The sequence below is a fragment of the Triticum dicoccoides genome, chromosome 3A (assembly GCF_002162155.2).
Source record: "Triticum dicoccoides isolate Atlit2015 ecotype Zavitan chromosome 3A, WEW_v2.0, whole genome shotgun sequence".
NCBI lineage: Eukaryota > Viridiplantae > Streptophyta > Magnoliopsida > Poales > Poaceae > Triticum > Triticum dicoccoides.
In genome coordinates, this window is record NC_041384.1 from 362,364,258 (window position 1) to 362,436,346 (window position 72,089).

The following is a 72,089-nucleotide window of genomic DNA, read 5'->3' on the forward strand; positions in this document are numbered from 1 at the left end:
GAACACGTGTCAGTTCCTTAGTGACCCAGGGTCATTTTGGACAAATCAGGTCGGGTTGCCAAGTGGCTATAAATAGCCCACCCCCTACAACCATAAACGGTTGACTGCTCAGATTCAGAGTACGGCTTTTGTCGTTTGAGAGCAACCCACCTCGAAGCCTTTGAGAGAGAATTCCTTGCGAGGATAAAGCCCTAACCACCCAGAGCCAAAGAGAATTAGGCATCACTTAAGTCTTCTTGTCTGTGTGATCTGAAGACTTATTACACTTGAGGACTGTGCATCCTCCAGCCGGTTAGGCGTCGCGTTCTGAGCATCCAAAAGACATTGTGGATTGTCGGTGAACAAAGTCTGTGAAGGTTTGGGAGTCTACCTTGAAGACTTACCAGAGTGATTGGGCGAGGTCTGTGTGACCTTAGCTCAAGGGGAATACGGTGAGGACTGGGTGTCCTGAGCTGCGTGTTCAGGACTGGGTGTCCGGGACTGTGTGTCCTAAGGTTTAAATACCTAGCCGCCCTAACCAGACGTACAGTTGTCACAGCAACTGGAACTGGTCCAACAAATCATTGTCTTCAGCGAGTCACTGGTTTCATCTCCCCTTCCCTTTACTTACTGTTACTCCTTGTGAAGTCATTGTATGTTCTCACTATCGTTTGTCTTCACTGAGTGACTGCGTGTTCTGTGTGGGTTCACAATATCTTCCTACCTGATCCTTACTACATTGCTGCTATTAGTCATTGTGCTTTCACTCTATTGAATACTTGACTATGGCTTGCCTAGTGTAGTCTACCTTCCACTGCAGGGTAATAGGTTTATTTCTATCATTTGTCTTCATAACTTCCACGTTTTGAAGACTTTCATAAAAATCGCCTATTCACCCCCCCTCTAGTCGATATAACGCACTTTCAATTGGTATCAGAGCAAGGTGCTCCCTTGTTCTGTGTGATTCAGTTTAACCACCTGGAGTTTTAGCTATGTCGACTGCAGGGATAATTAAAGTCTCCGCTGCGTGCCCCGTCTTCGATGGAACTGAATATCCCTACTGGAAGAATAAGATGCGCATGCATCTTGAAGCCATTTACGTCGACCTATTGTATGTCGTCAAGAACGGCGTTCCCAAGGCTGGAGAAGGTGTCACTACTGCTGATGTCAAGAAGTTCGTTCAACTGGACTCTACTGCCAAGAATATCATCTGTGGTCATCTGACCAAAGGACAGTATGGCCGTGTGAGTGCTTTGGAAACATCTAAGCTGGTCTGGGACTGGCTCTCCAAGGTCAATGAAGGCGTCTCAACCCAGAGAGATCAGAGAATTAGTGTCCTTCGCAACCTCTTCAACCGCTTCAAGCGAAATGACAATGAGAATGTCCAGCTCACATTTGACCGACTCACTAACATCACAAATGAGCTTCAAGCCCTCGGCGCTACTGAGATCACCAAACATGAAGTCGTCAAGACACTACTGAGATCACTTGATAGTTCGTTTGACACCCTAGCCCTGATGATTCAAGAACGTCCTGATTTCAAGACACTCGATCCGTCTGACATACTTGAGAGGCTCAACACACATGAGTTTCAGCTTTCTGAGAAAAGAGATATCTACGGTCCAAACTATGGGCGAACTCGTGCCTTGAAGGCCAAAGCTGTCTCCTCATCTGAAGAAGAATCTGACAGCAGTTCGGATGATCCTAAAGACATTGGAAGGGAACTTGCTATGCTTGTGAAGAAGTTCCAGAAATTCACCAAGAAGAAAAGTTTCAGAAAGTCTTCCTGATCAAGCTCAAGGAATGATGAATCTTCTGCTCACGACTACAAGAAGAAAACATGTCACAAGTGCAAGAAACCTGGCCACTTCATCTCTGAGTGTCCATAGTGGGACAATGAGAACAAAAAGAAGAAGAAGAGCAAGGAATATGAATCTGACGACAAGAAGAAGAAGAAATACTCAAAGTCTTCTTCCAAGTCTTCCTCAAAGTCTTCATCACACAAGAAGAGCTCATCTGGCAAGGCACGTGCATTTGTTGGCAAGGAAATGGATTCAGAGGAGGAATCCGCTTCTGAGGAGGCGGAGGTGGAGTCTGAGGAGGAGTCCGATTCAGGCATCACAAGTCTGGCTACAGCATACGTTGCCAAGTCCATCTTCAACACTGAAGACAATGACTTCATCACCGACACCGATGCAAATGACAAGGACTACTCCGCTTCTACCTACTGCTTCATGGCACGCGGTGCCAAGGTAAACACATGCACTAATCACTATCAAACATCTAGTGACGATGACTCTGATTGTGGTTCAAAACCCAGCTACAAAACACTTGCTAAAATTGCAACTCAACAATAGAAAGCTATGGAACATATTCAAAAACTGTTAGATAGAAGCGATGATCTGTTAGGTGCTGAAATGACTCGATCTGAATCCTTAATTGAAGACATAAAAAATCTTCACGTTAAATATGAGGAACTTGAAAGTCGTCATGAAACTCTCTCAACAACTCATGAAAAGCTTTCCTATGATTATCTTCAAAGGAAGCAAGATCTGGAGAAATTGAGAGCGGCTCATGAATATCTTCAAAAGGAAAACGAGTCACTTCGTGCCGAACAGATCAGCTCCCCTCAGGAAGGATTTGAACCACCATGTCTTAAATGCAATGAGCGTGATAATGCTACTGCTGTTGTTGAATGTTCTACTGCTACAACTGTTGCAATATCTTCAACTATTGATGTGGGAACTAACCCCTCTACGGAGGATTCCACTGCTATTGCTGATGAGAATGCTAGGTTGAAGACATTGCTTGAAACAGGGATCTACAAAAGTCTTAAAGGGCATCAGACACTATGTGATGTCCTCAAAAAGCAGATTTTGAACCGAAACCCAAGGAAAGAGGGTGTTGGGTTCGTAAGGAAAATGAATGCTGATGGCTCTTACTGGAAACCTGAGCAGTACCCCAAAACCACATGGGTTGCTGCAAAGGAATTTTCAGCAGATCCATCCACTCTATCTGGGTTCACTTGTGCTAACCCCATTGTCATTGATGAATCCTTTGATGCAAACTATAAACTATTTAAGAATCATAATGGTGAAGTGTTTGCCAGGTACATTGGTACTAACTACAGGATGGACTGCCTATGAAGAAGATCTGGGTTCTGAAAAGGTGTCTGGAGAATCTTCCTGTGAATGTCATCATGACACCTCACATGAAGAAGACAAACCTCAGACCAAAGGCTTCATACGGTCCAAAGGCTTCATACAGACAGAGGACTCACCTGAGTCGCACTAACGCAAATGTTTTGCAGGGAAACCATACTCAGGCCTATGAATATGAGAGAGGTTCATCAAACCGCCATGTTCATAAGACCAAGAACTATTCTGCTTATTCGTATGAGTACTATTGTCCGCCTGCAAGACTGTTTGCTAGGGCTCCAAAGCCAAAGTTCTCAGATGCTGCACTTAGACTTACTGCTTCTAAGCCACCCTTGATGATGTGGGTGGCTAAGAAAGATTAACTCTCTTTTGCAGGGAAAGGTCTCCAGCAGAAAACCAAAATCGTCTGACGCTATTGCTGGGGACCTTAAACATCTTGTAGGGCGCAAGATCAAATGCCCGAATGGTCTTAGTATGTACTTTGTTCCTGAATTGCTTGCTACTCTCCCTATTAGTCCTAATCTGGATCTAAGCTTTCATAACCCACTGGTTCGTCAAATGTTTTTGCTTCACAATTCTCTTCATGAAGCCTATCCCCCTAACTGCACTGTAGGGTACGACACCAGCGTCTTCAGAATGGATTATTGATAGTGGGTGTACGAATCACATGACTGGCAAAAGAAGCCTTCTTATGGACTCAACCTTACGTCCATCCGACAAGAGCCACATCACATTTGCTGACACTGGTAAAAGTAAGGTATTGGGTCTAGGTAGAGTTGCAATCTCAAGGGATCAACAAATGGATAAAGTCATGCTTGTTGAATCCCTTGGCTTCAACTTAATGTCTGTCTCAGTGCTTTACGATTTAAACATGATCGTAATATTTGGAAAATATCGTTGCCTTGTTCTAATGGAATCTGACAAGTCTCTAGTATTTGAAGGGTATCGAAAAGATGATTTGTACGTGGTAGATTTCTCAGTAGGACCACAGCTTGCCGTATGTCTTCTAGCAAAAGCTTCAGAATGCTGGCTCTGGCATCGGAGGCTTGGGCATGCTGGCATGAGGAACCTCCACACCCTGGCAAAGAAGAACCATGTCATAGGCATCGAGGGCGTCAAGTTCAAGAAAGATCACTTATGCGGTGCCTGTGAGGCAGGAGAGATGACGAGGGCCAAACATCCCTCGAAGACAATCATGACTACTACTCGACCCTTCGAACTGCTTCACATGGATCTTTTCGGTCCCACTCATTACTCAACTCTTACTACTACTTCTTGTCTCTATGGCTTTGTCATTGTTGATGATTATTCTAGATATACTTCGGTGCACATAATCCTTTACAAGACTAAAGTGCAGGATGTCTTTAGACGCTTCGCCAATCGAGCAATGAACAACTATGGCGCCAAGATAAAGCATATCAGAAGTGACAATGGCACTGAATTCAAGAACACTGGCCTTGATACATATCTTGATACCTTGGGCATCACACATGAATTCTCAGCCCCGTACACGCCACAGCAGAATGGCGTCGTCGAACGCAAGAACAGAACACTCATTGAGATGGCCAGAACGATGCTAGATGAATAAAAGACTCCAAGAAAATTCTGGCCTGAAGCCATTGATACTGCATGCCATACAATCAATCGTGTTTATCTTCACAAGCTTCTGAACAAGACATCTTATGAGCTACTTACTGGCAAGAAGCCAAATGTCAGTTACTTCAGAGTATTTGGCACCAGGTGCTGGATCAAGGACCCACATCACACCTCAAAGTTTGCACCAAAAGCACATGAGGGTTTTATGCTTGGATATGGAAAGGATTCACACTCCTACAGAGTCTTCAATCTCTTTCATTACAAAGTGGTTGAAACAGTGGATGTGCGGTTTGATGAGACCAACGACTCACAAAGAGAGCACCTGCCAAATGTGCTAGATGAAGTTCCATCTAGTGAATCAATCAAGCTAATGGGAACTGGAGAAATTATACCTTCTGAAGCTCATCTTGAAGAAGAACTTATCATCTCAGCACCTAATCAACCTGAAGACAATGCTCAGCCTGAAGACATTCCCTCTAACAACGACAATGATCAGCAAGAGCAAAATCTTCGCCCTGTACATCCTCGTGTTGTCAATGAAGTGCAGATTGAAAGAATAATTGATAGCATCAATGCACCCGGTCCACTCACTCGTTCAAGGGCAACTCAGCTAGCAAATTTCTGTGGGCACTTCGCATTCGTCTCAATAACAGAACCCAAGAAAGTTGAAGAAGCCTTCATGGAACCTGAATGGATTCAAGCTATGCAAGAAGAGCTTCAACAGTTTGAGCTGAATAATGTATGGGAACTGGTCAAGCGTCCCGATCCTCGGAAGCACAACATAATAGGCACAAAATGGATATACCGCAACAAACAAGATGAGCACGGTCAAGTTGTCAGAAACAAAGCTCGTCTCGTTGCTCGAGGATATACTCAAGTGGAAGGCATTGACATCGATGAAACATTTGCTCCTGTGGCTAGACTTGAAGCCATACGCATACTGCTGGCCTATGCAAATCATCACAACATACTTCTTTATCAAATGGATGTGAAGAGCGCCTTTCTCAATGGCAAGATTGAAGAAGAAGTGTATGTTGCACAACCGCCTGGCTTTGAAGATCCAAAACATCCTGACATGGTATACAAGCTCAACAAGGCACTGTATGGCCTCAAACAAGCCCCGCGGGCCTGGTATGACACACTCAAATACTTCTTGAAGAGCAAAGGCTTCATACCTGGTTCCCTCGATCCCACTCTCTTCATGAAGACATATGATGGCGAACTGTTTGTGTGCCAAATATATGTGGATGACATTATCTTCGGCTGCACCAATCAGAAGTACAGTGAAGAGTTTGGATATATGATGCAAGAGCAATATCAAATGTCTATGATGGGAAAGCTGAAGTTCTTTCTCGGTCTTCAAATATGAAAGCAACGCAACAGCATCTTCATATCTCAAAAGAAGTATCTCAAAGATTGCCTGAAGAAGTTCGGTATGCAAGACTGCAAAGGCTTCACGATGCCAATGCCAGCCAAGCATCATCTGGGTCCTAACGACAATGGTAAAGAGTTCGATCAAAAGGTATACCGCTCCATGATTGGTTCTTTACTTTATCTATGTGCATCTAGGCCAGATATTATGCTTAGTGTTTGCATGTGTGCTCGATTCCAAGCAGCACCAAAGGAGTCGCATCACTTAGCTGTGAAGCGAATTCTTTGATATTTGGCTCACACCCCAACTCTAGGATTATGGTATCCTAAGGGCTCAGAGTTTGATCTGGTTGGATTCTCGGATGCTGATTATGCTGGTGACAAGGTGGATCGCAAGTCTACATCAGGCACATGTCATTTCCTGGGACGATCACTTGTCTGTTGGTCTTCAAAGAAGCAGAACTGTGTATCTTTCTCCACTGCTGAATCTGAATACATTGCTGCTGGATCTTGCTGCGCTCAGCTTTTGTGGATGAAGCAAACACTCAAGGACTATGGCATTCATCTGAAGCAAGTGCCACTCTATTGCGACAACGAAAGCACCATCAAGATTGCCAACAACCCAGTTCAGCACTCGAAGACAAAGCACATTGAAATTCGTCATCACTTTCTCAGAGATCATGTTATGAAGGAAGATATTGATATCATACACGTCAACACTGAAGAGCAATTGGCAGATATCTTCATCAAGCCCTTGGATGAGAAGAGATTTTGCAAGTTATGGTGTGAGCTAAATATCCTGGAATCCTCAAATGTCCTGTGATCAGGCACACATCCTAACCCTTATGCATATTGATGACTTAGATGTGCAACACATGAAGTAAAGTATATCTTCAATCAATGAAGACATACATTCTAAGTGTGAATACATTAATGTGGAATTTGACTTCGGAGCGGCACGATAATTGTGCGCCGTGTCTGGGTCTAATACTTCCTATACGGTGGGTAACGCCACCACCAAATGTTCTATTTTGAAGTGTTTCACTCATGGCATTACCTTGCTATGTCTTCACATTTGGTTTGGCTTCAATCTCAACATGTCTTCATGATTATCTTCACTATGTTGATTATATATATATATATATATATACTAGTGTTCTGTCCTCTACAGCATTCACTTATAGCTATGTCTTCTTGTTGAATCTTTTGAACTAAGTGAATGTGATTGGACCCTAACCACTCTGTGCTTTCTATCTCAAACTCTATCTCTCCATATCATATGCATTCTATTGAAACTGTCGAATGTCTTCTCTGCGTCCTTGTCAGTAGAAGATACAGAGACAAACCTTAAGTCCGCTTTCAATGCTCATTCCTCCACATGAAACCCGGAGAAGTAGGAACGACCACCTGACAATCCAGGCGTGCGTGGGACGTGGAACAAACCCCAAAATTCTGCATGATGGCCACGTGTTCCTCAGATGCGAATCGCCAGGGGCACCAGTGTAATAACACAGTGCCGCCCCTGTACCTATAAATACACACTTCACGGCGGTCATTACCTCTTCTTCCACTCTCGCACGAACCCTAGCGCCACCGCTAGCCCTCGACGACGCCGGCGACGAAGCGCTTCGCTGCCGCAACCTCTCCGACACCGTCTTCACGCTGACCACGGACATCGTCCTCTCCGCCGTCGCCGTAGGTGTCCTCCGTCGCCAAGTTAGGGCACGGAAGATCGAACTGCTCGGCCTCCTCTTCCACTCTGTCTAGCAGTTCTTAGTGTGGTAAATAAAACTTCCTTTTTACGGCACCGTTGATCCTATGGCTTTGTCACTTTCTACCACAAGCAGTTTCTATTCACGCAAGTTAGATCTCTCTCATACCGCATCTCATAACATGCCTAGTATATTCACTGATTCTTCACAAAGTAGTTAGATTCCTCACTTGTACTGATCTCTGGATTCGTACAAATCTGGAACCAACTCCTTATCTATGAGTGAATGTCTTCGGACGATGAGGTCAATGTCTTCTAAACTGATTTATATTCAAAATCTTCTGAGAATGCATATGACCTCTTCCCCTTCCCTCGCACCTTAATGCTGTCACAGGTACATGTCCATGGGAGAATCCCTTGGTTCTCATAGTCTGCATTCATTTGCAGAATTCTTACAACATCATATCAATTCTCCCGGAGCCAGTTCCTATCTGTCCAGCAAGCGAAAGCCCTTGAAGCCTTTCAGTTTAAAGTTCATGGCTTCAGAAAAATCAGCAAGGAAGGGTGGCAGAAAGCGCCGTGGAGAAACATCAAGAGATCTGCCAGATGACCTCTTAGAACTGTACAAGACAGATCCTGAAGAGGATTACAATCAGCGCAAAACACGAATCCAATGGATTCGACGCTATTGGGCAGAACAGTGGTTCAAGTACAGATTTGTGACAAAGGAATATGCTGAAAAGAATGCCATCAAGCGACCATGGGGAGACATCCTCTACAAAAATCTTCAACCCAGGACCAGAGATGAAGCCATTGAACAAGGCTTCTATCCCTGCATGGTCCGTGGACCACAACCTGCGGATGCTGACCCATCGTCCCTGCTATGGTGTCATGACGACATTCTGTTCAAGCGCAACTTTCAGTTTGCCCAGAACTCAGCGAAGCAAAACAAGAAGACATTGGGACTAGACTTCAACCCTGGTCCTTCTCCTCCAAGGGCTGACGGCACACGAGATGCAGAACCCAATGTCATCGGTCCTTTCTACAACCTTGAAGGTCTCATCACCCATATCTTGGTTCAAGGGACTGCAGTGAATGAGCCTGCAGCTGACGCTGAATCAGATGAAGCGCCTGCAGCGCCGAAGCCAATGAAGTTGAAGAAGCCTAAAGCTTCAAAGCCTGCCCCTTCACCAAAAATCTCAAGGGCGAAGCCACTGGCAACTGCACCTCCTGAAGACAGTGTGCAGTCCGAAGATTTATCACGCATCTCCAAGCCCCAGAAGGTCAAGATGCCTCTGCCACACACCGGCCAAGAGCTAATAGCTGCTGCCATTCTGCGCAATGATGTCATTGATCTGTCAAGTGATGAAGATCTTGCAGATGACGCTCTTGAGCAACTCATCAAGAGCAAATAAGAAGCGGAAATCTTCAATGATCTGCCTCTCTTTGATGTAACAGTCATTGACAACTTCATTGATGAATGGTTTGACACGCCAAACATCAACTTCGACGATCTCCAACTACCCATTGGCCTCAGTGTCGCCTTCCATGGCACCATTGCTTCAGAGTTAGCTATCGCCCAGCGCATTGTTGAACTGAAGCAGAAGATTGACTTTGAGAAATCTCAGTTCAAGAAGCATATGGCCAAGCTCATCATGCAAGACGTGAAGAATTTCAAGATTATGCTGCACGAGCTCAAGGAAGCCTTTCTAAAGAAACGTGTAGAATCTCAGGGTTCTCGTGAGCGCATGAAGGTCCTGGCTGATAGGTGTGTGCAAGCCTACAATGAGGCTGAGAAGTGCAAGGCCCTTGGGCGTCCTGGCATCGACCCCAGGATGGCTGCCAAGAAGCAGAAGAAGCCCGCTATGGCTGAACCTGAAGCACCAAGGCAGGAGGCAGATCCCCTTGTCTTCCCAACTAGCATGACTGGCCCGAAGCCAAAGGCCAGGTCAACTGCTTCAGAACTGAAGAAGACCAGGACTGCTGAGGCTGAAGCAAGGAAGAGAAAACATCCTGAAGCCTCTGCTACTGCCCCCGCCAAGAAGAAAAGAAAGACCAAGAAGGAACGGGCTGCTCCCACAGAGCCCTTGATTGTTGAACCCATTTCCATGGTTCACCCCGACGCTGATCCACAAGAACGTCAACTGACTGTCCATGAGCCTGCTTTCACAGAGGCTCATGAAGCTAAAGACTTTCCAGCAGCTGATCCCATCGCTGCTGAAGACATTGGTCACCATGACCATGTTGAAGATGATGCAGCCCTTCCTCAGCTAGAACACCAACAGGTATCATCGCCTGTGCTAACGCACAGCGAACTCATTAGCATTGGTCGTCCACTGACGCCAATTGCACATGATGCTTCATGGGCAGATTGCCCACAAGAGAATGAAGACTTTGAGGCCCAGCCAACAGCAACTCCATAGGCTTCACCCGCATTGTGCAGGCTTCGAAAAGGTCCAAGGCCTCAAGTCTCTGCTGAAGACAATCCGGCTGCATCAGCCGTGGAAGAAGAAGTCCCACAAGTTGCCACTCCCCTGTCCAACCAAGAAGCGGTTCTCGAGGAGAACATGATCGTGACCGACCCTCCTGCTCGTCAAGTGGAGGTTGAACATTTTGAGGCTGCCACCACCAACACCACTGAAGCCACTGACGCTGTCATGGCTGAAGCTAATGTGGAGCCCTCACCAACAAAAGCACTAGAAGTCAGTGAAGCCACTGATCCCGCTGCTTCTGTTCCTGAGTCTGCTGCCGGTCCCCAGTTCGACTATCATGTTGAGCACAGGCCTCAGGTACAGAAGCCAATCCCAATATTGCCAAGGTTCCCAGGTCCTGCATCAGCACCTGGCTCCTTCAATATCAATGGCTTCAGAGCAGACAACACATTCTTTAACAGCTCCAGGAACCCCTACTCCAGGGAAAGAATATCATCTGATCGGTTTTGGAGTTATCCGCAGCGAAGCTATTACTCATGCGTTCTTTACAACCAAGGTCACATCTTCCCACACGAGCGCCTTGACATTGAAGCAATAGCTGGTCTGCCCTGTCTGGAAGAAGCTCTGGATTGCTTCAAAGAGGTTGGACTGCTGCCGTTCTTCACTGGCCAAGAGCATTGGAATGAAGAGTTGCTGCTCCAATTCTATGCCACACTTCACATCCGTGGGTATAGCAGAGATCCGAAGACTTGGGTCCTGGAGTGGATGACAGGAAACGTTCATCACGAAGCCAAAGCCTTTGACATCATTGAGCTCATTGGTTTGCCCACTCCTGGTGATCTCTACGAGCATGGCTGTTAGCTTCATAGTGAAGCTATTGAGAGCATCTTTCAGAAGACTGAACCTAATATGAGTCAGATGCTCAGTATGATGAAGCCATTTCCCCAAGATGCTGCTTATCCCACGGAGTTCTTCATTGAAGACCTTGAGTATCTGCCAAGAACCATTTATCACATCATAAGGCGAACTCTCTGGCCATTCAAAGGACATTCTCCCCATGCCAAGCTGGAAGGTGCAATGAAGACTTTGGTCTTCTACATTCTTCATGGAAAATGCTTCAATACACATGATTTCTTCATTCGCCAACTTGCTGCATCTGGCTCTGATCTGTTTGGTTTGAAGTTCTACGCCCCTTGGGTGATGCGGCTGATCAAACTTCACTCCGCTATCTCATATCATCCCTCGGCCCGCAATCATTGGATCTTTTTGCCTGATGTGGATATGTCTATTGAAGCCATCTATCCTGAGCCTGCCAAGGAACCTCTCAGTCTTCAGAATGCAGAGCATCAAAGTTTTCTCAGAACGTTGAAGGCGTTGAAGCCGTAACTCGTGTGTATCCTTTGGCTGGCACTACACGTGCACCGCATCCTGCTCTCGCTGAAGCCACTAACAGTACAACTGCTCCACGACCCAAGAAACGCACTCATGTTCTCAACGACCGAGAGCTTCTTGTGGCTCTTCATCAGAAACAGGATAGGCATCATGACTGGCTGAAGCATCAGATGCAAAGCCTCTTGGTGGATGTTAATCGCATTCGCAATCTTGCCACCAAGAATGCTTTTGTTTCCCATGAAACCTCTCGCCGCACATGGAAAGGGCTGACGCTGATGTGTTCTGAAGATGATCTTCAAGAGGATGGCTTCACTGAGCGATTCAAGTTTGACTCCACACCTCCTCGAAGGGCAGTGCTGCGACGAACTCCATCCCTTGAAGACTCTGAATTCTCTTCCTCTGCTGCAACTATGAATGCCAGAGTGATCGAGGATGAAGACGATGCTACTTCACCGCCACCTCCTTCAGCATGCTTCGAGTCTGCTCCAAGCTCTTCTGCACCGCCAACCACCACCAACGACCCTGCTGCTTCACCTACTCCTCATGGGAATGAGTAGATGCTCTACGTCTTCAAACCTTTTTGGTCCTTACTGACAAAAGGGGGAGAAGCATATGAGTTTGATAGTCTTCAAGCGGGTCCATATGGGCGGGTGCTTTATATTTTGCTTCGTGCTTACAACTCTCGTTTTGCTACATTTGGTTCTTTGAGTTGTAACACTTAAACTCGATGGTCGTCTGCTACTTATTTGCCACCTTGTGTTGCGATGATAAATTCCGCATGTGCGACGATAAATTCCGCACTTAGATCATTCTGCAGACGTCCATTTTCCATTATGCATGTCATTATCTTCATATACTTTCACATGCATAGTGGATTGTCATCATAAGTTGAAGTGGATCTCCACAAGTACAACCTGCCATGTGCATTTGCATTCCAAAAGAAAATTACTTATATGCACATCTTCAGGGGGAGCCCTTGCAACTTATGAAGACAATTCCTTATCCTTTAAAATTTCACAGATTATATTCCCCATTGAAAACTTCAACTAGTTTGTCATCAATCACCAAAAAGGGGGAGATTGTAAGTGCATCTAGTGCCACCCCTAGTTGGTTTTGGAGTATTGACGACAAACCTAGTTGAGGGACTAATGTGTTTGTGAGAATTGCAGGATAACACAGGTAGAAGTCCCTCATTGGTTCGGTTTTCCTACCAGAGATGAACCCTAAAAATGTATGAAGACATTGAAGCCAAAGGTGGTATAAGAAGATATTCACATTGAAGACTATGACAAGAGAAGACACCGCATGAAGCCTATGGAGCTCGAAGACTTAGACCTTTCGTAGTTCTTTTTCTTCTGTGTTGAGTCATAGGAACCACCGTACTGTTAAGTGGGGTCCAAGAGAACCAGTCAGAATGACTGAAGTGATGCTTAAACAAAACCTATGTCTTCGAGTGAAGACTTTGAGAGCGAATCTTGTCCAGAGTCGGACAAGTCAGCTTTTCTTGTAGCTCAAGTAAAGTTGCCGTGTGAGTTTGAAATCTGACCGTTGGAACACATGTCAGTTCCTTAGTGACCCAGAGTCATTTCGGACAAATCAGGTCGGGTTGCCAAGTGGCTATAAATAGCCCACCCCCTACAACCATAAACGGTTGGCTGCTCAGATTCAGAGTACGGCTTTTGTCGTTTGAGAGCAACCCACCTCGAAGCCTTTGAGAGAGAATTCCTTGCGAGGATAAATCCCTAACCACCCAGAGCCAAAGAGAATTAGGCATCACTTAAGTCTTCTTGTTTGTGTGATCTGAAGACTTATTACACTTGAGGACTGTGCATCCTCCAGCCAGTTAGGCGTCACGTTCTGAGCATCCAAGAGACATTGTGGATTGCCGGTGAACAAAGTCTGTGAAGGTTTGGGAGTCTACCTTGAAGACTTACCAGAGTGATTGGGCGAGGTCTGTGTGACCTTACCTCAAGGGGAATACGGTGAGGACTGGGTGTCCTGAGCTGCGTGTTCAGGACTGGGTGTCCGGGACAGTGTGTCCTAAGGTTTAAATACCTAGCCGCCCTAACTAGACGTACAGTTGTCACAACAACTGGAACTGGTCCAACAAATCATTCTCTTCAGCGAGTCACTGGTTTCATCTCCCCTTCCCTTTACTTATTGTTACTCCTTGTGAAGTCATTGTATGTTCGCACTATCGTTTGTCTTCACTGAGTGACTGCGTGTTCTGTGTGGCTTCACAATATCTTCTTACTTGATCCTTACTACATTGCTGCTATTAGTCATTGTGCTTTCACTCTATTGAATACTTGACTATGGCTTGCCTAGTGTAGTCTACCTTCCGCTGCAGGGTACTAGGTTTATTTCTATCGTTTGTCTTCATAACTTCCACGTTTTGAAGACTTTCATAAAAATCGCCTATTCACCCCCCCCTCTAGTCGATATAACGCACTTTCAATTACGGAACGAGTAAAGGGACTTGCCGGTAACGAGATTGAACTAGGTATTGAGATACCAACGATCGAATCTCGGGCAAGTTACATACCGATGATAAAGGGAACAACGTATGTTGTTATGCGGTCTGACCAATAAAGATCTTTGTAGAATATGTAGGAGCCAATATGGGCATCCAGGTCCCGCTATTGGTTATTGACCAGAGAGGTGTCTCTGTCATGTCTACATAGTTCTCGAACCCGTAGGGTCCGCACGCTTAAACGTCCGTTGACGATATGGTACTATATGAGTTATATATGTTGATGACCGAATGTTGTTCAGAGTCCGGGATGAGATCACGGACATGACGAGGAACTCCGGAATGGTCCGGAGATAAAGTTTGATATATGGGATAATACTGTTTGGTCACCGGAAGGGTTCCGGAAATCACCGGAAGGGGTTCTAGATATTTCCCAAAATGTTTGGGTACGAGAACACTTTGTTTGGGCCAAAGGGGAAAGCCTACAAGGTTTTTGGAAAGCACAAAAGGAAGTTTTGTGGAGTCCCGGGGCCAGACGCCAGGGTCCCAGGCATCTGGGTCTAGACGCCGGGAACCCTGGCGTCTGGCCCTGGAGTCCGAGAAGGACTCTTGCCTTTCGGGTGAAATCGACTTTGTGGAGGCTTTTACTCCAAGTTTCGATCCCAGGGCTCAACATATAAATAGAGGGGCAGGGCTAGCACCAAAGACAGATCAAGAAACACCAAGCCGTGTGCTGGCAACCCCGTCCCCTCTAGTTTATCCTCCGTCATAGTTTTCGTAGTGCTTAGGCGAAGCCCTGCGGAGATTGTTCTTCACCAACATTGTCACAACGCCGTCGTGCTGTCGGAACTCATCTACTACTTCGCCCCTCTTGCTGGATCGAGAAGGCGAGGACGTCACTGAGCCGAACGTGTGCAGAACTCGGAGGTGACGTGCTTTCGGTACTTGGATCGGTCGGACGTGAAGACGTACGACTACATCAACCGCGTTGATATAACGCTTCCGTGAATGGTCTACGAGGGTACGTAGACAACACTCTCCCCACTCGTTGCTATGCATCACCATGATCTTGCGTGTGCGTAGGAATTTTTTTGAAATTACTACGTTCCCCAACATTGGCATCCGAGCCTAGGTTTTATGCATTGATGTTGTGCACGAGTAGAACACAAGTGAGTTGTGGGCGATATAAGTCATACTGCTTACCAGCATGTCATACTTTGGTTCGGCGGTATTGTTGGATGAAGCGGCCCGGACCGACATTACGCGTACGCTTACGCGAGACTGGTTTTACCGCCGTGCTATGCACACAGGTGACTAGCGGGTGTCAGTTTCTCCAACTTTAGTTGAACCGAGTGTGGCTATGCCCGGTCCTTGAGAAGGTTAAAACAGCACCAACTTGACAAACTATCATTGTGGTTTTGATGCGTAGGTAATAACAGTTCTTGCTAAGCCCGTAGCAGCCACGTAAAACTTGCAACAACAAAGTAGAGGACATCTAACTTGTTTTTGCAGGGCATGTTGTGATGTGATATGGTCAAGACGTGATGAGATATAAGTTGTTGTATAAGATGATCATGTTTTGTTGAAGTTATCGGCAACTGGCAGAAGCCTTATGGTTGTTTCTTTATTGCATAAGATGCAAGATCCAAATAATTGCTTTACTTTATCGCTATGCCATAGCAATAGTTGCAAGAGCAATAGTTGGCGAGACGACCATGTGACGACACATCGATATAGATCAAGATGATGGAGATCATGGTGTCATGCCGGTGACGATGGAAATCATGACGATGCTTTGGAGATGGAGATCAAAGGCACAAGATGATGATGGCCATATCATGTCACACATTTTGATTGCATGTGATGTTTATCTTTTATGCATCTTATCTTGCTTTGATTGACGGTGGCATTATAAGATGACCTCTCACTAAATTTCAAGATAAAAGTGTTCTCCCTGAGTATGCACCATTGCCAAAGTTTGTCGTGCCCAGACACCACGTGATGATCGAGTGTGATAAGCTCTACGTCCATCTACAATGGGTGCAAGCCAGTTTTGCACACGCAGAATACTCAGGTTAAACTTGACGAGCCTAGCATATACAGATATGGCCTCGGAACATTGGAGACCAAAAGGTCGAGCGTGAATCATATAGTAGATATGATCAACATAATGATGTTCACCATTGAAAACTACTCCATTTCACGTGATGATCGGTTATGGTTTAGTTGATATGGATCACGTGATCACTTAGATGATTAGAGGGATGTCTATCTAAGTGGGAGTTCTTAAGTAATATGATTAATTGAACTTTAATTTATCATGAACTTAGTCCTGGTAGTATTAGCATATCTATGTTATAGATCAATAGCTCGCAATGTTGCTCCCAGTTTATTGTGTTCCTAGAGAAAAATTATGTTGAAAAATGTTAGTAGCAATGATGCAGATTGGATCCATGATCTGAGGATTATCCTCATTGCTGCAAAGAAGAATTATGTCTTTGATGCACTGCTAGGTGACAGACCTATTGCAGGAGTAATGCAGACGTTATGAACGTTTGGCTAGCTCAATATGATGACTACTTGATAGTTTAGTGCACCATGCTTAACGGCTTAGAATCGGGACTTCAAAGACGTTTTGAATGTCATGGACCATATGAGATGTTCCAGGAGTTGAAGTTAATATTTCAAGCAAATACCCGAGTTGAGAGATATGAAGTCTCCAACAAGTTCTATAGCTAAAAAGATGGAGGAGAATAGCTCAAGCAGTGAGCATGTGCTCAGATTGTGTGGGTACTACAATCGCTTGAATCAAGTGGGAGTTAATCTTCCAGATAAGATAGTGATTCACAGAATTCTCTAGTCACCATCACCAAGTTAGTAGAACTTCATGATGAACTATGATATGCAAGGGATAACGGAAACGATTCCCAAGCTCTTCGTAATGCTGAAATTGACGAAGGTAGAAATCAAGAAAAATATCAAGTGTTGGCGGTAGACAAGACCACTAGTTTCAAGAAAAGGGCAAAGGGAAGAAGGAGAACTTCAAGAAGAACGGCAAGCAAGTTGCTGCTCAAGTGAAGAAGCCCAAATATGGTCCTAAGCCTAAGACTAAGTGCTTCTACTGCAAAGGGACTGGTCACTGGAAGCGGAACTGCCCTAAGAATTTGACGGATAAGAAGGATGGAAAAGTGAACAAAGGTATATTTGATATACAGATTATTGATGTGTATTTTACTAGTGTTCGTAGCAACCCCTCGGTATTTGATACTGGTTCAGTTGCTAAGAGTAGTAACTCGAAATGGGAGTTACAGAATGAACATAGACTAGTTAAGGGTGAAGTGACGATGTGTGTTGGAAGTGGTTCCAAGATTGATATGATCATCATCGCACACTCCCTATAATTTTGGGATTAGTGTTGAACCTAAATAAGTGTTATTTGGTGTTTGTGTTGAGCATGAATATGATTTGATCATGTTTATTGCAATACGGTTATTCATTTAAGTAAGAGAATAAATTGTTGTTCTATTTACATGAATAAAACCTTATATGGTTACACACCCAATGAAAATGGTTCATTGGATCTCGATCATAGTGATACACATATTCATAATATTGAAACCAAAAGATGCAAAGTTAATAATGATAGTGCAACTTATTTGTGGCACTGCCGTTTAGGTCATATTGGTGTAAAGTGCATGAAGAAAATCCATGATGATGGGCTTTTGAAATTACTTGATTATGAATCAGTTGATGCTTGCGAACCATGCCTCATGGGCAAGATGACTAAGACTCCGTTCTCCGGAACAATGGAGCGAGCAACAGATTTGTTGGAAATCATACATATTGATGTATGTGGTCCGATGAATATTGAGGCTCGCGGCAGGTATTATTATTTTCTGATCTTCACAGATGATTTGAGTAGATATGAGTATATCTACTTGATGAAACACAAGTCTGAAACATTTGAAAAGTTCAAAGAATTTCAGAGTGAAGTGGAGAATCATCGTAACAAAAATAAAAGTTTCTACGATATGATCGCAGAAGTAAAATATTTGAGTTACGAGTTTGGCCTTCAGTTAAAAACAATGTGAAATAGTTTCACTACTCACGCCACCTGGAACACCACAGTGTAATGGTGTGTCCGAACTTCATAACCATACTTTATCAGATATGGTGATATCTATGATGTCTCTTACCGATCTACCACTATTGTTTTGGGGTTATGCATTAGAGACAACTACATTCATGTTAAATAGGGCACCATCTAAATACGTTGAGACGACACCGTATGAACTATGGTTTGGCAAGAAACCTAAGCTGTCGTTTCTTAAAGCTTGAGGTTGCAATGCTTATGTGAAAAAGTTTCAACCTGATAAGCTCAAATCCAAATTGGAGAAGTGCGTCTTCATAGGATGCCCAAAAAGAAAATGTTGGGTACACCTTCTATCACATATCCGAAGGCAAGATATTCGTTGCTTTGAATGGATCCTTTCTAGAGATGGAGTTTCTCTCGAAAGAAGTGAGTGGGAGAAAAGTACAACTTGATGAGGTAACTGTACCTGCTCCCTTATTGGAATGTAGTTCATCACAGAAATATGTTCCTGTGACTACTACACCAATTAGTGAGGAAGCTAATGATGATGATCATGTAACTTCATATCAAGTTACTACCGAACCTCGTAGGTAAACCAGAGTGAGATCCGCACCAGAGTGGTACAGTAATCCTGTTTTGGTGGTCATGTTACTTGACCATGACGAGCCTACGAACTATGAGGAAGCGATGATGAGCCCAGATTCCACGAAATGGCTTGAGGCCATGAAATCTGAGATGAGATCCATGTATGAGAACAAAGTATGGACTTTGATTGACTTGCACATTGATCGGCGAGCCATTGAGATTAAATGGATCTTCAAGAGGAAGACGGACGCTAAGAGTAGTGTTACTATCTACAAAGCTAGAATTGTCGCAAAAAGGTTTTCGACAAGTTCAAGGTGTTGACTACAATGAGAGTTTCTCACTCGTATCTATGCTTAAGTCTGTCCGAATCATGTTAGCAATTGCCGCATTTTATGAAATCTGGCAAATGGATAAACAAAACTGCATTCTTTAATGGATTTATTAAAGCAGAGTTGTATATGATGCAACCAGAAGGTTTTGTCTATCCTAAAGGTACTAACAAAATATGCAAGCTCCAGCGATCCATCTATGGACTGGTGCAAGCATCTCGGAGTTGGAATATACGCTTTGATAAGTTGATCAAAGCATATAGTTTTATACGGACTTGCGGTGAAGCCTATATTTACAAGAAAGTGAGTGGGAGCACTACAACATTTCTGATAAGTATATGTGAATGACATATTGTTGATCGGAGATAATGTAGAATTATTCTGCAAAGCATAAAGGAATGTTTGAAAGGAGTTTTTTCAAATAAAGACCTCGGTGAAGCTGCTTACAAATTGAGCATCAAGATCTATAAAGATAGATCAAGACGCTTGATAAGTTTTTTCAATAAGTACATACCTTGACAAGATTTTGAAGTAGTTCAAAATAGAACAGTCAAAGAAGAAGTTCTTGCCTGTGTTACAAGGTGTGAAGTTGAGTAAGACTCAAAACCCAACCACGGCAGAAGATAGAGAGAGAATGAAAGTCATTCCCTATGCCTTAGCCATAGGTTCTATAAAGTATGTCATGCTGTGTACCAAACCTATTGTATACCCTGCCTTAGTTTGGCAAAGGAGTACAATAGTGATCTAGGAGTAGATCACTGGACATTGGTAAAAATTATCCTTAGTGGAATAAGGATATGTTTCTCGATTATGGAAGTGACAAAAAGGTTCGTCGTAAAGGGTTACGTCGATGCAAGTTTTGACACTGATCCAGATGACTCTAAGTCTCAATCTGGATACATATTGAAAGTGGGAGTAATTAGCTAGAGTAGCTCTGTGTAGAGCATTGTTGACATAGAAATTTGCAAAATACATACGGATCTGAATGTTGCAGACCCGTTGACTTAACTTCTCTCACAAGAAAAACATGATCACACCTTAGTACTCTTTGGGTGTTAATCACATAGTGATGTGAACTACATTATTGACTCTAGTAAACCCTTTGGGTGTTGGTCACATGACGATGTGAACTATGGGTGTTAATCACATGGTGATGTGAACTATTGATGTTAAATCACATGGCGATGTGATCTAGATTATTGACTCTAGTGCAAGTGGGAGACTGAAGGAAATATGCCCTAGAGGCAATAATAAAGTTATTATTTATTTCCTTATTTCATGATAAATGTTTATTATTCATGCTATAATTGTATTAACCGGAAACATAATACATGTGTGAATACATAGACAAACAGAGTGTCACTAGTATGCCTCTACTTGACTAGCTCGTTGATCAAAGATGGTTAAGTTTCCTAACCATAGACATGAGTTGTCATTTGATTAACAGGATCACATCATTAGGAGAATGATGTGATTGACTTGACCCATTCTGTTAGCTTAGCACTTGATTGTTTAGTTTGTTGTTATTGCTTTCTTCATGACTTATACCTGTTCCTATGACTATGAGATTATGCAACTCCTGTTTACCGGAGGAACACTTTGTGTGCCACCAAATGTCACAACGTAACTGGGTGATTATAAAGGTGCTCTACAGGTGTCTCCAAAGGTACTTGTTGGGTTGGCGTATTTCGAGATTAGGATTTGTCACTCTGATTGTCGAAGAGGTATCTCTGGGCCCACTCGGTAATGCACATCACTATAAGCCTTGCAAGCATTGCAACTAAAGAGTTAGTTGCGGGATGATGTATTACAGAACGAGTAAAGAGACTTGCCGGTAACGAGATTGAACTAGGTATTGAGATACCGACGATCGAATCTCGGGCAAGTAACATACCGATGACAAAGGGAACAACATATGTTGTTATGCGGTCTGACCGATAAAGATCTTCGTAGAATATGTAGGAGCCAATATGGGCATCCAGGTCCCGCTATTGGTTATTGACCAGAGAGGTTTCTCGGTCATGTCTACATAGTTCTCGAACCCGTAGGGTCCGCATGCTTAAACGTTCGTTGACGATATAGTACTATATGAGTTATGTATGTTGATGACCGAATGTTGTTTGGAGTCCGGGATGAGATCACAGACATGACGAGGAACTCCGGAATGGTTCGGAGATAAAGTTTGATATATGGGATAATAGTGTTTGGTCACCGAAAGGGTTCCGGAAATCACCGGAAGGGGTTCCGGATGTTTCCCGAAAAGTTTGGGTACAAGAACACTTTATTTGGGCCAAAGGGGAAAGCCCACATGGTTTTTGGAAAGTGCAAAAGGAAGTTTTGCAGAGTCTAGGGGCCAGCCGCCAGGGTCCCTGGCGTCTGGGGCCAGACGCCGGGAACCCTGGCATCTAGCCCTGGAGTCTGAGAAGGACTCTTGCCTTTCGGGTGAAACCGACTTTGTGGAGGCTTTTACTCCAAGTTTCGACCCCAGGGCTCAACATATATATAGAGGGGCAGGGCTAGCAACAAAGACAGATCAAGAAACACCAAGGCGTGTGCCGGCAACCCCGTCCCCTCTAGTTTATCCTCCATCATAGTTTTTGTAGTGCTTAGGCGAAGCCCTGCGGAGATTGTTCTTCACCAACACCGTCACCACGCCGTCGTGCTGTCGGAACTCATCTACTACTTTGCCCCTCTTGCTGGATCGAGAAGGCGAGGACGTCACCGAGCCGAACGTGTGTAGAACTCGGAGGTGCCGTGCTTTCGGTACTTGGATCGGTCGGACGTGAAGACGTACGACTACATCAACCGCGTTGATATAACGCTTCCGCGAACGGTCTACGAGGGTACGTAGACAACACTCTCCCCTCTCGTTGCTATGCATCACCATGATCTTGCGTGTGCGTAGGAATATTTTTGAAATTACCACGTTCCCCAACAGCTATATGCAGGGAGATCGGTAGGTATACATGCATGCATGTGTTAGAAGCAAATAAAGGTCCAGAGAGACGGATAGGTGGGGAGGGGTGCGGCTAGGAGGTGGTGCGTGAGGCCTACTATATCGAGGAGGAGGAGTGTGTGAGTACGAGATCAATGAAAAGAGGGGCGGGAGTGTGCACCTGCGTGGAACCGTATTGGACATAGGGGGGCATGGTCGGCAAGAAGAGAAGAGGGGAAGTGTGTGTTTGTGGTAGGCATACTTGGCTAGAGAGGTATATCGATTGGTGTGTGCTGGAAAGAAGGAGACGTGGGGCCCACACACCCCGTGGGTGAATGACCTAGAGAGAAACAACGAATGTGCGTGATGGAGGGATGTTGAGGCAGAGTGAAAGGTGGCGGGCGTGTGCATGCACGAGAGAAAGTTACCGGTAGCTACAAAGAGAAGATGATTGTGTGGGTGTAAAAGATGAACAGGAATCATTATTCATTATAAAAAAGTGGATTCAGATATTTGAAGAAGATATCATAGTGTTTTAAACCGACACATGCATGAATATATATAATGGTGATACGCATGGTGTGGTTATGAACATGTTACACTACACATAATATATAGAAAATTTATTTGAATTTGTGATACTGTGTGGCTTTTGCAACTCACGGCTAAATACTTGTCATAATGTAGGGGGCAGGGCACTATACTTTGTGTGATAAACATAGTGTATGTATGAAACATGGTTTAGATTATGAAGATCTATTTAGTACATCAAATGTACTATTATTTGGAATCAACATCAAGTGGATTCAAAATTTTGAATTCGAGTTCATATAGTACACATAGTTCATATCTATCACTATAGTAATCATGTGGTGTGTTGTTAAGATAATATACGAATGATGGTTTAACTTGGCAACAATCATAATTGTAGATTCTTATTCAAATAGAGAAACGAATTCAAATTTAGTTCGAATTGCAACGGTAGTATAGACATTTGGAATGCACTAAAATGTTGGTATGAGTAGGTTACATGCATTATACAGCCAGCAAAAAAATTTAATTGGACATAACATGGATTCATAGCATTGAATAGCATTTGTATAGTAAAACGGGACAAGACTCTCTCTTTGCGTGGTGCAAATAGTTTTATTATTTTCATTTTTTTGTTGAGGGAAATGCGAATTGATTTGGTAGATACAATATTGCACGTTAGGATTGTCCCTAAAATCCAACCCGCGCCTTGTTATCCCGAAAATTCAGGTATCGTGCTCCCAAAACTCGTGTCGTCACAACCCGCACCTTGCTATCCCGAAATTACAACGCGTGCGAAAACTCCCTCCACTGCCAAATCCCGACACGCGAAATCCCCCTTCTAACCCTGAGCCGAAAGGGCCGCTAGTTTAAATCAGTGGGGGTACTTTTGTAACACGCCCTACATTTTTGACAAGCGGGTCCCTAAGTCATGGTTTCCCACCTCCCGTCACCTCCTTTTCGCCATCCAAACTCCCAGGCCACCATAACCTCTCAGCTCCAGCCACGAAACCCCACCCTCCTCCATCCGCCACCCCACCGCTGCCCAGCCTGAGCCTCTTCCCCGACGACATCGTCCACCGCAACAGCTCGACGTCCCTCATCCACCTCCTCGGATGAGGATCTATTGTCGATCTCATCGTCTCGCCGGTGCAGCTTCCCCGTCCAACACCTCCAAGGAGATGCTCCGACGATTGCCTCGTCTATCGCGGCTGATCCATCCCCACAGCACCACCTTAACCTACTCCACCGGAACCACAACATCCTCACTGACTCCTCGGATGAAGCCGAGGCCTACTCGGTGCCACCAAAGAGGTTGCACACTCATCTCATCGCACCTTCTCGCTTGATCTCACACCCCCATGGCACGGCTACCTCAAAGCCGGCACCGCGAGCGACATCTCCATAGCGGCTCTCCCCCAGTGCGAGGCCCCTTCGGCGACAGCGTCCATACCAGCCAAATCTACTAATGTTGCTCCGGCTCTCACTTGCTCGCTCGCTCACGCTGCTGCTGTTGCTCCGTCTCTTGCTCGCTCGTGCTGATGTTGTGCGCCGGCTCTCGCTTGCTTGCACTGCTGCTGCTGCTCCAGCTCTCACTCGCTCACGCTGGTGCTGCTCTGCTCTACCCCTCGCTCGTGCTGCTGCTCTGCTATTGCTCTCGCTCGCGCTGCTGATGCTGATACACGGGCTGCCGCAGCTACACGAGTTGCTCCTCTAGCTCTAGTTCGCGCTGCTCCTCCAGGCGCTACTCCTCTGGCTGCTATCTGCTACTGTGTTCCCCATAGATCGCCTGCTAATTTAGGCCACCATTTCTCTACTACTAGTGCTCGAGCAGCCTAAACTACATGAAGTGCCTCTCTGCTACCAGTGCGTTCAGTTTCGATAGTAACATTCAGATTCCATAGTAAATTTTAGTTTCGACAGTTAAGTTTAGAGTCAATAGTTTTTTCCTCATCTGTTGTAGTCAGGTGTTTTTTGGTGATGTAAAGTTTACATCTATCACTTTTTGTTAATGTATTTTACATCATCTATTGGAGATGCTATTAGAATCCCACTTGAGATTAACGATGTCTGTCTTGTACTACTTCAGCCTCGACATCTTACGGCTCGCCGAAGCTGCTCCAACGACGGAACCATCCATCACAACAGAGCAGTGCCCTGGACTCTGTGTACAGATTCCTCAGATCTTCCTCCACACCTCTAATAGCCACCTCTGTCGCAACTTCTTCAGCGACCAACCCAATGATGCTGAGGTCGAAACGGCTACCGCAAAGAGGTTGTACACTTGTCGCATCACTTATTACTCTACATTCATGTCAATCCATTAGGGCTATTTTGGTTCAAAGGAAAGAGTGAAGGAAAAACATAGCAATAGGAAACTTTCCAATGGCACTCTAGTATTCAATTATTCATGCATTTCCTTGAAAGGAATGGAGCAAAACATCCACCTGGACCTACTTTTCAAAATCCTATGCATGAAAACAAGACCAAGTGCATTAGTGGAGAAATAACATTCTAACTATAGACGCTTTCATATGGTTTCACTTTAATTTGGACATGTTTCTTTGCATTCCTCTGCTCTTCCAATTCTTGTGAACCAAACACCCAAGTTGACAGAAATCCTGTGTTTACAAATGCTCTATCTCCCACATGCATTCCTATCCTATTCCGGTGTTTTTCCTATCCCTGCATTTGTAGAATCCTGCAAGCCAAAGGAGCCCTTACGGAATTACTTCAGTTACAGGTAGGAGTCGAAGAAAACTTTGTGTGGGTTGTCCTGCTCATGTCGCAACGTCGTCCACCTCACCTGAGCTGCTCCATCAACAGAAGCATTCCACCAAACCAGACATCACGATTCCTGACTATCTTTCGCCGCCTCAGATCTCCTCCCCTACTGCTAGCACCCACCGCAACTGCATCACCATCATCGACTCAGCAGAGTAACCTGAGGAATACACGGGTCCACAAGAGAGGTCGCGCTCTTTTGTTTCTGCTTATGTTATGCATTGCTTAATATTACCTGCTAATTTATCATCCTATTCACCTCTTAGACTCCAAGTCAGGTCCAAATTAATGTTCAATCTTGAGTTTTAAAAATTACTTGTGGGGCACATATCTAGGCAGCAATGAATAGTATCTCTATCTATTATCTGGTTCACCTAGGGTATGCCTATGTTGTTCATCTTGGGTAGGAAACAAATAGTAAAGCAATCATCATCTGTCGTTTTTATTAAATTAAAGCTATCATCGGCTTGCTATCATTATTTTGGATCCATCCACTGGTTTTTACCATCACTCTAGATTTCTGCATGCTCTCGTTACATAATCTCACTATATTTTTCATATGCATGTTAGATATTGTACACAATCATGCTGAACATGTAGAGAAAAAGAGAAGAGTTTTGTGAGGAAATATAATGGCATGTAGACATCACCCCATGGTGGGTTCAATGGAAAACCCTCGCCCTCTCTCTAGATTGTAATCAAGAGGAAGATATATATTTTGAGGCATATTCAGACACAACTGACCACTCCTATTTACCCCCAAGGTGTTTGCTCTAACTTGGCATGATGATGTTGGTCATATCATGCATATGTTGCCTTGCAGTGCCTACTTTCGACATCATACATGTCATTTGCTTAGTTTAGACATGTTCTGTAATGCCACATGCTTAGTTTCTATATCATATATGAGAATTATGTAGTCTCAGCTCTTTTAGCCACCCGTAATATATGTGAAATATGCAATGTCATACTGTTTAACCAGGCATCATATATTTGAATGATATCTTGCCAAACCTTTTCTTCATTACATTTCCATTTGTCAATAACGTTTGTACATTAAATTACTCTTCCTATGAATCAGCCATTTGAGTGGGTGATGGAAAAATCTGGAGTGAAAACAAGGTCTTCAGAGCAGACAGTGCTACATGTCGAAGCATATCTCTTGCTAGGTCCCGATAGCTCCTCAGAAATGGATTCAGAGACAAATGACCAGTCCTATTCCCCCACCGAGGTGTATGTTCTAACTTGGCATGGTTATACTGCTCATTTGATGCATATGGTGTCTTGCATTGCATTATTTAGACATCATATACACAATATTCAACACCATCACTAGTACGTGTCGATGCTATACAAACGGTTTTTAACCCCTTTCCGCGACGGCATTTGGAACCGTTGATGGTAGCTGGGACAACGTCGGTATTTCCCTACAGAGGGAGGGATGATGTAGCACAGCGATGGTAGGTATTTCCCTCAGTTATGAAACCAAGGTATCGAACCAGTAGGAGAACCAAGCAACACAACTTAAGCAGCACCTGCACACAGATAACAAATCCTCGCAACCCGACGTGTTAAAGGGGTTGTCAATCCCTTCTAGGGTACAGCGCCTCAAGATAGGGAAACAGAAATGAGGTAAATTGTAGTAGATTGATAGATCGAATGCTAAATAAAATAAATAAAGATAAAACGCAGCAAGGAATTTTTAGGTTTTTGGTTTAGTAAATCTGAATAAAAATGCAAAGGAAAAATAGATCGCAAGGCAAATATATGAGAAAGAAGACCCGGGGGTCGTAGGTTTCATTAATGGCTTCTCTCGAGAAAAATAGCAAACGGTGGGTAAACATATTACTGTTGAGAAATTGATAGAACCTCAAATAATTATGACGATATCCAGGCAATGATCATTACATAGGCATCACATCCAAGATTAATAGACCGACTCCTGCCTGCATCTACTACCATTACTCCACACATCGACCGCTATCCAGCATGCATCTAGTGTATTAAGTTCATGCAAAACGGAGTAATGCAATAAGAACGATGACATGATGTAGACAAGATCCATTTATCTATATGGCGGTAGATATAGATCTCGCCTTTTTATCCTTAGTAGCAACGATACATACGTGTCGGTTCCCTTGCTGTCACTGGGATCAAGAACCGTAAGATCGAACCCACTACCAGGCACCTCTTCCCATTGCAAGATAAATAGATCAAGTTGGCCAAACAAAACCCAAATATCGGAGAAGAAATACGAGGCTATAAGAGATCATGCATAAAAGAGATCAAAGAAACTCAAATACTTTCATGGATATAAAAGCACAGATCTGATCATAAACTCGAAGTTCATCAATCCCAACAAAGAGTTACATCATATGGATCTCCAAGAGACCATTGTATTGAGAATCAAGAGAGAGAGAGATGAAGCCATCTAGTTACTAACTACGGACCCGAAGGTCTACAAAGAACTACTCACATATCATCAGAGAGGCACCAATGGAGGTGGTGAACCCCATTCGAGATGGTGTCTAGATTGGATCTGGTGGTTCTGGACTCTGCCGTGGCTGGATGAATATTTTGTCGACTCCTCTAGGGTTCTGGTATTTTTGGGGTATTTATTGAGGAAAGAGGCGGTTCGGAGGGTACCCGAGGTGGGCACAACCCACCAGGGTGCGGCTGGGCCTCCTAGCGTGCCCTGGTGGGTTGTGCCCCCTCGTGGCATCCCCCAGGTGCAACCATGGCCCATTGCCTTCCTTCTAGCCCATTAAAAATATCCATAAAGTTTCGTGGCATTTGGACTCCATTTGATATTGATTTTCTGCGATGTAAAAACATGGAAAAAAGAGCAACTAGCACTTGGCACTATGTCAATAGGTTAGTACCAAAAAAGATATAAAATGACTATAAAATTATTATAAAACATCCAAGATTGATAATAAAACAACATGGAACAATCAAAAATTAATGATAGGTTGGAGACGTATCATCATCCCCAAACTTAACTCCTACTCATCCTCGAGTAGCTAAGTGATAAAACAGAGTTTTTGATGTGGAGTGTTGTTCATCAAGTCATATCATATTCTTTTCTTTATAGCATGGACATTTGGACTTTTATGTGATTCAAAGCAATTGTCTAGTTTTGACATAATTTAGATACTCAAGCATATCAACAAGAAACCATGTCTTTCAAAATATCAATGCTAAATAAGTTATCCCTAGCCCGTCATGCTCAAACATTGATCCATTCATGAAACACACTCAAATATTAACTACACCTAATACTTGAGCACGATCATATTGCCTCCTAGTTGGTGCTTTTATGAGAGAAGATGGAGACTCAAAATTCAAAATAAAATTGCATAAAATAAAAGAAAGTCCCTTCGCAGAGGGAAGTAGAGATTTGTAGAGGTGCCAGAGCTCAAAGCGAAAAATTTGAGATAAAAACATTTTGGGATGTGTATCCATCCCACCAACGAAAACAACTTAGATTTCCGAATACTTTCCATGCTTAGATATATCATAGGTGGTTCCCAAACAGAAAATAAAGTTTATTCCTTTTCCCACCATAACTTTCACTTTCCATGGCTAACCGTATCCACGGGTGCCCTCCATACCAACACTTTCCAAGGAATTTTTTATTTGACAACAAAAAGTAAATTCATTTGTTTTTGCATTTCGGGACTAGGCATCCCTAATACCTTTGCCTTACTCTCGTGCAATGACAAGTGAATAAACACTCATCTTGAGAGTAACACATCTAGCATGGAAAATATTAGCCACCCTTCACCGCTCCGCGAGCGAAACAAACACACAAAAGAGAAGTTTATTTTGAAAATTAGAGATGGCACATGCAAATTTGCTTAGAACGGCAAAAGAATACCGCATATAGGTAGATATAGTGGACTCATGTGGCAAAACTGGTTTAAAGGATTTTAGATGCACAAGTAGAGGTCATACTTAGTGCAGAATGAAGGCTAGCAAAAGATTGAGAAGAGACCAACCAAGAAAGGAATAATCTCATAAGCAAGCATTAATCATAATTAACACCGAATAATGCACCACAAGTAGGATATAATTTTCGTTGCATGATTATTGACTTTCTTTCATGCATAGGGAATCACAATCCTTAGCACCAATATTCTTAGTAGAGCACAATTACTGATCAAGATGACTCACATATCACATCATCATATCTCAAAACTATTACTAAGAATAAAGTTTATTTTGTCCAATGATCTTCATGACATTTTGTTTTCTTTATCCTTCTTGGATATCTATCACTTTGGCACTAATTTTGATGTGTTGCTTTTCATAAGCTCAAACAAATATAAGTGAAGATCATGGGCATAACAAATTTTCTTTCTCTCAAAATTATTTAAGTTAAGCAAGAGAGAATTTCTACAAAATTTTACTAACTCTCAAATAAATCTATGTGAAGCAAGAGAGCATTTCTTCAAAAATAACAAGCACACCATGCTCAAAAATATATAAGTGAAGCACTAGAGCAAGTCCTAGCTCATTAAAGATTTAAGTGAAGCATAGAGAGCAATTCTAACAAGTCATAACATAATTTTGGCTCTCTCAAATAGGTGTGTCCAGCAAGGATTTATGACTTAAAACACAAAAAACAAGAAAAGACACATATCATACAAGATTCTCCAAGCAGAACACATATCATGTGACGAATAAAAATATAGTCTCGAGTAAAATACCGATAGTTGTTGGAAGAAAGCGGGGATGCCACTCGGGGGCATCCCCAAGCTTAGTTGGTTTCTCATTCTTGGATAATAGCTTAGGATGCAAGGGCATCCCCAAGCTTAGGATCTTACATCCTTCCTTCATCCATCGTAAGATAATCCAAAACTTGAAAACTTCAATCACATAAAACTCAACAAAGCCTTCGTGAGATCCGTTAGTATAAGAATAATAAACCACTACTATAAGTGTTGTATCAAACCAATTCATATTTTTTGTATTATATCTACTGTATTCCAACTTCTCTATGGAAAAAACTCATCAAAGAAAACCATAGAGCCATCAAAATAAGCACACAACACAAAAGAAATCAAAATCTGTCAAAACAGAACAGTCTGTAGCAATCTGACTATTTGGAATACTTTTGTAACTCAAAAAACTCTGAAAAATTAGGATGACCTAAGAAATTTGTATATTTATCTACTGCAATTAGAATGGGTATTTTATCGATCTCTGGTAAAAAATGAAAATTAATCTCGTGAGCATAGAAGTTTGTATTTTTTCAGCAAGATCAAACAACTATTGCCCAAGAAGATCCTAAAGGCTTTACTTGGCACAAAAACTAATTAAAACATAAAAAACACAATTATAACAGTAGCATAATTGTGCTAACACTCAAGAACAGGAAGGAAAAAGCAAAAATAAATTTTATTCATTGGGTTGCCTCCCAACAAGCGCTATAGTTTTACGCCCTTAGCTAGGCATAAAGCATGGATCTAAGTTTTGTCATCCTTGTTCCTTGGAAAGAAAAGGGAAAATTCTCTATCAATGGCATTTAATTTTCTATCTTGTGAAATAACATGGCCATTAATAGCGGAAGAAACATTAAGCATGTTGCAAAAATTCATATCTGAACTAGCCTTCATCTCTTTAATTATTTCATTTTGATAAAAGCACATAAGACTAGTTGATTCAACATTTTCTCCTTTGGGGTTCCCATATATGGCTTTCATCTTCTCATAAGCATCAACGGCATCCCCTTCAAGAAGTCCATTTTCAAATATAGAATCTAAGACATGCTTGAAAGAAGAAGGTAAGCCATCATTAAAAAATTTCAAGTATATCTCTATCTGATATTGGGGCACATAGCTAGCTCAAATTCTCAACAACCTATCCCAAGCATCTTTCAAAGATTCATCAAGTAAATAACAAAAAAATTCCGGGATCATCTTCATCACAATGGTTAAGATGTTTCTTAACAACCCCGGTAGATCCTTCCATATCATCATTGTTCATGAGTTTAGAGAGGATAGACGGGCTATCCAAAGCATTAAGGCTAGGGGGAAAGCCCTTAGCTCTTTTGAGATCGGAAATGGCGAGAAAACGGCGAACGGAAAAAGAGAGAGGAATAAAATGGCAAATCTTTGTGAAGTGGGGGAGAGGAAAACGAGAGGCAAATGGAAAATAATGTAAATTAAAAGGAGATGAGATTTGTGATTACGAACCTGCTAAAAGTGCGTTATATCGACTAGAGGGGGGTGAATAGGCGATTTTTATGAACTTCTTCACCGAGGAATTTGTCGGTGAGGAAATTCCTTAATGAAGAACTACTAGCAGCGGAATAAGTACTCAAAAGTAAACATAACATAATACAAGCATGGTCATCATGATGAAATGAAGACAGGCACAGAGTACAGGTAGCGTAAGCACAAGATAACGCAAGATGAAGACAATCAGACTGAAGAAATTGAACTGAGGAAATTGAGAAAGTCTTCAGTCAAACTCTTCAAACACAGATATGAACAAGCTCACAACACAGTTATGAGGAAATGAAAGAGTTGAGGAAATAGAACCAGTAAGCTTGGTGAAGATAATGATTTAGTAGACCAGTTCCAACTGCTGTCTCAGTTGTACGTCTGGTTGGAGCGGCTGAGTATTTAAACTCGAGGACACACAATCCCGGACACCCAGTCCTGAACACACAGCTCAGGACACCCAGTCCTCACCATATTCTCCTTGAGCTAAGGTCACACAGACCTCGCCCAATCACTCCTGGTAAGTCTTCAGACGACTTCCAAACCTTCACAAACTTGGTCACTCGGCGATCCACAATTCCTCTTGGATGCTCTAGACCATGACGCCTAACCGTCTGGAAGAAGCACAGTCTTCAAAGGTAACAAGCATCGGATCCACGCATGATCAATCTCTTCCGTGATGCTCAATCACTTGGGGTTTGTAGGTGTTTGGGTTTGGGTTTTTAGTTTTTCCTCACTTGATGATTTTCTCTCAAAGTCCTCGGAGGATGGGTTGCTCTCAAATGACAAGTGTCAATTTCTCTCGGAGCAGCCAACGAGCTAGTGGTAGTAGGGGGCGGCTATTTATAGCCTAGGGAGCAGCCCGACATGATAAGACATAATTGCCCTTCAATGATATGACCGTTAGGTGGATAGATATTTTGGGACAACTGGTGCATAGCACAGCAACGGTTGGAATTTTGAGTAGCAAAATCCTCAGGGCTATCATGTTCCTCACTGTGTAGGCAATCCGCACTGGCAAATTCCTAACTCCTCAGTCAGAACAAATTCCTCAGAGACCAGAAGAACTTCGTCTCTGTCACTGAAGAAATTGACTGAAGTGTATGAGATTTCCAATGGCTTCACTCGAAGGAATTGGTAGGTGTAGGATTTTGAGTTGAGCATCACATGGAAATTTTTCCTTAGTATTTCCTCGACCCCCTTTAACAGTACGGTGTTTCCTATGACTCAAGAAAGAGAAAATGAAACTACGAAAACAAAAGTCTTCATGCTTCATGTTCCTCGAATGAATACCAAGTCTTCAAGGTCACACTAATTTCTGCACTTTCAAAGTCTTCAGAAAGTCTTCAAAAATCCAAAGTCATCAGTCGAAGAACTTCATTTTTAGGGGTCGACTTTATCTGTAAATATCAAACTCCTCATAGACTTATAGACCTGTGTACACTCACAAACTCATTAGTCCCTTAACCTATCAGTCTTCAATATACCAAAATCACTAAGGGGCATTAGATGCACTTACAATCTCCCCCTTTTTGGTGATTGATGACAATATAGGTTAAGTTTTCAACGGGGATAAACATATGAAGTGTAAATACTGATATTGAGGAATTTGATTGGAAGATATAGAAGAACTCCCCCTGAAGATGTGCATAGTGAGGAATTTGCTTTTGAAGCAATGCACACTTGAAGAGTTGAATCATGGAGATCTCCCCCTATATCTTGTAATGCATACACGCATTTGACATATCACAATGAAGAATTTGAAATGCATGATGAAGTATGGTGATCGATGTAATTCAGCATGCGTGCATTAGAATATATGAGGAATAAGCATGCAGAAAAACATATCAAAAGTATCAGAGCACCATCGGGTTTAAGTTTACAACTTGATCCAATAAAGTATCAGAAGAATGAGAGTTGTAACTTAACAAAAAAACGCCCATATAGAAAGACCCGCTTGAAGACTAACTCAAAATCACCCCCCCTTTGTCATCAAATGACCAAAAGGATCGAATATGAGGACTAATGCCCCTGAAGAATATCAAGTTGATGAAGCAGCACCAGCGTTGTTGGGGTCTTTTGTTGTAGTAGGGCCTGCCGCAGTGTCGTCCAAGTCTTCATTTTCATCAGTGTCACGCGATGAAGAATATGAGCTGGCCACCAGAGAAGGAACCTTGACCTTCTTGAATTTCTTTGGTGGAGGTGCAGACCTGTCAAAATCTTCCTTGAGACCCATTTTCTTCAGATCGTCTTCACCATACAGATGTGACAGGATTGCCCAGGTGCGACCGAAGACTTGATGGAGGTAGTAATAGTTTTTCTTCATTCCATTGTGTGTAGCAGTCATGTTGTGAAGAAATGAACCAAACTGACGCTTAACCCATTTGTGATTTCGATCCACCTTCTGGTGAAGACTAAGCAGAAGTTCACGGTCAGTCATCACGCGCGGAGCAGTGGCTTGAGGAGTGGACTTGGGTGCATTGGTAGAGTCATGTCTGGCAGAGTCATCATTGGTGGAATAAGAAGCAACTTTGCCAAATTGACCGTCCAATGGATGAATGCCTTCATCGATAACAGCTGGTGCCTTGCCCTTTCCATCAACCGAGGAATAGGTCTGCTTCAGGACTTCAATCGGGGGCAAGTAGCTGAGGTGATTCTGGAAATCAGCTTTGTAGTTGAGTAAAGAGCTTGTCCCGAGGAATCTCATAATCCAAGGTGCATAAGGCTTCATCTCAAACGGAGATAGTGCAACATTTGCCAGAGTCCTCATGAAGAAATCGTGATAATTGACAGGAATGCCATGAACGATGTTGAATACCAGATTCTTCATGATGCCAACAATTTCCTCATCAGATGAGTCGTGGCCTTTGATAGGACTCATTGTCCTTGTAAGAATACGATAGATAGTTCTGGGCATGTAAAGCAATTCCTTCACGAGGAATTTGGTTCTTGGTCCTTGACCTGGCTTCAAAGGTTTCATCAGCACCTGCGTGTAATGATTTGTATGCTTAGGTTCACTGTAGATGCAACGAGCTTCTTCAAGGGGAGGACTGAGTGGTAAGGCACGAAGCAATTCAGAGGCTGGTGCAGTGTAGTGAGTGTTTCCAGAGATCCAGTCCAGCACCCATGAATTCACATCTTCAAAATCTCCTGTGATGTGCAGCGTTGCATAAAATTGAAGAATCAGTTCTTCATTCCAATCGCAGATGTCAGAGCAAAAGTTTAACAGTCCATCATCGTGAAGAACACTAAGGACTGGTGCAAAGCACGGTAGAGATTCCATATCCATGTGAGGAATGTGATCATGGTAGAAGATTTTCTCTTTGTTGAACAGTACTGAGGAATAGAAATTTTCTTGACTAGCAGTCCAGAAACGCCTCTTCCTAATGCGAGCAGAGTTATAGGGGTTGTAGTCTTCGAAGAATACATGCTCGCCGAAGAAGTCATTAGCCTTGAACTTTTGCTTGCGTGAGAATGGATCCTTTGGCTTGGGCAGAGGAGCGTTAGTGAGTTGCATCACGACCTCAGGAATCTCAATCGCAGGTTCTTCGGACTGAGGAATTTCTGGTTCCTCTTTAGTGGCAGTCTACGTCTTCAGTTGTTCGGCAGCAGCAGGTTCTTCAGCGCTAGTGGCTGGAATTTCCTCATGTACAGATGAAGTGGGGTGAGTTTCTTTAGAGCCCATTTGAACAATTTGTGCAGGCGACTAAGGTATTTGCTGCAACGGTGTGAACATTGGAGAGTTTGGATGCTGACTTTCCCAGAATTCATCACTAATTACGTGTGTGGAGCAGCCAACGTCCACATCTTCATCTTCCATTTCTTCAACGCCAGCCTCTTCAGCTGTGAACTGAGGCATGGGCGAGGATATGAGATGTGTTGAAGGGATGGCATCCACTTCAATTTCTTCATCCAACTTCTCAGACGAAGCAGCAGAAGGAGTTTCTTCATCAGATCTGCTGGGGATCACATATTCTTCATCAAAAGGAACAAGGTCCTTTGATGGCCTGGTTGAGATGGGAACATCATCAATGGGATTAGCAAATGAACTTTTCATAGGCTTCATATTCTTCGGAGCTGAAGAATCTGAAGCATCTGATGCTTTCCTTTTCTTCACTGCTGCATGCTCTGCAGCCTTGGTCTTCTTCACATCTGATGCAGATGGAAGGATTGGAGTTGGTGTAGGCACAGGTGGAGCAGAGGAATCTGGTTGATTTTCTTCATTTTCTTCAAGTGCACCACTAGTGGGTGCGCTGGCAATTTCTTCAGCGGCTGGAATGCAGTCATCAGCCCTGGAACTCACATTTTCTTCAGCACCCTGATTTTCATCAACGGTGCTGGCATGTTCTTCAGTCGGCTGAGCAGATGCTTCAGCCTGAGGAACTTCCTGTTGCGTTGGGGCTGCAACATTTGAGGTGAAGTTATCCGCAGGTTTCACAAAACGAACCTTGGCTCCAAGCCAATCAGCGCGATATGCGTCAAAGTCATCACTGAGTTTCTTGATCTCAGTTTGAATAGTGACAAGTTCTTCAGTTGTCATAGAGATAACGTTTTTCTTCAGATAGTGCTCTTTCTTGTACTGAGCTTTCTTGATCTGCCTTGCCTTCTCAAATTTCCACTTTTCTTCTTGAATGAAGTGGGTCAGCATGTGACTTTGGCCAGGAGTCAGCTTGAAGTCAGGCATGGGAGTGTTGGGGTCCTTGTGCCAAACATCAATGTATTCAAGGATCAACTTGGGATCCAAAAGCAGTGGCACCTCTGTCCCTTGGCTCTAGCGGCCCGGACTTGCCTATCTCTGATGATTTCTGCAAGTTCATCATCATCAGCTTCGTCTTCGTCGGACGGCACTTGGAAAGCGACCTGCTTCTTCTAAGGACTTGGTCGAGGACCGCGTCCAGCAGTTGTCTTTGTCTTCAGCAGTGAGGGGCCAGCTGACGAACTTGGTGCAGCTGAGGAACTAGCCGAGACACCTGAGGCAATGGAGATGCCTACAGTCCTTTGGCACGAGGCGAGATGCACAGGTGCTGAGGACTTTGTTGGAACAGTTGAGGACTTTGGAGGAGCTGAGGATTTTGAGGGAGCAGGAGCAGCATGAGGAATTGGCCGTGAGGGCTTTGAGCATTCTGGCCGTGAGGGCATTGCTGAGGAACTTGGCCTTGAGGGCATTGTTGGTGAAGCACTTGGCTTGCACACAGGCTTCTTTGACATAGCCTTCTTCGGCTTGACAGCAGAGGCCTCAGCAGAGGCAGCAGCAGAGTCTTCATTGAATTTCCTCACTACTTTTCTAGCTTGCTTAGCCAACTTGGCTTGGCGCTTGGCCCATTCGTCAGGATAGTCCTCACCGCGCTTGAGGCTGGTGGGATCAGCTATTTGGCCAGGTGCCAATGGAGGTCTTGGGCATGGAGGATTGAGTGCGAATTTCTTCATATACTTGGGAGTGACATATCTGTACTCCCTCCACTCTCTAGCCCATCTCCTCTCTATCTTCTGAATGCGCACCTTGCACTCATTTTTGGTTTCCTTGGTAGGTGTGCAGTACCCAGCATATATTTCATCAGGGATCTCAAACGCTGTATTGACCTCAGGCCTCTTTCCTCCTTTCTGTGGCTTTTTACCATTAGCCATTTTCTTCAGTTGAGGAATTTGAACAATCGAATTCTCTAAAGAAGTATGCAACTTTTCTTTGAGGAACGCTGCAAATGAGTTAAGTTGATGAGAACCTAGTGATTCAGCAGCTGACATGTGTACCTGTGAACAGAGTATAGTCGCGAGGAATTTGGAGAGGTCATATGCGTTCTGAGAGGGTTTTTCAAAAAGAACAAGTTTGAGGAATTTGACCAGATGAGTCTTGAAGAATTTCACAAAGCGTTCTTTGTCTTAGGTTCTAGAGTTGTATAGATCGAATATCCACACAATTGAGGAATCTTGAAGAAAAATGATGCTTAGAGAAACGAATCAAGAACAAATGACTTGTGAGGTGTTTAGTGTGTGAAGATATGAATAAAAACATCTTTGAAGATTTTGTAGATAATCATTTGAATCAATGAGGGCAGTAAAAGTAACTTTTAATTACACTGGACGAAGAACACGACGAACAGTGAGGTGTAGAGATGAAGTTCGTCTGTTTAGATCTTCCATGCCCTAACTCGGAGGAGGAAGACGGCTACGGCGGCAGAGTGAAGATTTCTGCGGTCGGCGCGAGTACGTCGGCGACGAGGTCAAGGCAGTGAAGCTCTTCCTCACCGGTGGCGATGAAGTAGTGGCAGCGCTAGGGTTTGAGAAGCTTGAGCTGGAGCGAGGTCGAGCGGAGTAAAAGAAGTGAGGAAGGGAAGGAGGGATATTTATAGCCACGGTGAAATCTGCTCGCCCGAAGAAATTGGACGAACGTGCCCCTGACCCTTCTCATTCGCATGACATGTGTCACCCACGTAGTGAGAAGTGGAGATCGTGTTAGATCATGGGTGAGTGGATAAGTATATCGTGGGATGCAGAACGGTTTGAGCGGCAAAGCCGAAAATTTAGATAAGATAGGTTTTAAAGTTCGGTTCGCAATTTCTTCAGCTGACAAGGACACAGTGAAGATTTTGAACGAGTTTCAAATAGAACGCACATGAAGAATTTGTGAATAGATTGGGTTGAGTATAGCATAGAGGGGAAGGGTCCGATCACATTCACTTAGCAGAAAAACCAACTTGAAGAATTAACAATCAGTGAATGTTGTAGAGGACATAAACTCATATATATATATATATAGCCAATGAAGAAAAACAACGGAAGCAGTGAAGCCAATGCAAAGTTGAAGGATGAATCGCTCCCGAAAAGGAGTCTATTGATTCTCTCCCAATTGGTTGGATCGTAGGGGCCATGATTTACTTCACGGGCGAGGTCTCTGGTTCAAGTCCAGGATGGCCCAGCTGCGCCAGGGAAAAGAATAGAAGAGTTTACTTCCATTGTAGGTAACGTATTTGGTTTCAAAGCCCTACGTGGATTTTTTGTTTCTTTACTGGCTTCATATAATTCTGAAAACAAAAGTTTTCTTGAAGCCTCTTGCTCATATCTCTCATCAAAGGGTGCTATTCTATAATGTTTCTTTAGCAGATCCCCCGCTAATCCGAGCGAGCTTTCAAATATTAACAATTGAGGGATTTCAACTTTTTGTGGTGGCGTGACCCACCGTATAAGAATGATGATTTCAGACACCGCGTACAATTATCGTAGGGTTCTGAGAATAAAATTCTTCGTTAATTTCTTCACACTAAGAGTGTTATTCTTCATTGAGTGAAGAAAAACGTTTCTTCATGTGTTGCACATCTAAGTCATCAATTTTGCATTAGTGTTAGGATGAGTGTCCTTTTCAAAGAACATTCGAAGATTCTAGAATATTTAGCTCACACCGCAACTTGCTAAATCTCTTCTCATCCAAGGGCTTTGTGAAGATATCGGCTAGCTGTTCTTCAGTCTTCACATGCTCAATAGAAATGTCGCCCTTCAACACATGATCATGAAGAAAATGATGACGAATCTGAATGTGCTTTGTCTTCGAGTGCTGAACTGGGTTGTGAGCAATCTTGATGGCACTCTCATTGTCACAATAGAGAGGCACATTCTTCATGTTGACGCCGTAGTCCTTGAGAGTTTGCTTCATCCATAGCAATTGAGCACAGCAAGAACCAGCGGCAATATACTCAGCTTCAGCAGTAGATAGTGATACGCAATTCTGTTTCTTCGAGGACCAACAGACCAAAGATCGTCCGAGGAAATGACATGTACCAGATGTTGACTTGCGGTCCACACGATCACCAGCATAGTCAGAGTCAGAATATCCAATGAGATCAAAAGTCGAGCCCTTGGGGTACCATAATCCAAGTGTTGGTGTGTGAGCTAGATATCAAAGAACATGCTTCACAGCCTTATGGTGTGATTCCTTCGGGGTAGCTTGGAATCGGGCACACATGCAAACACTAAGCATTATGTCTGGCCTAGATCCACATAAGTACAATAAAGAGCCAATCATGGAGCAGTATACCTTATGATTGAAGTCGATACCATTTTCATCAGTGCACAGATGGCCATTTGTGGGCATAGGAATTTTGAAGCCTTTGCAATCTTGCTTGCCAAATTTCCTCAGTACATCCTTGAGGTATTTCTCCTGAGATATGAATATGCCATTGCATTGTTGACGAATTTGAAGACCTAAGAAGAATTTCAACTCTCCCATCATAGACATTTGATGTTCTTCACTCATCATATAGGCAAATTCATCACTATAACGTTGGTCAGTACAGCCAAAGATAATATCATCAACATATATTTGGCACACAAAAAATTCACCATCATAAGATTTAGTGAAAAGAGTAGGGTCGAGTGAACCGGGTTTGAAGCCTTTCTTCATGAGGAATTCCTTCAAGGTATCATACCACGCCCATGGGGCCTGCTTGAGTCCATAGAGGGCCTTATTGAGTCTGAAGACTTTGTCAGGATTCTTTGGATCTTCAAAACCTGGGGGTTGAGCAACATATATTTCTTCCTCAAGCTTACCATTGAGGAATGCACTTTTCACATCCATTTGATATAAAGTGATATCATGATGGTTAGCATAAGCAAGTAATATGCGAATAGCCTCAAGTCTAGCAACGGGTGCAAAAGTTTCATCGAAATCAATTCCTTCAACCTGTGTGTAGCCTTGAGCTACGAGCCGTGCCTTATTCCTCACCACAAGGCCATTTTCATCTTGCTTATTGCGGTAGATCCACTTTGTGCCAATGATATTGTGCTTGCGACGATCTGGGCGTCTGACCAGTTCCCAGACATTGTTGAGCTCGAACTGATGTAATTCTTCTTGCATGGCCTGAATCCACTCAGGCTCCAGAAATGCTTCATCTACCTTAGTGGGCTCTGTGATAGAGGCAAAAGCATAGTGCCCACAAAAGTTAGATAAATGTGAAGCTTTTGAGCATGTGAGAGGACCTGGCGCTTTGATGTCATTGATGATCTTTTCAACTTGCACTTCTTTTGCGATGTGAGGACGTGAGAAATGAAAGTTCATTTCTTCATGATTAGCCTGCGTCCTATCAGGCATACTCAGTTCTCCAGCAAATTCTTCAGACGATTACGTACGTCTGGAGACCTGACCCTGCAGAAGAGATTAGTTCTTTTTCTTCACCACCCACATCTTAAGGGGTGGCAAAGACTTCATCATTCTGCGAGCTCCATACGAGAAGGATGGCATAGAAGCCAGTCCATTTCGTTTCACATAAGAGGGGTTAGAGTAAGCATACGAGTATGCAGAGAAATTCTTCGAGGACTTATGGACATAATGATTTGAAGAATAATGCACATACCCATAATCCTTAGATCTTCCCTGTGAAACAAATGGGTTAGCACGATGATGTTCATATGAGGACTTTGATCCTTTTGAGGAATATGATCCATGTGAGGAGTTTGGTCCGTATGAGGACTTGGATCCATATGAAGAATTTGATCTGGGGTTCCTATTCTTCACAGGTGGCGTCATGATGACATTCACCTGAAGATTTTCAAGGCATCTTTTGGGAACCTAGATTTTCTTCATAGGAGGACCGTTCCTGCAGTTAGTGCCAACATATCTAGCAAATACTTCAACATTCTGATTTTTGAACAGTTTATAGTTGGAGTCAAATGACTCATCATTAGAATGAGGAGATTCACATGCAAATCCAGATAAGTTAGATGGATCAACTGGAGGTCCCTTTGTAGCAACCCATGTAGTTTTGGGGTACTGCTCAGGTTTCCAATATGTACCATCAGCATTGAGTTTCCTCTCAAAAGAAATACCCTCTTTCCTAGGATTCCTGTTGAGGATCTACGTTTTAAGCACACCACAAAGAGTCTGATGCCCTTTGAGCCTTTTGTACATGCCTGTCATGTACAATTCCTTCAGCCCTGCATCATCAGTTATACCAGCAATGTCCTCAGATGAGGAATTAGTGATAGCAGAGGCATGTGAAGAATTTGAAACATTAGCAGCATTTGAACATTCAGGTGAAGAATTCACAGATTCACGTTCAATGCACTTCAAGCATGGAGGAACAAATTCTTCCCGAGAAGCGCTAATTTGTTGAGCAAGTAATGAATCGTGTTCCTTCTGAAGATCTTCATAACTCACTCTTAGCTTCTCAAGGTCCTGCTTTCTTTGAAGAAATTCATAAGAAAGCTTCTCATGATCGGATAAGAGAGTGTTATGATGACTTTGAAGATTGTCAAACCTAGTCTAAAATCTCTGAAGATTTTCAGTCAAGGCTTTAGTGCGATCCATTTCTTCAGCCAACATATCATCACTTTTGTCTAGCATGTTTTGAACCTTTTCTAAAGCCCTTTGTTGTTTTACAACAATCTTAGCAAGTTTAGAATAGTTGGGCTTAAGGTTTTCATCAGATCCATTCTCACTTGATTCAGATGAGGTATATTTGAGTACCTTGGCACCCTTTGCGATGAAGCAATAGGTGGGAGCGTAGTCATCATCCCCTTCATCAGCCTTGTTGGTGAGGTCATTTTCTTCAGTGTTGAAGCTAGACTTGCTGACGAATGCAGTAGCGAGAGCTAGGCTCGCCACTCCGGATTCGGACTCCTCAGATGACTCCTCTTCCTCATTTTCTTCAGATTCAGCCTCACAGTCCATTTCCTTGCCAATGAATGACCTGGCCTTCTTGGAGCTGCTCTTCTTGTGATATGAAGGCTTTGAGGATTTTGATGATGAAAATTTTGTGGATTTCTTCTTTTTCTTTGCATCATCAGAATTGTAATCCTTGTATTTCTTCTTTGATTCCTTTTCCCACTGAGGACAATCTTGAATGTATTGTCTAGGTTTCTTGCATTTGTGGTAGAGCCTCCTCTTGTAGTCACTGGATGAGGAATCACTGCTCCTTGAGGGTCTTCCAAGGCGACCACGTCTTGAGAACTTTTGGAACTTCTTCACGAGCAGAGCCAGATCATGGCTTAGTTCTTCAGGATCACCAAGGCTGCTACCAGAGTCTTCATCTTCGAACTCAGATACTGCCTTGGCCTTCGGTGCACGTGATCTGCCATAGCTTGAACCATAGAGATCTCTTTTTTCAGCAAGTTGGAACTCATGAGTATTTAGCCTCTCGAGAATATCAGCGGGATCAAGTGACTTGTAATTAGCACGTTGTTGTATCATCAATGCCAGAGTGTCAAATGAGGAATCAAGCGATCTCAGCAATTTCTTCACCACCTCATGGTCGGTGATGTCAGTGGCACCAAGTGCTTGAAGCTCATTTGAGATGTCAGTGAGGCAATCGAAGGTTTGTTGAACATTTTTATTGTCGAGTCTTTTGAAGCGATTGAACAAACTGCGAAGAACATCAACTCAAGAGTCACACTGTGTTGAGACTCCTTCATTCACTTTGGACAACCTGTCCCAAATAAGCTTCCCTGTCTCCAAAGCACTCACTCTGCCATACTGTCCTTTGCTCAGATGGCCACATATGATATTCTTCGCTTGAGAGTCGCGTTGCTTGAATCTCTTCACATCAGCAGCATTCAGAGAAGGTGTGACTGAGGGAACACCACTTTCCACAACATACCAGAGATCGTTATCAATTGCTTCAAGATGCATTCGCATCTTATTCTTCCAGTAGGGGTAGTCCGTCCCATCGAAGGTAGGACACCCAGCAGAGACCTTGATCATACCTGCGGTCGACATAACTAAAACTCCAGGCGGTTAAACCAGAATCACACAGAACAAGGGAGTACCTTGCTCTGATACCAATTGAAAGTGCGTTATATCGACTAGAGGGGGGTGAATAGGCGATTTTTATGAAATTCTTCACTAAGGAATTTGCCGGTGAGGAAATTCCTTAATGAAGAACTACTAGCAACGGAATAAGTACTCAAAAGTAAACATAATAGAATACAAGCATGGTCATCATGATGAAATGAAGACAGGCACAGAGTACAGGTAGTGTAAGCACAAGATAACGTAGGATAAAGACAATCAGACTGAACAAATTGAACTGAGGAAATTGAGAACGTCTTCAGTCAAAGTCTTCAAACACAGATATGAACAAGCTCACAACACAATTATGAGGAAATGAAAGAGTTGAGGAAATAGAACCAGTAATCTTGGTGAAGACAATGATTTGGTAGACCAGTTCCAACCGCTGTCTCAGTTGTACGTCTGGTTGGAGCGGCTGAGTATTTAAACTCAAGGACACACAGTCCCGGACACCCAGTCCTGAACACGGAGCTCAGGACACCCAGACCTAACCATATTCTCCTTGAGCTAAGGTCACACAGACCTCGCCCAATCACTCGTGGTAAGTCTTCAGGCGACTTCCAAACCTTCACAAACTTGGTCACTCGGCGATCCACAATTCCTCTTGGATGCTCTAGACCATGACGCCTAACCGTCTGGAAGAAGCACAGTCTTCAAAGGTAACAAGCGTCGGATCCACGAAGGATCAATCTCTTCAGTGATTCTCAATCACTTGGGGTTGTAGGTGTTTGGGTTTGGGTTTTTAGTTTTTCCTCACTTGATGATTTTCTCTCAAAGTCCTCGAAGGATGGGTTGCTCTCAAATGACAAGTGTCAGTTTCTCTCGGAGCAGCCAACTAGCTAGTGGTTGTAGGGGGCGTCTATTTATAGCCTAGAGAGCAGCCCGACATGATAAGACATAACTGCCCTTCAATGATATGACCGTTAGGTGGATAGATATTTTGGGACAGCTGGCGCATAGCACAGCAACGGTCGGAATTTTGAGTAGCAAAATCCTCAGGGCTATCATGTTCCTTACTGTGTAGGCAATCCGCACTGGAGAATTCCTAACTCCTCAGTCAGAACAAATTCCTGAGAGACCAGAAGAACTTCGTCTCTGTCACTGAAGAAATTGACTGAACTGTATGAGACTTCCAATGGCTTCACTCGAAGGAATTGGTAGGTGTAGGATTTTGAGTTGAGCATCACATGGAAATTTTTCCTTAGTATTTCCTCGACCCCCTTTAACAGTACGGTGTTTCCTATGACTCAAGAAAGAGTAAATGAAACTACAAAAACAAAAGTCTTCACGCTTCATGTTCCTCGAATGAATACCATGTCTTCAAGGTCACACCAATTTCTTCACTTTCAAAGTCTTCAGAAAGTCTTCAGAAATCCAAAATCTTCAATCGAAGAACTTCATTTTTAGGGGTTGACTTTCTCTGTAAATATCAAACTCCTCATAGAGTTATAGACATGTGTACACTCACAAACGCATTAGTCCCTTAACCTATAAGTCTTCAATACACCAAAATCACTAAGGGGCACTAGATGCACTTACACCTACTTATGTTGAAGATCCTCCCTAGCAACGGCGCTAGAAATTCTCCTTGATGGTAGGTGGAACTACGTCGGTATTTCCCTTAGTTTTGAAACCAAGGTATCAAACCAGTAGGAGAACCAAGCAACACAACATAAGCAGCACCTGCACACAGATAACAAATCCTCGCAACCCGACGTGTTAAAGGGGTTTTCAATCCCTTTCGGGGTACGACGCCTCAAGATAGGCAAACAAACGTGAGGTAAATGGTAGTAGATTGATAGATCGAACGCCAAATAAAATAAATAAAGATAAAACACCGCAAGGTATTTTTGGGTATTTTTAGTATATCTGAATAAAAATGCAAAGGAAAAATAGATCGCAAGGCAAATATATGAGAAAGAAGACCCGGGGGCCGTAGGTTTCACTAGTGGCTTCTCTCGAGAAAAATAGCAAACAGTGGGTAAACAAAATTTATGATGGGAAATTGATAGAACCTAAAATAATTATGACGATATCCAGGCAATGATCATTACATAGGCATCACGTCCAAGATTAGTACACCGACTCCTACCTGCATCTACTACTATTACTCCAGACATCGACCGCTATCCAGCATGAATCTAGTGTATTAAGTTCATGGAAAAATGGAGTAATGCAATAAGAACGATGACATGATGTAGAGAAGATCCGTTTATCTATATGGCGGTAAATATAGATCTCGTCTTTTTATCCTGAGTAGCAATGATATATACGTGTCGGTTCCCTATCTGTCACTGGTATCAAGCACCATAAGATCGAACCCACTATCGGGCACCTCTTCCCATTGCAAGATAAATAGATCAAGTTGGCCAAACAAAACCCAAATATTGGAGAATAAATACAAGGCTATAAGAGATAATGCATAAAAGAGATCAAAGAAACTCAAATACTTTCATGGATATAAAAACATAGATTTGATCATAAACTCGAAGTTCATCGATCCCAACAAACACTCCTCAAAAGAGTTAAACAATATGGATCTCCAAGATACAATTGTATTGAGAATAGAGAGAGAGAGAGATGAAGCCATCTAGCTACTAACTACGAACCGGAAGGTCTAGAAAGAACTACTCACGCATCATCTGGTGGATCTGGACTCTGCGGCGGCTGGATGAATTTTTCGTTGACTCCCCTAGGGTTCTAGTATTTTTGTGGTATTTATAGAGCAAAGTGGCGGTCCGGGGGGGGCACCCGAGGTGGGCACAACCCACTAGGGCGCGCCTGGGCCTCCTGGCGTGCCCTGGTGGGTTGTGCCCCCCTCCGGGCACCCCCTAGGTGCAAGCAGGGCCCATTGCCTTCCTTCTGGCCCATAAAAAATCTCCGTAAAGTTTCGTGGCATTTGGAATCCGTTTGATATTGATTTTCTGCGAAGTAAAAACATGGAAAAAACAGCAACCGACACTTGTCACTATGTCAACAGGTTAGTACCAAAAAATGATATAAAATGACTATAAAATGATTATAAAACATCCAAGATTGATAATAAAACAGCATGGAACAATAAAAAATTATAGATACTTTGGAGACGTATCAACCGTCGCCGAGTGAGTGTGGGCGATAAGGGTGGGGGGTCCTTCCCACTCGACCCAGAAATCATCGGGGATAGGCCCTCCTGGGACACAGGCTGGGGCCGTGTGCTATCGGGCGAGGCATCAAAACCCAATCATTTCCGTAGGTATGTACATCCCACACGGTGAATCCCAGAAAAACATTTCCGTAGGTATGTACATCCCACAAGGTGAATCCCAGAAAAACATTTCCGTAGGTATGTACATCCCACATGGTGAATCCTAGAAAAACATTTCCGTAGGTACATACATCCCACACGGTGAATCCCAGAAAAACATTTCCGTAGGTATGTATATCACACACAGTCAATCCGAGGAATACGTTTCCGTTCTTATGTACATCCCACACTGTCAATCCAGGGAAAACGTTTTCGTTCATATGTACATCCCACACAGGTTTATGTGTAGGATCGTGTGTGAAAGGTGTAACTATCACACAGGGTCTACCTTGGTTAACTGTTTGCTTGTATCAACTACATCACACAAGATTTGATGAAGAAAACTGTGTGGCATTGGGCTATCCATTGCCAGCGCTTTTACTGCTAGAACCGTTTGCAAAGGTCCACGACACATTTAGCAGGTTTATTAGTTTATGATTAATAATTCCAGTATTACGCAAATTCACATTTCATATCGAACAACTGTTAGCCAATTTCATATCAGGCACATAAATATATTATAACATCACAGTATGATAGCTACATGAAAATATCACAGTACAACATATAGCTAGTTCAACTTCATAAGAACAATATATTCATTTCCCTAATCGAGATCATCCAGGCTCGTCTTATCCACCTCTGCTTTCAGTTCAGTAAGAACTTGTTTTTGTACTGGCCAACTGGGAAAGTGCCTCCTCCTTCCCCAACACCATCTTAGCAAGGTCTGATTTAAAAAATCTGAGCTCATTCTCCACCTTCCTCTTTTTATCCCGCATCTTCAAGTATTCTTCAGCGTTGACAACACTTTATCTAAGCCTACCTCCATTCTCTTCCTCATACATGCTCCAGAGCTTCGCTACGCACATATTCAAAGACTGTGGCCACTCTTGATTAACCCTCTCCAAGTAAGAACACTTCTGTTCATCCTATAATATTTAAAACTAGATTAGTAACAATTGTAGGGGAAATGGGTTTATAGCAACATAGAAAATCACCAATGCTTATTTTGAAAAACTGAAGAAGCATGTTAATTATGACATATCTTCTCAAAAATATCAATGTGCAAATGAATTAATTGCTACTGAGACAACAACCAGATTATGGAACATCATAAGCTATAGTTAACTACAACAACGCTACAAGTTCTTACTCATTTACAATAAATAACAAATTGAATATTTAATGAGGAAGGTAAATATAACTGCAACAGCATAGCGACAATGTTTGGACGATAGCAAATTGATACTAACAGGTGTGTACATGCACAAACTTAGTAACATAGAACTAATAGCACTAAGGACGTCCACTTATGTATGCCAAAATTGGGGTAAAGACAACTGCTGCTACATCTCGCACTGGTGCCCTGCACTAGCGAGCCGATGCAGCGGAAAAAAATTAGGGACCCAGACTCCGGAGCACGTAGTTGCTCCGATGCCCAGTTCCTTCATGTCATAAATATTTAGTATTTTCCTGCTTGGCTGCTCGGATGTGTGGACCAAAGTTGGTTGCACAAACTGCTGAAGCGGTGCCAAATAATTTTCTAATGGCACCGCTGATGGGATGGCAACAATTTAGGATACTAGGTACAAACTATGACACCGTCTTAGGATGCGTTTGGTTGAAGGTGTGCTATGAATGGGTTGGGACCGTGACAGTGTCTGAATCACATCTAACAAATGACTTGGAACAACGAAAGAGGGTCTAACCTTCTCTTCACATGCCAAAAACTTTCTGCCACTGTCCACAGATTCAAACACAACTAGTTTCATGCATGGATATTGATGGTGACAACGAGCAGATAGATCTTCAACCACCCCGCTCCATTCGTTGCCACTGATGGTCCTAGGGACCTACAAGAGGAAGAAATGACTCAAATCGACCACCGGGTAAAAAACCTTCGTTCCAAGTCATAGCCCGAGAGAGAGAAGAGAGGCACACCCGGGTGGTGAAGGAGTCGTCGCCGGACCATGGCGACCCCGGTGGTAGGATGCGAGAGGGCGAGAGCGAGGAAGCGACTATAGCTTGAGAAGGAAGGAAGGAAGGAGGAAACAAGGGAAATGTGACTTGTGGTCGGGGAGAAAAAGGGGTGCGGAGGGGGGAGGGGGCGGGGGCTGATATTTTGGCGGTAGGCCAAAATTTTGGAAATGTGGAGGGAAACTTTGCACGCTGTACCGCCGGACCATTCACTTTGAACGATTGTATGCATCGCAAATGATTCTACTACTTTACGCGCATGGGATGAGTTTGACAATTCAAATTTTGGTGCAAATTTCGCTAGGTACGTTATTGCATAATTTAACATCGCTTGCTAATTTGGGCAGACAAAAGAGAGTACAGCAGACGGACCACATGTCAGTGGAAACGACACCTATGGGGTCACTAGGATCCCTTCTATGGTTGGCGAGCGCGAGGTTGTGCAGAGAGCGGGTCTGATAGGAAGCACACGGATCGTTTACCCAGGTTCGGGGCTGCGAAGATGCGTAATACCCTAGTCCTGCTTTGGCAGATGTATTCGAGTGTTCTTGTGTTCTTGAGCTAGCTACGGGGTGCAACTTGCCCAAAAGATCTGAATCCCTCTCCTGGTCACCTCGGGACTCCTCTTATAGGAAAAAGGGGTTGCCACAGTGGCACACAGGAGGTGGAAAGGCCTACAGTCGATGAGCCTATCCTCTGGGACTGTCGGACAAACGCATTTAATGCGCTACCGACGTGCCCTCATTGCTTTATCGAGGACGCCAGCGAAGCATGTTCCAGCCGTTGCCACCTCGCCTAGCCTCGACACAGGTTCGAGCTGATGAGGCATTGCGGCGCCACGTCGGCTGGCTGCTGGGCTAGCGCGGTGGTGGATCCTTCATGAAGGGTCGCATGCCGCCACGCAGGTGCCTACTGAGTCAGTGCAGAGGCCGCCTGTCGCCACGCATGTGCTTGCCCAACTGGTTGAGCTAGCAGCTGCTTGGGGACGGTGGTGGGGTCTTGGCTGGCGTGGGCCTGGAAGTGGACCTGCTGATGCCCTCGGCAAGGGTCTTGCCGAGGGCCCGGCAAGGGTCTTGCCATGGCGTTGCAGTCGTCCCTGGCAAGGGTCTTGCCGGGGGTCTTGTGGATTTCCTCGGCTAGGATCCCGCCGAGGGTTGCCGCCTTCTGGTCCTCATTTGATTTCACATGTTTATGATCTTGACAACGATTTGTATGCCACCAGAAAGGCGCCTCCCGAGCCTTGGTTCCAATGTAGTTGGTTGGGTTGGAGCCTGTGGGCTCAAGGGTGGTTGCTCTGCTGGCATCGGGCAAGTTGCCCTGGCAAGGCTCTTGCCGGGGCTGCGGAGGCTGCCTCGGCAAGGATCTTGCCGAGGGAGTCCACCTCGACCCCTTGCTCTCGTGCGCTTCTAGTCTTGGCATTGCCTTGGTCGTCTCGTGCTTCAGGTTCTCTCTGGCTTCCCTCCTCTGCCCTACTAAGTGTGGATGTGGCGCGCGGCTCTGACTGCCCGTGCACAAGTCAAGGGGTCAAAAGAAGAGCCCCTACTTTTGTACAACGATAGGAGCCCCCGGGCCTGGGCCACACATAAGCGTGCCGTGTTGTTGGGCTAGGCCTAGAACGGTGCGCGGGCAGCTTTGGCGGATTTTACCGTAATAACTTCTCGTCCGCTGCGCTTCCCCACGACCTGTGTTGAACATGCAACATGGAGGGTCGTGCGTGACGTGGGGGTCATGCGTGGGGCTGTTTCCGCACGCATGTGTCACATCATGGTAAAGAGGCGGCTCACGCCTTCCCCATAAAAAAGGGAGGCGCAGAGGCGTGACTCATTTACTTGGGCAGACTCGGGTCGTGGTCTTCAAGGCGTCAGTCCCCCACGATCACAGGGTGGGGAATGGTCACCTCACCCATCCCCTCAATTCTGCTTGCTCACCACGTGTCCCCCATGCAGGTGGCACGCGGTGGAGGCGGGAAACCAGGCCGTCGCTGATTGGGGCAGCGGGTCGGTCCAGATTCCCTGCGCCTCCGCTGGCTGGATTGGTTGAGTGGGGCGGCCGAGCCTCGACCTCTCCACTTTATAAGGAGGGGGAGGTCATCCCACATTCTCTCAGCATCCATACTCTTCCACCTCCACTCCTTTCTTCCACCCGCCACGACGAGAGGGGGTGCTGGCCCTTCGATGGTGGCGGCAAGGGTCGCTGCTCGAAAGCGCGACCCTCCTTCCCAAGGGCTCGTGGCGGCGGAGCCGGCCACGAGAGGAAGGGGAAGCGGGCGAGGCCGAGGTCGCCGTGGCACTCAGGGGAGGGGGGGATGGGGCGGCGCACAGGCCTCGCCTCTGCCAGCGATGCCTCCCCCGATGGAGGGCCACGTCAGGGACCAGCCCCGCGAGTTCTTCATCAGGCTGCGCCGGCCACCGCGTCGCCGCCTCCATCTCCCTATCCCATTTGCTCGAGAGATGGAGCTCAATCCACCCCATACCCTCAGGTTGCACATGAGGGGCTGCGGGAACGGCGGCCCGCTGGTCGACGTCGACTTCCCCGCTCCTCACGTCATGTACCTCCGTCGTGGATGGAAGACGTTCACTCGCATCCACAGTCTGACAGCGGGGCTTGTCCTTTAATTCAAGTTAATGGAGGGTGGTTTGCCCTCTGTCAGGGTCTTTGGAGATCTTGGAATTCGCCTAAAGTGCTGCGTGGAGAGCTCCTCCTTTGATGAAGATTCCTCTTCAAGTGGGAGTGATGAGGATGGTAGCGACAACGATAACGAGAGCGTCGAGCGAGGTCACGTCGACCTCGTCTCCGACTGACCACATCGCTGTCGGCATTCTGGGAACGGGGGTCCCCAGACTTGCCTGCCTGCGGCCCACGGCGTGGCTGGGCTAGCAGGTTTGTACGGCCCATCTTCGTTAACAAGACATTCAAGACCCTCCCGAGGGGCCAAGCCTCGCGGGGCGGACGACGCAAGATCTCCTCAAGAGCGGCCTCGCCAGGCAGGCTCACGAGGGGTGCAGAGATCAAGGCAAGGTAAACCTTGCGTGGCCCTGGTGACATAAGGCATGAAGATCGAGAACAGGTGGGCGCCAGCGTGCGCAGCATCCTTGTTTCCTCTTTGGTGCTAAGGGGCAAGCGCAGGCGCGGATTACCGAGGCATCAAGCAAAGGTTTCCATATTAGTGCAACGAGACCCGGACCAGATGGATGGCAAGACAGAGGTCACCATGGAGCCCAAGACGACGTCATCACTGGAGCCTTTTGCAGGCAAAGATCACCTTTTGTCAGGATAGCCTGTACTAGCTTTCCCCTTTCAAATTGGCCGTTGTTGGCTCCCTTCCCACTCAATATTTGGGGAGAGGACCAGGGCCTATATAAGTAGAACTAGCCACCACCATGAGGGGCATCGGATCGACACCATCACAAGTCGGTAGTTGATTCTGATCCTCACACACACAAGCACACCAAACACAAGAGCACCTCGACCTCAGGAGGCTGTTCTTCCCCTTGTACTGTTCATCATTAGCCCAAGAGGCAATCCACCACCACCACACTGGAGTAGGGTGTTACACCACAACGGTGGCCCGAACCATTATAAATCTTGTGTCTTTCTGTGTTGAGAGTTCGTCGTGTTCGTCTACAAGATCTTAGAGAGCTAGGGCGTGGATCGATAGGGAGAAAACCTTCGAGCGCACCCCAGTGTTCGAACCTCAAGGGTCTGCCGGAACCCCAGATCCGACATTTGGCGTGCCGGGTAGGTGCGTGCTGAAGCCTCTATCCATCGCTCCGCGCTCCGTTGCTCCGTCGTCTCCATGGCAGACGCGCACCATGCTCGTGCTGAGCATCGGGCTGCCCTCGCCGCCCATGTCGCTCAGACAGCTCCCGTCGGCGGGCCACCTCGCCGCTCCCCGTCGCCCTCCACCAATGCCGCCACCAGCCCGGCGGGGAACGAGCAGCAAGCATCCTCGCTGCACCCCTCGGTGTGCCGGGATGGCCGCACCGCCACTCCACCGCTGACCCCGGCCGGTTCTTCTTCCCATGCACGTCGCCCTCCCATGGACGCACGTGCCGCGCTCCTCATGGCGCACGAGCTCCTGCGCTACCACCCAGTTGACGACCTCTACGAGGACTGGCTCGACCGCATCGCCGAGCTTGTCCGCGCCGCTGGGGGTTCTCCTGCGCCGTCCCTCTCTCCGCCTTGCCCTCCGCCAGCTACGAGCGACGTAGCTCACGGAGCGCCACCACCACCTCAGCCCCAAGACGGCGCCCCCGTGCCAAGACGTGCGGCTCCGCGATGCGACCCGCCGCGCCCCACACCCGCGCATGAAGAGAGAAGCTGCCAAGAAGTCCCATAACCGCAACAAAACACTCCACCGCTCCTCGTGCCACCGCGCCAGGACAGGCTGCTGCGGCAAGTCCGTGCGCCATCTGTAGCGGCAGGGTTCGGACGCCGTCAAGACCAAGCTCCACCGCCAAGGCGGATCCTAGTGACCACGGCTTGCTGCCGCGCCTTCACCCCCGAGCTGCGCAGTGTCGCCTGGCCAGGCAAGTTCAAGCCGGATCTGCATCCTCGCTACGATGGCATCCCTGACCCCGAGGAGTTCCTGCAGCTCTATGAGCTGAGCATCGAAGCGGCCAACGACGACGAGAAGGTCATGGCGAACTGGTTTCCCATGGCTCTCAAGGAAGGCGCTCGTTCCTGGCTCCTAAACCAACCACCGGGCTCGATCTCTTCCTGGGACGAAATGCGCACCCGCTTCATCGCCAACTTCCAGGGCACTCGCGACCGCCCCCCGGTCACGGGCGACCTGCGCCGTATCAACCAGCGACTAGGAGAAACCCTGCAGAAGTATATTCAGCGCTTCAACATCGCACAGATCAAGATCCCCAAGGTGACCGACGAGGCCATCATCTCTGCATTCTCTGATGGCGTCCGCGACGTCAAGATGATGGAAGAGCTCGCTATCCATGAAGAGTTGTGCACAACCCTGGAGTTTTTCTACATCGCAACCAAGTGTGCAAGAGTTGAGGAGGGGCGCCTCTCCCTCCTCGAGCTCCCTGCTGCAGACCCGGAGGAGAAGAAAGCCAAGGCCAAGGATGTGAAGTGCAAGGGAGCAGCCGTACTCGCAGCGGAACTAGACAGCAAGCGTGGCAGAGACCAACCAGAATTTTCCAAGAGCAGCCATCCGTTCTATGCCTTCCATAACCTGAGCACCCACAACCCCAGCGACTGTTAAGAGCTCCGAGCCATTCACGAAGGGCGCTTCGGCCGACGCCCCGAGCACAGCGACCGGGGGACGTGGCGGCGGACGCTGGGACGACCGTGGCCCACGTCAGGAGTGCTGCGACCGGCCTTGTGAGGATCGCTGGCAGGATCAGCCTCGTGAGGGCGCCTGGAGAGATCAACCTCGTGAGGATCGCCCTCAAGGCAACGCTGGACTCCCTCCACTGCCACCACCACCACCAAGAAGGAATGATGAACACCATCAGGACGAGGCGGCTGGGGGCTTCCAGGAACCGCGTGCCATCGCCTGCATCCTAGGCAGAACCTAGGCCCCAGCCTCGCAGCGTATCTTCAGGAAGTTTGCTCGCGAAGTGAATGTAGTCCTCCCCAAGCTCGAAGCCACACGCCCGCTCAGGTGGTCTCAGTGCCCCATCACGTTCATCTCAGCAGATCAGCTCAAGTGTGTGGCTACCGATGACGTCCTCCCGATGCTTTGCTCCCAAGTCATCAGCAACGTGCAGGTTACCAAGACCCTCATCGATGGCAGCGCAGGGCTCAGCGTCCTGACCATCGACACATTCGACAGCCTCCAAGTGCCTTATGACCAGCTTCAGCCTACCAAGCCTTTCTCAGGAGTGACCGAGGGTTCCACCACACCGATAGGGCAGGTCCACCTCCCTGTCACGTTCGGCACGCGCAACAACTACTGCACCGAGCTCATCGACTTCGACGTCGCGCACATCGGCCTACCGTACAATGCCATCCTCGGGTACCCAACCCTGGCCAAGTTCATGGCGGTGACCCATCACGGCTACAATGTCCTCAACATGCTGGGAAGCAGTGGGATCATCACGGTCCCATGTGAAGAAAGAGATGCGGTGTGCTCCCTCGAGCGTGCCTTCCAAGCTGCAGCAATCGACGACCCCAACAACAGGAGCGAGGGCCCTCATGAGGCCATCCCCAAGAAGAAGAATCAGTTGCACCGTGCCGGGCCTCAGGAAGATGGTGCTTCAACGGGAGGTTCGTGAGGATCAGCGCATGTTCCAGGGGCACCTCCCTCCATCGCATAGGAAGGCGCGCCCGGCGCCCTCCTCGGGCAGGGCTCGGGGGCTTTCTTCTGGAAGGCCTCAGGCCTTGCCCACATCACGAGGGAGGCGCTCGAGCACCACTTGGAGGCATGCTTCATTGCATGTTTCCCTCAGGAGGACATAGGGCAAGGACCGCCCACCGTAGATCACCCAGGAACTACAAGACCAAAGGGCCACGCGCGGCGACCGCCACTCATAAGGCGCAGCTTCCCATCCAGGCGAGGGTGCCGGGCTGCGCGTCTGCGTCGACGTCCTAGGGCTCAACAGGGTCGCTTCTCAGGAGCTCTTCTGGCCTTCGCGTGTGGAACGCTGCGAGGGCCCGCCGCACAGCTACGTTCGCATGCCCTTTGGCCTGCCGAGCGTGTATCAGCCGCCTACCAGCGTGACCTGCAGCGCCTCTTGGAGGCTCTGGAGGCCAGGCACCACGCCATCCTGATGGAGATGGAGACGGTCCTCAAGGAACCACCCGATCCCCCAGAGCCTCCTGAGGCTCAGGGACCCAGTGGCTCGTGAGGAGCAACCCCGTCGCCATGCACCTCCAGCTGCCCCAACTCTCCTTCGTCAACATAACCAGGTGACATCTTTCCATGTTCATTTAGCTGGGAGCGCCCCTCGGGCTGCATCATTCCCAGGCCACGTTGGTCCGTCCCTGTGGAATTTATCCCTTTTTATTTATGTCTTTAGCTTACCTTGTTGGGAGCGCCCCTCGGGCTGCATCATTCCCAAGCCGTTCGGGCCTGACCCAGTGGCACCTATCCCCCATGCATTACTTAAGCCTGCTGCTCCTATGATTGATCTACCTGTGATTGCTACCTGCTCAATCATCGCCTCCCACAGGGCCTCCTCACGCCGGCATGGTGCTGGTGCATGGGTCCATCCCTACCACATCGAAAAACCTGAGCGGTCGAGCTCTGGCTCACGGCACAGCCCGCACATGTCACCTCACCAGGCCCTCAATGCCTTCACCTCCTCTTGAAGCAACCAGTGGCAAGCTGGCAATCATAACAGTAGATCATGTTCTCGTGCTGGCTCGCAGGAACCTCACAAGGATAACACTAGGCGGCACCACGAGCTACCACCTCTTCCTAGAAATCCGCTTGCACGTTAAAAGGGGGCTCCTAAGCATCGCGACTCAGGAGCTCTTACTAGCTCTCCAGCCCTCACCCCCTGGCCTTGACCACGACACGTGACCTGGCATACCAGCGGCGGCTGAGCTTGCTCGAGGGCCAGGACCTGAGGACGTAGAGCACGAAGGAGAGCATTGGAAGGGGGAGGACTCGTATGGGCTTGGCCTAGCAATGCTGTGGACATTCGCGCATAGTTCTGGCACATCACGAAGAATCGACCCCAGACCGCCAAGATAAGTCACGAGCTCGGATCAACCAATCATTGGAACCTAATCAGACACGCTTGCCGCAGCCCTGTTGTGGCAATGTCGCTCACCTCCCTTTCTTATCTTACCACGGCTGCTTGAGCGCTAAAGGGGACCTCCTAAGCATCGCGCCTCAGGGGCTCTTACTGGACCTCGGGCCGCTCACCTCCTGGCCTTGACCATGGCACGCGACCTGGCATACCAGCGATGGCTGAAGCCTGCCTGGGGACCGGGACCTGTCAGCATAGAGCAACAAGCTGTCGCGAGGTTGGAAAGGGAATACTGAGCCTAAACAGGACTAGCACTAACAAGGCTTCCATAATTAGCATAATATCAACAAAAGACACTGCGGATTCGTTACACGCCCCCACGGGGTACTTCTTGATTACTCGCAGGGAACAAAAGACAAGAACTTATGAGAATCCTATCTACACACCCCCGTGGCTGACGCCATCATCAACAGTGGGCCACGGGAGGCCGGCGCAAACTGCATCCAGATCAACGACGGCGGCGGCCGGACGTGGCGGCCCTGCTCCGAGCACTGCAAGAGCTCGGAGGCACGTAGCTGTCGTCGCTCGTCTCCGGAGTCTCGTAGAGCTCAGGAGAGCCGCTGGACTCCCAATAGTCGCTGCTGATGGAGCAGCCGCGAGCGTGGCGCGCCTCACCTTGGCGCTCCCATTTGGGCAACACTCCAAGAGGCCACCCTCCGCGTCGAAGACCTTAAAGAATAGCGTGGAGGCGCCACCGTACTAGAGGTGGATCGCGAGGGCTCCAACCACATGGGAAACCCGTGCGACATCGCCCTAGCCGTGGGTCATTAAGATATTGCCGGAGGAGACTGCTTCAACCTCAGCTCCGGTCGCCCGGCGTCGTAGTCGACATGCTACAACCAGAGCTCGAGAGGTCCCCTCGATGGCATCACGTCGGAGAAGAAGAGCGGGAAGTGTATCCAGGAGCTTGCGGGCATCGCCGCCCACAGCACGAACTCACGTGAAGAGTCCGAGGCATGAACTCCAGGAGCGGCGGCACTCGTCGTCGCAGCGCGCATGCTGATGCTTGTCGTTCCTTCCTCCCGAGCACCCGACTTGGGCGTACAAGGGCAGTGGATACCCAGGAGGAGGCCACCAAGGCCTCGTCACCACCAGCATCTCTGCGGCGTCGCGGCGGTGGATCGACCTCTTCTTCGGCGGAAACAGCGCCGGCACGTCAAGGGGAACTTTCCCCTTTTCCTCAGTCAAAAACCTGTGGATCGGCGCCATTGAAGTGGCTGCTAGCAGAGGAGCAGAGGAGGAAGAAGTAGGTGGAATGGAAGAGATGGATGATGGGGGCTCTGCCCCCGTCCCCATTTATAGCAGAGGAAGGCCAACCAGCGCCCCCACGATCGCAGGTAATGGTGGTTTTCCTTGCATGTCGCAGGGACTTGTCAAGTCGAGAAGTTGTCGAGGCAGCATGGGGAAGTGGAGACGCCAACATCCAATCAACCGCCACACGTCAGCCGAGGCCACGGGATTTTGGGGCCCGCGGTGCTCCGCACTTGACCCTTTGGATTTGCCACGAAGTCAAGCCCGAGCGTGCCTTGGGCCTTGGGGCTACTGTCGGCGATCTGGGAATGGGGGTCCCCAGACTTGCCTGCCCGCAGCCCATGGCGTGGCTGGGCTGGCAGGTTCGTATGGCCCATCTTCATCAAAAAGACATTCAAGACCCTCGCGAGGGGCCAAGCCTCACGGGGCGGACGATGCAAGACCTCCTCAAGAGCTGCCTCGCTAGGCAGGCTCACGAGGGGTGGAGAGATCAAGGCAATGTAAACCTCGTGAGGCCCTCGTGACGTAATCCATGATGATCAAGACAAGGTGGGCGCCAGCACGCGCAGCGTCCTTGTTTCCTCTTCAGTGCTAAGGGGGCAAGCACAGGCGCGGAGTACCGAGGCATCAAGCAAAGGTTTCCATATTGGTGCAACGAGACCAGGACCAGAAGGACGGCAAGAAGGAGGTCACCATGGAGCCCAAGACGGCGTCATCACCGGAGCCTTTTGCAGGCTAAGACCACCTTTTGTCAGCATAGCCTGTACTAGCTGTCCCCTTTCAAATTGGCCGTTGTTGGCTCCCTTCCCTCTCAATATTTGGGGAGAGGACCAGGGCCTATATAAGTAGAACTAGCCACCACCATGAGGGGCATTGGATCGACACCATCACAAGTCGGTAGCTGATTCCGATCCTCACACACACAAGCACACGAAACACAAGAACACCTCGACCTTAGGAGGCTGTTCTTCCCCTTGTACTATTCATCATTAGACCAAGAGGCAATCCACCACCACCACACTGGAGTAGGGTATTACACCACAACGGTGGCCCGGACCAGTATAAATCTTGTGTCTTTCTGTGTTGAGACTTTGTCGTGTTCGTCTTAGAGAGCTAGGGCATGGATCGATAGGGAGGAAACCTTCATGCGCACCCCAGTGTTCGAACCTCAAGGGTCTGCCGGAACCCCAGATCCGACAGTCGCCCCGCCCTACGTCATGCGGCTTGCCGAGGGCCTTCCTCGTCAAGCTCTCCATCAGGGTGCTCCCCGTCGTCTACTTGGGTGGGTTGCGTAGGAGGGCTAGAGAAGGCGAAAAAGGCGGGTGGCGGCCGTCAAGTCGGAGTACATGGGCACCGGCGCCTTCGTTGTGTATTGCCAGCCCGCTGCCTCATCTTCCAGCTCCCCTCCCGGCACCGGGACGTTCTCTTGGTGCCTTCTTCTCCTCGCACCTCGCCTAGGCGCTCTTTTTGCCCTCTTGCTATCCCGGTCCACCTCCTGAGGAGAGGGACAAGAAAAGAATTATGGGCATCTTATCTTTTTTTAGTTTGTAAGCCTGCGGGCACTTGTTAATTTTAAGACTTGTAATCCACTTGCTCATGTTTTTTAATTCCGTATGAACTGTACCCATATGGGATGTTTTTAATGAAAAAGGGTGCCTGTCGGGTTCTCTGTGCGTGAGCGAGGCCCATGCCAAGGAAGGAATCCTTGTTATTTTTAAGATAAACATTGTCGCCCGGCAACAGGCCTTGCCGTCCCCTGACTTCAGTCGACCATTCTCATGCTTTTGGCGGAGGCAGGGGCAAAGTAGAGTTTAGCCCTTCGTTTATTTCCTTGCCACCGCGTCTATGACCTGGTTCTGTCACAGGGACATGCGTACAAGAAGAAGGGGCATCATGGTGGTCTTGGAGCAAAACGAGGTTTCATTTGTCCCAGTTCCATATGGATATGCACAACAGGGGATGAAGGACTTATCTGAATCCGCATCCCGTGGCAACTTTGGCTTGCCGTGGTTAGATCCTTGTGCCTTCAGCCCCTGGTAGTCTTGCCTTGCCGGGGCCGGAGCGCCGGTTCGTTTTCTCTCTCCCAAGCGGCTCAGCAGAAGTGTCCATGTGCCTTGTGAACCAAAGAAGACAGAAAGATGCACACTCGACCTCTAGGCTAGGGGTTAGTTGCCGCTATGCACTTCCAACCCTAACCGAGGGAGAGACTTAACCTAGCATGCATGCTAAAACTTTGGTCACCAGCGCTTCATTTATTTATGCTTAGGGTCTGCGCCTGGCTTTGTACAGAGGGTTACATGCATTGCCGGCAAGGCTTGTACAAAAGGTGGGTTGCCGGGAGGCCAGGCAACCACGCCTTATTGGTAAAACTTGCGAACATGTTCAATGTTCTAGGAGTTTCTCACTGGAATAGCATCTTCGGTCTCCAGGCGGACTGCGCTAGGCCTGGTGACTCGTATTACCTGATAAGGGCCTGCCCACTTCGGCGTCAACTTGTTGGGATTCTTGGCCAACTGAACGCGCCGAAGAACAAGGTCGCCTTCCTTGAAGCTTCGGGCATGAATCTTCCGGCTATGATAGCGGCGCAAGGGTTGCTGGTAGCATGCTGCTCTCACAGCCACCCGAAGTCGATCTTCCTCAAGGAGCGTTGCGTCATCTTGCCCAATTGCTCTTGCTGAAGCTCGTCGTAAGCAAGCACTCGAGGTGACCCGTATATGATTTTCATGGGGAGAACTGCTTCTGCCCCATATACTAGGGCGAAGGGTGTCTGGCCAGTGGCTCGATTTGGCGTTGTTCTGATCGACCAAAGAACCACTAACAACTCATCAATCCAGCGCTTCCCGCTCTTGTGCGGTCTGTCAAAAGTCTTTGTTCTCAGGCCTCGCAACACTTCATCATTTGCCCTCTCCGCCTGGCCGTTGCTCCGTGGGTGTGCCACGAAAGTGAAATAGACCCTGCTGCCGAGGTCTTGGATGTATTGCATGACGGTGTGGCTTGTGAACTGCATGCCGTTGTCGGTGATGACTCTGTTTGGCACACCAAAATGGCACACTACCCCCTTGAAGAACTTGACGGCTGACTGTGCTGTCACCTTCCTCACTGCTTCCACCTCTGGACACTTTGTGAACTTGTCGATTGCAACATACAAGTATTCACAGCCCCTGACAGCGCAGGGGAAAGGGCCCAGGATGTCGAGCCCCCAGACCGAGAATGGCCAGGAAAGAGGAATTGTTTGAAGGGCTTGAGATGGTTGATGAAGCTTCTTTGAATGGAACTGACATGCTTCACACTTGGTTACTAGTGTCGTTGCATCCTGGAGGGTAGTGGGCCAGAAGAAACCCTGCTGGAATGCCTTGCCGGCAAGGGCCCTCGACCCTATGTGGGAGCCACATATGCCTCCGAGTATCTCCGCCAACACCTCCAGTCCTTCCTCCCGGGGAATGCACTTCAATTTCACGCCGTTCGGCCTCTTCCGGTACAGGACGTCATCGACGAACTGATACATGGCAGACCGACGGGCTACTTTCTCCGCTTCTTCCTGCTCCTCGGGAAGCTCCCCTGTTTGGAGGAATCAGACGGTATGCTATGCCCATGCCGGAGCCTGGGGCTCGACGGCAAGGACCAAAGGCATTTCTTGTGACATGGGAGCGGTCGTCTCTACGCTAAGGCTTGATGGCCCGCTGGAATCAGTCGCTCCTCGGTAGGCTCAGAATCTGTGGCAACACCCTTGCCGGTGGCCCCTGGGGGCTCAGCGGGAAAGTACTTGCCGGGGCCTGATTTCCTCCGTTTGTTCTGCTCCGTTGATGGTTCGACACATGGTTGAGTTAACCGAAGCGAAAAGGTACCTGGTTCCACAGGTAGCTTGAATGCAGCGCGCTTTGACAGGTAATCGGCGATGTGGTTCTCCGCTCGGGGAACATGCTCCACTTGTATATAGTCAAAGAGCTCCTCCATCTTCCTCACCTCATCCACGTAGGCCTCCATCAACGGGCCTTGATAATCTTTGTTAACTTGTCTGACGACCAGCTGTGAATCACCCCTGACGATGAGCTTCTTGACCCCGAGGTCCGCCACGATCCCGAGGTCGGCAAGCAACCCCTCATACTCAGCAGTGTTGTTGGTGGACATCTCCCTGGGAAAGTGCATCTGGATTACATACTTGAGGTGCTCTCTGGTGGGTGCGACGAGAAGCACACCAGCACCGGTGCCTTGCAGTGAGAAAGCCCCATCAAAGTACATGATCCAGTTGTGATTTGCTTCCTTGCCGGGGAGGGTGGTCTCCTGGATTTCCCCATCAGGCATTGAGGTCCATTCTGCAATGAACTCTGCCAAGACTCTGCTCTGGATTGCCGAATTACTTTCAAACTTCAAACCAAAGCTCGGAAGCTCCAAGGCCCACTCCACAATCCTTCCGGTTGCGTCTGGGTTGTGCAGTATCCGTTGTAATGGGAGGAGGGTGATGACGGTGCTTTCGTGTGCTTGGAAGTAGTGAGCAGCTTCCTTGAGGCCCGAAGAGCAATTTCTGCACACCGGAGTACCTTGACCTAGCCCCCTGCAGGACGGAGCCGACAAAGTGTAACGCCCCAAGACCGTTGCGTCAGGTGTCTTCCAGTTATTCGATGTTGTTGCCTTGTCATTTGTTTGTGTGTCATGCATTTCATATCATGTCATCATGTGCATAAAATTTGCATACATGTTCGTCTCATGCATCCGAGCATTTTCCCCGTTGTCTGTTTCTCAATCCGGCGCTCCTATGTCCTCTGGCGCCCTCCTTTTGTCTCTTTTCATGTGCGGGTGTTAAACGTTCTAGGATTGGACCGAGATTTGCCAAGCGGCCTTGGTATACCACCAGTAGACCGCCTGTCAAGTTTCGTGCCATTTGGAGTTTGTTTGATACTCCAATGGTTAACCAAGGAACCGTAAAGGCCTTGTGTGTGTTGCAGCCCAACACCCCTCAAAGTGTCCCAAAACCCATCCAAACCCCCTCCATCCTCTTGGTCGTTCGATCACGATCGCATGGCCAAAAACCGCACCTCATTTGGACTCTCCTAGCTCCCTCTACCTATATCTTTGCAATGTCCCCCCCTCCCCCTGAAATTTCGCGGTACAAACCCTAGTCCTCTCCCACCTCGCGCCACTGGACGAAATCGCCACCGCCGGACATGTCCATCCTCCACCTCGCTCTGTCCAATCCAAGCATGCCACGTCAGCCGGCCGCCGCCCTCGCCCAACCGGGCGCCGCTACATGTCCCGGCGCCCCATCCCTCCACCGCGCGGCCCGCCGAGCCCATCGCGGGCCCACGCAGGCCCGACCATGCCGCCGCTCGTCCGCAGGCTCGCCGAGCCCCGCGCGCGTCGTCCACCGCTGTACATCGCCGGTGTCTTCGCCGGAAGCTCGCCGACTCTGACGCGCCCTTGATCCGCCCCGCCGCTTGCGACCGTTCCTCGCCGCACATCTCCTCGTCACCGGCAAGTTCCTTCACCGTGCCCGTCGCGCCTCCCTTCTCCTCTCCCCGACCAGATCTGATCCAGGGACTCCTCTCTCGCAGGTGCGCCGCCCCACCATCGCCAGACCACGTCGCCTCCGCTCCAGATCCAGATGCCCCGCCGCCGATCTACCCAGTTCCGGCGCCTCCCGCGCGTCCCCGGCATTCGCAGCCATTGCCGGAGTTCCTATGCGCCACCGCCGCCCCTGCCATGGGCGCCTCTCTCCTGTTCAAGCGGGAGGAGGACGAGCGCCGTCTCGGGCCCCGCTCGTTCTCCCGTGGGCCACCGCATCCCTCCGGCCCAGCTAGCTCGCCTGCTTCCTCCTCTGCACGACCTGGGCCGAGCCAATGGTTGAGAAAACCCCAGATCTTCGCCCGATGCAAGTTTTAACTATTCTACGCTCACCTGTTTTTCTGCTAAGTCCCCGAAGTTTCCAGATTCATGTGCCCATGTTCATCATGCCTTAACTTTGCGCTCGCTACTCCGTTTTGCGTGCATGAGATATCAAAATGTTCATCATGATGTCCTCTTCATTTCATTCCATTGCACCATGCTTGTCTGAGTCCATCGTGATGCCCTAATGACTATTGCAAGAGTGCTTTAAAATGTTAGTTCCTGATTCTTATCAGATTATGAGCATTTGTCATTTTTGCCATAATTAATGTGTGCCTCCTATGAGTATGAGCTCTACACGTGTTTTGTTATATGCCATGCCATCTTTACAGGGGTGTATGCCTTATATTTTTGTGATCATTGTGGTGACTAGCACAAGCATGCAAAGTAGCTCTCGTAACATTGCTGATTTCAGGATCTCAGGATTTTCACTAAGTCTTTGTCTGCTGTTATTTTTATGCCATGTATTCATGTTGCTTAAGAGTGATCCATGCCTCTTTTGAGCATGTTTAGTAAGGATCATTTTGAGATATGGTTATGTTCTATCCATCCATGTATTTGTTTGCAATTATGGAGTAACCTAGCATGACACAATCTTGCTCTACTTTTGCTATAAAATGTTCCTGGCAGATTGTTTACATGTTATTCAATTTTTCCAAGGTTGTTGTAGTTGATCCATGCATGCTATGAGTTTGTTCTTGCCATGTTTAGCTTGTTGATCATGTCTTCATGCTGGGTGTATGCTTAGTTTGTCATGCAATGCCTTGTGTTGAGTGCATCGAGCTCGCAAACATGCCTACGTAACTCTGTTTATGCCATGTCCAGTTTTCTGCTAAGTCCGAATCTGTTAACGAAACTTGCTATGTTTACATGGGTGCCATCATATCTTCTGATCCTTTTTGGCTTATGGTCAGTAAGGGACTTTTGTTATATGCTTTGAGTAGTTTCATGCCATACCTTGCTTTCCTAAGATATGATCCTGTAGCATGTTGATAACTTGCTCTAAACATTGCTTCCTGATGTTAAATCCTGACATGTTGTTATTTTCACTAAGTCTGTGATGCTGATATCTTTTGCACTTTTGCCATGCTTGTTTGAACCTGCTCTTGTGTGAATTAGCCGTAGCTCAGTGTTCATCTTTTGTGAAGCATCTTGAGTGGATCACTGCCATGTGCTTTGTTGTTATGTTGGAATGCAGTAGCTTAGTTTCTTGTTGCATTCTAGATGGCATCGTGTTGTTAATCGCAGAATCGTGCCATTATTGTTTTGCTTGCCTTCTGCAAACCGTGCATCCGATTCCGGTGATCTTTATATCAATTTCGACCGAAGTCAACTCATCTTTCCATCGGCACTCTTGGTTTGCCAAGTTGAGGCCTGGTTCAATCTTTTCCTTCCAGAGCATGCATATGCATTGCATATCACATCCCGCATATCATGCCATGTTTTGCATCATGTTGCTTGCACATTGCACCGTGGTTGATTGTGGTTCCCTTTGCTTGTGTTCTTGCTTTGGGTAGAGCCGGGAGACGAGTACGTGATCGAGGAACCTGTTGAGTAGGCTTACGAGGATCAAGCTTACGTCAACTCAGAGAACTTTGCAGGCAAGATGACCATACCCTCGAAATCACTTCTATCTTTGCTTGCTAGTTGCTCGCTCTTTTGCTATGATGCGATACCTACCACTTGCTATGTCATGCCTCCCATATTGGCATGTCAAGCCTCTAACCCACCTTGTCCTAGCAAACCATTGTTTGGCTTTGTTACCGCTTTGCTCAGCCCCTCTTATAGCGTTGTTAGTTGCAAGTGAAGATGGAGTTTGTTCCTTGTTGGAACTTATAGCGTTGGGATATAAAAATATCTCTTACTTAATTAATGCATCTATATACATGGTAAAGGGTGGAAGGCTCGACCTTATGCCTGGTGTTTTGTTCCAGTCTTGCCGCCCTAGTTTCCGTCATACCGGTGTTATGTTCCTTGATTTTGCGTTCCTTACGCGGTTGGGTTATAATGGGAACCCCTTGATAGTACGCCTTGAATAAAACTCCTCCAACAAGGCCCAACCTTGGTTTTACATTTGCACTAACAGCCTAGCCTTGTTCCCTTGGGTTTCTAGAGTCCGTGGCTCATCTTTATTTTAACCCCCCCAGGCTAGTGCTTCTCTAAGTGTTGGTCCGACCTGAGCAATGTCCGGCGCCCCCTGGGCAACCAGGGTCTATGCCAGCCCGACGTCTGGCTCATTCGGTGTGCCCTAAGAACGAGATATGTGCAGCTCCTATCGGGATTTGTCGGCACATCCGAGCGGCTTTCCTGGTCTTGTTTTACCATTGCCGAAATGTCTTGTAACCGGGATTCCAAGCCTGATCGGGTCTTCTTGGGAGAAGGAGTATCCTTCGTTGACCGTGAGAGCTTGTGATGGGCTAAGTTGGGACACCCCTGTAGGGTTTTGAACTTTCGAAAGCCGTGCCCGTAGTTATGGGCAGATGGGAATTTGTTAATATCCGGTTGTAGAGAACTTGACACTTAACTTAATTAAAATGCATCAACTGCGTGTGTAGCCGTGATGGTCTCTTCTCGGCGGAGTCCAGGAAGTGAACATGGTTCTTGAGTTATGCCTGAACGTAAGTAGTTTCAGGATCACTTCTTTCTCATTTCTAGTTCACGACCGTGCTTTGCTTCTCTTCTCGCTCTCATTTGCGTAAGGTAGCCACCATATATGCTAGTGCTTGCTACAGGTCCACCTAACTACCCTTTTCCTACCCATAAGCTTAAATAGTATTGATCGCGAGGGTGCGAGATTGTTGAGTCCCCGTGACTCACAGATTACTTCCAAAACCAGTTGCAGGTGCCGATGATATCGTGCAGGTGACGCAATCGAGCTCAAGGAGGAGCTTGATGAAGATCGTGTTTGTTGTGTTGTTTTGTTCTTGTTGATCACTAGTGGAGCGCAGTTGGGGCGATCGGGGATCGTTTGCATTAGGGGTAGTCTTCTTTTATTTTGGTTCTGTAGTCGGACCTTGTTTGTATTCTGGATGATGTAATGCTATATTTATGTTTTGTGTGAAGTGACGATTGTAAGCCAACTCTTTATCCCTTTCTTATTTAGTACATGGGATGTGTAAAGATTACCCCTCTTGCGACATGCCTACAATGCGGTCATGCCTCTAAGTAGTGCTCCGACACGTGGGAGATATAGCCACATCGTGGGTGTTATGAGTTGGTATCAGAGCCTTCCCCGACTTAGGAGCCCCCTGCTTGATTGAATCACTGGAGTTGTTGAGTCAAGAAAAAATGTTTTGAGTCTTATAGGATTATATATATCAGAGAGTAGGATTCTTTTTACTCCTCAGTCCCTTTGTCGCTCTGGTGAGGCTTCCTGACGTAGAGTTTTGACTCTTCTCTTCTCAAATTTCACTAAAAAAATTTAGGATCACACAGGTATCTTGGAATCGTTCCAATGGTTTTGTGACGAGAACTTTGTTCTTGGTGCCTCCTTACATTTCGGGGTTGTGGCAGTGTCCCGGGGAGTTGAGCTCCGAGGTGTTGTCGTCAAAATTTTATCGTTGCAGTTCTGGAATACCTGAGTTTCGCCGACATAGAAAATCTCTTTTATGCAGTTGTTGGTGAGATAACCTCGACGACCCAGTACTGGGGCGGGAGTTCAGGAGTATTGCCATAACTCGTATAACGGATGCTTTTCGAAGGTTGAGGTAAACGATTTCCGAAGGTTTCTTGGTTACGTGTTGAAGGATGGATACAGCTGGATGTAGGATTTGTTACTTTTGGGTCAGATATTATGCTTCCCCTGTATCCCCAACACCTGATTGCATAACTAGAAAGTTTCGGGAGTTTATAAGTGGGAATTCAAGTAGCTCCTAGGATATCTTTCTGACAGATGTATGATATGAAATTGGGGTTCGACGTCTAGTGGTCCGCCTATCCATGGCTGGTTTTACAGTGGTCTCGTTGTGTCTTAAAGAGTCCTTGGCTATGCTGACTCGGGGACAATTCGTCTGTCATGTGCACTGCCTTTTAGATGATGGTGTTGTACAATCAAGCCCGTGTGGGCCCCACCACGAAAACTTTGGACGAAATCTCTATCATATGTTTGTTCCGGCTTATTCTGCAAGCCAATCCTTTGTTTTGTTTTCATCATGGTATTCGAGTTGCTTCGAAGTCAAGTGTTGATTCCATACCTTTCCTAAGCGGTGTTCTCATATTTCTATGTGAATACTAATCCTTCATGATAATCGAGATTGTCATGTAAATCATTTTCAACCGGCGTTTTCTCTTCAGGTGGATCCAATCTTTTCAACATTCTCAAGATGAACTCAAAGTCTTCTCAACGTGGTTTGTTTCATTCATCCCAAGTTGCTTTTGTTTTACCCACCCTGCCACCCTTTTTCTTCAAGGACTCAGATATCTTAATCGAGTATCCTTTTATTGATGGGAAGTCTCTACATTCCTTTCCGTCAATGTTCTTATCCAGTGATTCTCAGAAAGATACTAACGGAGCTTAAAGTTCATCATTCTTCATTCTTTTCTTCTCCTATGGATTCAAGTCAAGATTTGTCGATCATATCCTTTTATCGTTTCAAATGCTTACTCATGCCGGTGCACCTCATAATCATTCCCCGCTTACTATTCAATTATTCCGGAGTACTGAAGATATCTCAGAAGATTCGTGTTTCCACTTTGCATCCGTTCAAGCTATTTCGAGGTCTTACCTTATTCAAGCCATTTAATTCAACCAATGCAATCTCCCTTTCAAGTAATCATTTCAACGGTGTATCTTTTGAGTGGGCCCTAACCCATAGGTTTTTTCCCAGGATCTTACCTGACCCTTCTAACCTTCCCGAAGTTACTCTCAAATTATTTTCAAAGTTTAACGTAAGAATGAGTTGTCATCCGTCATACGTATTTCTCCAAGAGTTTTCAATTTCTTTTCATCATTGGCTCAACCTTTTCCATTCTTCATTCCAGAGCGCCTAAACAATTCATGGTGTTGTTTATCATCATCATTCTCAACATTTGAAGACCGAACAAGGTTTTTGCCCCCTCCATCCTCCCATAATTGTTTTCGATTGTGAGAATTCTTTTTAGCCATCCGAAGCAAATTCAGAAGTCTTTTCAGTTTGATTCTCCAGAGCCCATCATCTCAGGATTATTCATTCTCAGCTTTCAGCTCTCTTTCTCTAAATCTTACCGGTGCATCATTCAAGTATTCTCTAAGCAGTTCGCGATCTCTTCGTTATCTTGCATCTTGATTCACCCCTTTACTTCGTTTGTTTTCATTTCTTACGGTGGTCCATTCAAGAATTCTATTTCGTTGTTTTTCTATAAATTTATTCGTTGTTTCAATCCTTCCGGTGGTTCGTTGAAGACCTTCTCAAGTTTTGCGCTATATCTACCTTAATCCTTTCTATGAGAATAAGTAGTATGCCAAATCTGTGGCTTGTCATCAATCTAAATTGGTGAAGGATAAGCATAATGTAATTCTTATTCTTTGTTTCATCCAAGTTATTAATTCCTTATTCCGGAGGTTCATCAAAATTCTTGATTTCAGTTATTCTTCAATCTTTTCTGAGTTCCAAGTTTTATCGGTTATATCATTTCAAAGCTTCATCTAATCATTGCAAGGCTTCAATCTTATTCTTTTCATCCTTCTCTTCCATTTGATCATTCTTTATTACCAGAGTTCTTCAAGGAGGCTACATGATGGTTCGTCAAGGATTCCTCTCATTTGTCATTTGTTCTTCAAGATTTCTCTCGAAGTCTCGATCCGCCAAGCTATACTCTCAAATAAACATGGTGTTCAACACATGTCTTGTTTTGAGGAGTTCAAGCATTCTTCATCTTGCATTCCGAAGTGCAATTGTTTCAACCTTATCTTTTGAGGTGGTGTTATGTCATTCTTGAAAATTTCCATTCGTGTTTCATGATTCGCAAGTTGTCATGGATGAGATATGTAAAACATTCATTTTCTTTTCGTTCAGGAGATCCTTTGCACTCCATTAACCCCTTCGTCGGAGTTATCTTGTGTCATTTTCACTTGAAGCTTTCCCTAAGGATTGTTGCTATTTATGGTGCTTATAAATGATCCAAGTTCTTCATTTATCCTGCCGGTGGAATAAGTTTCTCGTTCCTTGTTGATATTAATCCAATCTATTGTTTCGTTAGTGGCAGAATGTTTTGTAACCAGGATTCCGAGCCTGATTGGGTCTTCCTGGGAGAAGGAATATCCTTCGTTGACCATGAGAGCTTGTGATGGGCTAAGTTGGGACACCCCTGCAGGGTTTTGAACATTCGAAAGCCGTGCCTGCGGTTATGGGCAGATGGGAATTTGTTAATATCCGGTTGTAGAGAACTTGACACTTAACTTAATTAAAATGCATCAACCGTGTGTGTAGCTGTGATGGTCTCTTCTCGGTGGAGTCCGGGAAGTGAACACGGTTCTTGAGTTATGCTTGAACGTAAGTAGTTTTAGGATCCCTTCTTGATCATTTTTAGTTCACGACCGTGCTTTACTTCTCTTCTCGCTCTCATTTGCTTAAGTTAGCCACCATATATGCTAGTGCTTGCTGCAGCTCCACCTCACTACCCTTTTCCTACCCATAAGCTTAAATAGTCTTGATCACGAGGGTGTGAGATTGCTGAGTCCCCGTAACTCACAGATTACTTCCAAAACCAGTTGCAGGTGTCGATGATATCGGGAAGGTGACGCAACCGAGCTCAAGGAGGAGCTTGATGAGGATCGTGTTCGTTGTGTTGTTTCATTCCAGTTGATCAGTAGTGGAGCCCAGTTGGGGCGATCGGGGATCTTTTGCATTAGGGGTAGTCTTCTTTTATTTTGGTTCCTTAGTCAGACCTTGTTTGTATTCTAGATGATGTAATGCTATATTTATGTTTTGTGTGAAGTGACGATTGTAAGCCAACTCTTTATCCCTTTCTTATTCAGTACATGGGATGTGTAAAGATTACCCCTCTTGCGACATGCCTACAATGCGGTTATGCCTCTAAGTCGTGCTCTGACACGTGGGAGATATAGCCGCATCGTGGGTATTACACAAAGTAAACCGGGTGTTGCATCATCTTCTTCTTCTGCACCACCTCATTTGATCGCATGGGCCCTGTCCTGATGGCGCAGACTCCGCTGGGGGCCTTGCCTTGCCGGCATTGGGACCTGCCGGAGGAATCTCTGACTTGCCATCCGCCAGTCCCGCCGTCGTCACTGCCTCTTCACCGACCTCCCTCTGCCCCACTAGCGCGGCACTGACCACTTTATTTGTCACCGCCAGATACAGCAGCAAAGACTCTTGTGGTTTAGGCGCAACTAGTATTGGTTTAGAGCAAAGGTATGTATTCAGATCCTGCAGCGCTGCCTCGGCCTCTGGGGTCCACTCCATTGGGCCTGCCTTCTTCAAGATCTTGAAAAAGGGAAGGGCACGCTCAGCGGATTTGGAGATGAATCTGCTCATGGCGGCAACGCAGCCATTGAGCCGACGGACATCCTTGATCCGCTTGGGTGCCTCAATCTGCTCAATAGCCTTGATCTTGTCCGAGTTTGCCTCGATCCGACGCTGCGACACAAAGAACCCAGGAAGTTTGCCGGATGGAACACCGAAGACACACTTCTTAGGGTTCAGCTTGAGGTTGATCTTGCGTAGGTTGGGAAACGTCTCTTCTAAGTCATGTACAAGGGTTGCCTTGTCCTTGGTTTTGACCACTATGTCATCCATATAACCTTCCATATTTCTATGTAGCTGGGGCTCAAAACCAATTTGGACCGCCCTTGCGAATGTCGAGCTAGCACTCTTCAACCCAAAAGGCATCCGTAAAAAGCAATATGTACCACATCGGGTGATGAATGTTGTCTTCTCTTTGTCTTCCTTCGCCATGAAGATCTGGTGGTAGCCCGAGTAGGCGTCGAGGAATGATAACAGATCACACATGGACGTGGAGTCAACAATCTGGTCAACACGCGGCAATGGGAAGGGGTCCTTAGGACAAGCCTTATTGATATCTGTGTAATCAATACATAGCGTCCACTTCCCGTTCGCCTTGCGCACCACCACCGGATTGGCCAACCATGTTGGATGGAGCACCCCTCTCACCAAGCTTGCCGCTTCCAACTTCCTGATCTCCTCTGTGATGAATTTCTGCCATTCCAAAGCTTGCTTCCTGACCTTCTGCCTGACGGGTCGCGCATGGGGACAGACAACAAGATGGTGCTCAATCACTTTATTGGGAACGCCGGGGATGTCGGATGCTTGGCATGAAAACACATCAACATTCGCCCGTAGGAAAGTGACGAGCGCGCTTTCCTATTTCCCGTCAAGGGTGGAGCTTATGGTGAAAGCCTGATATGTCTCCAACATATCTATAATTTTTTATTGTTCCATGCTATATTATATCCTGTTTTGGACATTACTACGCTTTATTATACACTTTTATATTATTTTTGGGACTAACCTATTAACCGGAGGCCCAGCCCAGAATCGTTGTTTTTTTTGCCTATTTTGGGGTTTCGCAGAAAAAGAATATCAAACGGAGTCCAAACGGAATAAAACCTTCAGGAACGTGATTTTTGGAACAAACATTATCTAGA